This window comes from Vigna unguiculata, chromosome 7 (assembly GCF_004118075.2).
Source record: "Vigna unguiculata cultivar IT97K-499-35 chromosome 7, ASM411807v1, whole genome shotgun sequence".
NCBI classification, from domain to species: domain Eukaryota; kingdom Viridiplantae; phylum Streptophyta; class Magnoliopsida; order Fabales; family Fabaceae; genus Vigna; species Vigna unguiculata.
The window spans coordinates 22,190,530-22,254,720 of NC_040285.1; the positions used below are offsets into that span (position 1 = coordinate 22,190,530).

The following is a 64,191-nucleotide window of genomic DNA, read 5'->3' on the forward strand; positions in this document are numbered from 1 at the left end:
TGCTTTTATAATTTTGTAATTTTACAATTTCATATTTGTATAATTTTATAGATTTTTTATTTTATTATTTTGGATAATTTTATAATTTATAGTTTTATTATTTTATAAGACATTTAACAAAAAACATCTAAGTGTATGTACCCAATTAAAAAATTTTAAAATCTTGAGAACTTAACGTATCACAAAGATTTAAGAAAGATTTAATTGAAAATTTTTAAATTTATAAAGTCTAAAAAAGTCAAATATTTTTCTTATATGTTTATATGTATTGCTCTTATATTGCTCAAAAATTGCTCTTTAACATACCATAAAACTTAATTAAGTACAAAAATATCAAATATTGCTCTTATATGTATTAAATTAATATAATTAATATAAATAATGTATATTAAATTCATGACATATTATATGAATATTTAGAAAACAACAAATTTATATAGTGTTCCTAATCTCATCATTATTCTTGTGTATAGAGAGATGAGAAGTGAACACTAATAACAATACCAATCAGAATTTTATTTTCTGTTGAAGTGGTTTTTGAAGCTTAAAGATAGTGTAAGAGGGTGGAGTAACATGCAAATGTGTAAGTTAGGCAAGACAATTAGGTATGTATTTAATAAGATGGTTTATTTGTTTATAATTAAGTCAATCATTCATTTAACTAACAAATAAATGGTTATATTGTTCATCATTTATCTTTTAGAAGACGTTGACTTAAAAGCCCCTAACGCACCACTGGAAGTAGGGCATATGTGCCTTTATATGTTGTTTTCCGCCACGTGATAAAAAAAATCATTTTTTTCTTTTTTTATGGTATAATTTAAAAATTAGTTTTTACTTTCAAATTATATAACTTGAAATTAAAAAAAAATAAAAACAATTCTAGACTATACGGTTCAAAATTTAAAAATGACATTTTGATTATACAATTTAAAAGTAAAAAATAACTTCAAAAAATTTGAGAAAATTAATAAAAACTAACTTTCAAATGACACAGTCTGGAAATTATTTAATTTCTAGATTATACATTTCAATTTTTTATTTTATTCTTAAATTATACAAATCAAAATTCTTTTTCATAAAAGAAAGTTATTTTCAGATTATATAACAAAATATATATATATATATATATATATAAACTAATTCATTAATCTATTATATTAAACAATTTTATTTCAAATGAATTTACCAGCTTTTAAATCTTACCCTTTTTCAATTTGTAGGGGCTATTTAGCTTTCAATTTGCGTTTTCAACTATTATTTCTTGTAAGGTAGTTAAACTTAAACCAAACAAAATGTAGATAATTTATAAGTTAGGCACCTAGCTTCTTTTTTCCTTTTTCTTTACTGAAAATATATTAATAGAAATGTTTGGTACATTTTTTTATTAAATATAATTAATTTAAAAGTTTTGATTTAATAGTCTATAAAATGAATGTATGAATGTACGATTTACAAGCAAAGAGTTGATTGATATTTTTAAAATTGTTACAATGACTTTTTATCCTCGCCTAATTAATAATACTTTTTAATAAATTAACACTACTTCTAACATGTCATTTAATTTTTAATTTTTTAATACCTGAAATTATAATTAACTTTATTATAATTGACAATAATTTTTGGTAATTTATAGTATTTTTGGGATGTTACTTCAAGAATATTTTTAATTTGCAAGTTTGTAATTTTTTTTTATTAAAATACTTATTATTTTTGTTTATTTTTTGTTTAATTATACCTTTGGTCCCCATTTTGGAGTCAAAATCTCAAAATGGTACCCAAATTTTTAAAAGTCTCAAATTGGTCCCTTTTTTTGTTAAAACATCTCACGTTTGTCCTTTCTGTTAAGTCAAGGTTGACGCCGTTAGAGGGCGTGCCACGTGGACCAAAAACATAATTAAACCTTTATTTTTTCTAGATAAAGTTGAAATTTATTATATATAGCCGAGACGAAAGGTCGAACAAAATTGATCTCGACAGGAGTTTGAGTCGAGTCAAGATCGTGTCAGCAGTCAAGCTAAGTCAACTTGGGATGAAATTATTGACAAAAGAAGAAGATAAACATCTTGTTTTAGTAAAGAGTTTTAATGATGATGACTTATGGAGAAGTGTGAAAGACTTAATGATGATTCATGGAGAAATGAATACATAAGTAATGTTTGGATTTAAGATATACATTGAAGAATTAAGAGTTTAGTTGTTGAAGTCTTGTAATTTGTATATCTTATTTAAAATAGTTAAATTAGTAATTAAGAGTCAAATAACCGAAGCAACAGACTATTGAGAGAGTTTTAATTTTTATAGTACTTACTGAAATAATCGATTATTCTTAGTGATCATTGATTACCTTAATGAAAAATAATTTTTGAAAAAAGTCACCGGTGTAATCGATAATCAACGGTGCTAGTTGTGACTTGACCTTTCATATTCTTAACCTAATTTCGAAAGTGGCTTCTATAAATGAAGGTGAGAGCTTTCTTTAAAAAAACACGGAAGTTAGATAAGTCTAAGTACTTGAGAATTCTATGTGGAAGGTTTTGGAAACTTAGTGTGGGTAGTGGAATCTTGAGTGATTAAGTGTTATTACTATTGCTGGTGAAGTTGTTCATCTCTTGTGTGATTCAAGAGATGTGTCTTCATTCTTTGTGGGACTCACATGAGGTGTTCATCCCTTCTGGATATTAAGGGAGGTGTCTTTCATCACTTATGACTTCAAGAGAGGTGTTGTTACTCAAATTTGTAATTTTAGTTTATTTTTAGTGTTTAGTTAATTCCTTTTTTGAGAGATTAATAACTAGACGTATGTCTTTTGATTTGAACCAATATAAAATATCTTGTACAATTTTCTCTTCCACACTCTCTTTATTTTATTGTGATTATTAAAAAAGAGGAAAAAAAATTAATTCGACTTTGATTTTAAGACAGGTTAAATTTTAAAAGAACAAATTTTATTAACAAACCAATTTACTCCACCCATTGGTTTTGTCCAAACGCGAATATTCCCCTACGCGATTCTAACATAAATTTGAGCCAAGTCAGCCTGGGCCGAAAGTCAAGCCGAGTCAGTTTGGGTTAAAAGTGGAGCAAAGTTGGCCCGATTTAAAATCCAACTTAAGTCAACTCGGGCCTAATGTCGAGTAGTGTTGGCCCTAGACTGAAGGTCAAGTCGAGTTAGGCAAACCGAAGGTTTAGCTGAGTCGGCTCAAGGAGAAGTTCGAGTTGAGTCGGCTCAGATCAAATGTCGGGCAGAGTCAGCCCGAAGGTCGAATCGAGCTAAGTTGACTATGGTTGAAGGTCGAGCTGAGTAAGCCTGAACCGAAGGTTGAGCCAAGTTGGCTAGGCTGGAGGTCAAGCATAAGGCTCGGGCTGATGGTCAAGCCGAGTCAATTTGAACCAAAGTTTGAGCTGAGTCAGCCCGAACCGAATGTTGAATCAAGTCGGTCTAGGTCGAATGTGGTGTTGAGTCAACCTAGCCAAAAGTTAAGCCGAGTTAGCCTAGACCAAAGGTCGAGCCTAGTCGACTAGGCCAAAGGTCAAGTAGAAAATGCTCGGACCCAAAGTCATCTTGAACCGAAGATTGAGCCGGACTAGCCTGGGTTGAACGTCAAGCTTAGTCTACCTAGGCATAGTAGAGCCAAGTCAACTTGGGCGAAGGTGGAGTCGAGTCAACCTCGACTGATAGTTGAGCTTAGCCAGCCCAGGCCGAGTGTCAAGTCGAGTCGGGTTCAGCTAAGTATCGAGTCGGGTTCGGCTAAATATCGAGCCAAGTTGACTGAGTTTAAGATTTAACCGAATCCTAATATTGTCGAGTCGAGTCAACCTGAGTCGTGTCAGTATGAGTCGAATGTTGAGGTCAGCTCAAGCAAAAGTCCATACGAGTTGTCTTGGATCGAAGGTGGAACTAACTCGAGCTTAATGATAAAATTGTGTTTGGTTTAAAATTAAATTACTTTATCCAAATAAAAGAAAAATTAAAACTTAAGATATTTTACTGTATCCAAACAAATTATTTAAGTAATGAAAATAATTCAATTACAAATAATTCAAATATTATAAATTTAAACTTTTTAAATTGTTTAAATCTCTTGATCCAAACTTTAAAACCGGTCTTTGAGTAGCCATCAATCATATTAATTATATATATATATATATATATATATATATATATATATATATTTATTTATTTTCAGGAGAAGAGTAGGTTAAATATGTAGTTATACATATCATAATATCATAATGTTGACTATTATAGGTTTAATTGAATGGTTAGTTCACTCTTATGTTTGTTTGTATTTTATGATTATACTATAATCATGTTTTGATGTTAAAAAAAAATTAATTTTATAGATTGAAGTTTAAGAGAACTTATTGATTCTTTGAGATATTTTTAAATTATATATTTTACTTTGATTATGTATTTATTTATTTTAATATATATATATATATATATATATATATATATATATATATATATATATATATATATATATACATTACAACTAAGAAAATAACTATATATTTTATAATATTTTGAAACTATAAATTTAGGATATTGCAATAATTGTCTTCAAATGATACCCTTTCTTAATGTGCAAAAAATACTATAAAAAAATTCTTCCAATACAAAATTATAATTAGTTAAAAGTAAAATAATAAAAATCCTAACGACCAAATTTACGAATAACCAAGAAATAATAAACTAAACAAGAAAACTTAATTTGCTGTAAAATAGAGCAACACAATTATAATCAACCCCTTTCATTTATATCTTTACTTATTGGTAAGCTTATTCATTAGTTCCCCTTTTCTAATACACTTTAAGATTCCAATTTTAATGAAATAAATTATCGTTTCGTAATTTTGTATATAAATAACAAAAACTCTGAACAACTTTCCAATCAGTTAAGCTTTTCACCAGTCATGCCCAAAAACAATGAAAACGTTATTCCAAAAACAAATATAATCATAAATCTTTAACGGATTATTAGAATTTGAAATTCATTATCATATTTCGATAGTATTTTAATAGTTCCTACTTTCTGTCTTTATCTTTTCACAAATTTTTTTAATGAAAGGAAAAAGAAGAAAATAAAAAATAGTACATATAATCTGTAAATATTAATATATACTTAGCGGAGGAGAGTTTGAATCATGTATAACAGATTTCTGTTCAAATTTCACTACTGTAATTATTCATACAAGATTGAAAAAATATATATATATATATATATATAATAATTTAAGGATTAAAATGAAGTATTTGATAAGAAATTCAAAAGCATGATCAGCGACGAGGTTATCTCTTTAGGATTAAAAACAATTATTTCTACTTTATTAGTACGTATTGAAACAAATCATTGATCGTTTCAAATAATACAAATTAATGTTTTAACATAATGTTAAAAATATGTGGTATTTCAAAATAAGTTCTTAAAATTGTAAAAATAAATTATATTTGTATATCTCAAAATAAATATTAAAAATTGAAAATAATTATATGAAAACGAATATATATATTTAAACAGAGATAATATATAAATGTATATTTTTTGGCCGTTTCTTTACTTGTGTGTTAGCCAAAGTCAAACCCACGTTGAACTTCATTGTTGCATCCTACAATCACGGATCACATTTTCGTTACAAAGAACAAATTTTATGTTCGTGGTTAGACTTAGTAACAGATTCAGACGAGTTTCTTGTGTCTTTCCTTGAATATTTAAGTCTAATTGTACTTTTTTGAATTTTATTTAATATAAGATTCAACTTGATTTATTAACATAATATTGTAATTCTTAAGTATTCATTTTTTAAAATTTAAATCTAACGATAATACCAATATCAATATAATTTTATGGAAAAAAAAATATTTTTTTTTTAACTTAGCTAAAAGTTAATAAACACAGTTTAATTTATTTTTTAATTGAAATTCCTTTGGTAGAGTGCGGGGAGTGATAGCATATTAGCATCATCACCAGATAGAGCCTTTCCCGGATCATACCACTTTTTTTTTATTTCCATGCAGGTCCCTCCCATAAGAACAAAAATGGACCAGGTGACTGTGACACCCTATTTATTAACAAGCTTCGATTCATTAATAATGCCCCATAATAATTTTTTTTATATTTTAATTCCAATAAATGTTTCATTTATTTAATATTTCGAATTTCATGTTAATCTGAATTTGAACATAAAAATCTGAATTTGAAGGCGAAGCGAAGCAAAGGTGTTGGAAGAAATTTGAATATTGTATATTTGTATGTTGGTTGCGATTCCGTGCAATGATGGAACAAGGTGGCGTAGAAAAGGTACAAAAAAAACGTGGCCACTTTTTGAGCACCAAATTCACATTCACATTCACATGTAATATGAAATGCAGGTCAACAACTAACAATAACATTAAGATTGCTTAGGAAGCATGCGACGTGCACGCGGCACTCACAGATTTTTTTTTTCCCATTTTTTCTCAGGTCACATAATTATATTAAGAACAACCTTTATAATGTTAGTAATTTTAAATCTAAAGAATTTTTTAAACGATTACAAAAATATGTTTTTAGTGTTTATGCTTTTGGTCAAATGCGAATGTAATTTCGTAAGGCTGGTTTTGATTCTGGAGTAAATGTGATTTTTTTTTTTATTAGAACATGATGACTAATGCATGTAAAAGTTATACAATGCTTATATGTCTCTGTCCATTGGTGAGACACTTGAATTCTATTTAAATAATTAATTATTAATTAAAATATGATGACATACAAACGTATTCTTTTTATAAGAGTTAGGTGTTATACATAAGAGTCTTTGATATTATCCTTTTTCTTTTACCATGTTAAATTAGTTAAGAGGTGACTAGATCTAAAGCAATCCGATCCAATTTTAATTGACTTACCTTGTTCTTTTTAGTTCTATTTGTGAGTATCGTAGGGTTTCACATTGTTAACAATGTTTTCTCTAAGTTGGTCTATTTTCTAATCAGTGTGTTGTTTGTCTAGTTCGAGTTACTTGGAGTTTCTACTGATTTTGAAACATATATAGCTTCCTTTCCATTTAGAGTTGTTGTTACTTGGCAGGCAAGCAACTATCAAGTAGGGAGAGTTAAACTATACTAAAATATCGTTTCAAATTTCCTAGAGCTATTTAAAGTTGTGCATTAAATGTTGGATGACTTATTATTGATTTTTTAGTTTCAATTCCAGTTATTGCACTTTGTTGTTTTTGGTTAATTTGAGCATTAATGAACCATATTTTTATTTATAAATAAAGTTGTGAATTGGGTTGCAATAATAGGTGTAGTTAGATGTTTAAAGATGTTATAATGAACATGCATGGTTGAATGAGACTTGAAAATTGGTTGCACAATTTGCACACTTACTATTACTTGCATATCGGAGGAGTGTTTTTATTATAGGTGCTAAAATGAGCTAAAAATAATACAAATTGTGCAATATTTATCGCTAATCAAATCAACGAGAAACATAGAATAAAACATGTAAAGTAAGATAAGAACAAATAATCATCTCATATTCTGCAATTAATGTTATTACATGCAACATTTATTTTTGTAACTTTTACGCAAGAATAACAATATACCCTTATGTATAGCTAGAAAATGATTACAAGTAAGTTAAAAGTATGTAATGATAACTAACTAATATACTAGAGTGTAGAAAGATTATTAGTTTATCAAATAACAAAAAGACATGATCATCGTGTAGAAAGATTATTAGTTTATCAAACAACAAAAAACATGGTCATCAAATGATCTACTGTTTGATGCCATCTACAATTGCTTGACGATATTTACAATAATCAAAATACTAAATCCTTGAAATAGTTTTGCACGCCAATGTCTACAATAAGTGCATCACACAATTACTTGAGTGCCCATCAAGTTGTTCAAACTTTCTTCCAGTCATTCAACCAATAAAAAATATTGCTCTAACTATGACTTGAAATTTGAGTGAGAGAGATGTCAAAGTAATTTTCTCTTCTTTAGAATATCATCACATCGTGATGAAAATGCATGACTTATAAGTGGATTATGAAACTTAGTAGGGTGTTGCTCAAGTCAAATTGCTTAAGTGATGGTATGAAGAATGAGTAATGAAATGCAATGTCAATCATCTCTTCACCGGAAGCTTGGACACTCTAAATGTTAATTGATTACTTAAGTAAGGAAAATGCCATATGAACCATCCCTTCGTGAAATATTGATCAAGTGCTAAAAGGACAATTAAATGATATGTTATATTGTTTAGGTGAGAGGACATCCACTAAAGTTATGTGAGTTTTCATTCAAGCGACACACTCATAAATCAACCAACATTTCTCTCAAGTTAATAACTCAATTTTCAGATTTTTTTATTCTTATTACTCAATTTTAAGATTAAGTATCCTTGAGTAGTTGTTTAAATTGAGTATGAGTTTTGTTATCTTTATATAAATGATGTATTTTGATTTAAAAGTTGGTTATGTAATCACAAAGTCTGACTAATTAGTATATTATTATATACATGAGGTGTTGAGAATAAATATATATGATGATGTTGGAAAGTAATATTCATAATGATATTCTTGTGATAAGTGTATGCATGAGTGGATAACTATGAAGGTATTAATATTAAATTATTGATTTGTTGTGTAAGTATTAAGTCGAAGTTTGATTGATATCTATATTCTAACTATACACCGAGTTAGATAGATAAATATAGGGTTAAATATATTTTTGGTCCCTTAACTTTCAGTGAATTTTGGAATTAGTCTATTTCGAAATTTTTGACCAATTTAGTCCTTTATCTTTCGAAATGCGTGGATTTAGTCCTTTTAATCAAATTTTGTTAAATTTATTTGACATTTCAAGCACGTTTCATAATAGTATTTGACTTAACATTAAGAAAAAAATGTGTCAAACAGTATAGATAACTCAAATACAATCTTGAAATATGTACGAAGCATCAAATAAACCTACTAGAATCTGATTAAAAAAACTAAATTCACGTATTTTGAAAGATGAAAGACTAAATTGGTTCAAAGTTTCGAAATTGACTAATTTCAAAATTCACTGAAAGTTAAGGAACCAAAAACATATTTAACCTATAAATATATTATATGTAAATGAAAGTTTCTAACATTAAATTTATTAGGATAAAAGACCATTAATACTTGATAAAAAGAGTAAAAAAATTAAGGTTAGAAGTCATTTATACTTAACAAAATGTATAAGAGATTACAATTTCATGTAGATTATATAATAAAAATATCTTAACTTTATCGATATATTTAAAATGTATTTTATTACTAATTTACTAATAAAAGATATCTATGATTATTTTTTTCAAAAACAATTCATATACAAAAAATAAAACTAATAATGTGAACAAATATATATACAACTCAATATTAATTATTAGAACATAAACTTTCAAAAAGTAAACTAATATTTCAATTAACAAATTTCAGTACATTTTCATTCATTCATTCTCTCTATATATAAATAAATAAATAAATCAGTTACTCTTATATTTGAAGTCGAAAATTTCAAATTTGAAGTCCCCTAACTCAAATAATAAATTTAAATGAAAAATTGAAATTAATAAGCTTGCACAAATAAATAACAGATCAAAAATGAATAATTTATGAATAAACCTTAAACTAAATTTCGAATTTCATTCATATATGATAATGATAAAATAGGTGTATGTATTGTTGACATATGTTGAAAAATGTGGCATCAAAGGTTAAGTGTGAGATATTATTGGATATGAGTAGTTAGTTTAGTTTGTTTTTCAAGTAAATAAAATAGACCAGAAACACTTAGTTAATTAATTAGTTAATGCCACATACCGTCAAACTTCAAACCAATACTTATTTTTAAAATAAAAATATCTAAATATAAATAATTCCAATTTAAAAAAAAAATGACCTAAAACTACTTTCATTCAAAATCAATTTTTATAAATACTCACAAATTACACATGTTTGTTATGTGATGGCAATGGCTGAAATAAGAACCGAGGATATGTTTACGTTCATTGGAGGAAATGCATGTTACTCACTTATGGTAGCTTATCACGCAAAGTAAGTTTTGGCGTGAAAAACACACACACATGTTATAATTGTTTTGTATAAGTACATTTTTTTTTATTTTAATTAATTAAAATGTCTCTTGATGATACTTAAAATAAACATATTCAGTTTTACATTCAATCGAGTGAAATTAACATGTAAAAGATTAATTATTGAATTAAAATAATGCATTCAAAATATAGATATTGAAATCTTGAAAAATATAAGTAAAACTAAAGCAATGGATTAAACTAATAAAGAGTAAAGTTGCAATCAAAATTTGGTCTTTACTCACGTGCCTAAAATTTTGTTGGCGGAAGTGATATATAATACATTTTATTCATGCGAATGGCTTCAAAATTCGAAAATCTATATATACCATATTACATTTTACTCCTTTTAAGTATATTATTTTGTAATATGGATATTCTTCTACTAAATAAATAAACAAAAAGGAGATATATACACGCTTTTAAATACAAAAAAGTTATAAATAAAAATGTCAAAAAAACATATTGATATTGCCTTTTTTTATCAGCAAAAATTAAATTATCATCTATACTATAAAACCATGAAATGCTTGTATACAATTTTTATAAAAATAAATAATACAATCTAAAATACATAAAAAATATACACATATACAAATATTTATACAAAGATAAAAATAAAGTAAAAAATTATATTTTTTATTATCTTCCAAACATTTTTATTTTTACAATTGTACATATATTTGCTCATAAACATAATCTAGTTATCACATTTTACAACATAAATAAGTATAAGAGAATGTTAAAAAAAAAAAAAAGTTAGAAATCTAAATATGAATTGAAAGTTTCACATTATTTAAAAATGAGAATTGTGTGAAATATATAAAAAACTAGACCCACAAACATTAAACCTTAATGTTTTATAATAGATATGGTGTTAGGTCTATTATATATGTAACTCATACCTTAGAGGTGGTCAACCTTCCTTGTCTATTCCAGTAAAAAGACTTTCAACAAGGACGTCAAAATCTATGATTTCTCATGATATCCAGCTTGATAGAGACAAGTATGTTTGTTGATATAAGACCCAACCATAATTAGGATCAATGAAAGTGTGTTTAAATAAATGGGTAGGACAAGTTTGTTCTATTACGGTAGAAACCAATGATAAAACTAAACTCACACTTGTAAGGGTGATCGTTAGGAATTCAAATATGAGTTAGAAGTCTAACATTGGGTAAAAATGAAAAAGTCAAGTGGTATATAAGAAAAACAAAACCCACAAACATTAATCCTTAAGGTTTTATGTTGAATATGGTGTCATGGTCTCTTATATGGGCAACTCATACCTCAGAGGTGGTCAATCTCCTTAATTTAGAGCCAATGATGTGTCTTGGTGGGCGACTCGGGTGGAGACAAGTATGTACCATTGTGGTAAGATCCAACCGCAATTAGGGTTAATAGAAGTGTGTTAAGATAAATGGGTGGGACAAGTGTGTCTTATTGTGGTAGAACCTTGTGGTAAAACCTAACTCTTGTGAAGGAGACATAGAAATGAGAAAATTGAATGGTGTATAAGAAAAACAAGACTCGCAAACATTAAGCCTTAAGGTTTATGTTTGGTATGGTTTCATCTCTTATATGAGCAACTCATACCTTATAGGTGGTCAATCTCCCTAGACCATTATAGTAAAAAATTCCAAAAATATCATTGTTAACAATTCATAAATAATCAGATTTCAATCAAACACACCATATAAGAATCGTATAGACCAAACATGGATATTCAACAAGCGAAATATTAATTGAAGCCTTTCTGAAGACACCTATTAAGTATGTCCTACTAGAGAATAACATTTGATGCAATCCAAGATGTGGATTTACAAGCAAACCAACAAATCATGAAATCATGGTAAATTCATTTTAGCCCAAGTCGCACATCTACATATGTCATGATGTGTAATTGGATATCTATTGTCATATAGGTGTCAATACTTAATACACAAATCAATCAACAATTCACACATCATCCCATATATATGACCACAAGTTCATATAAATTCAATAAATCTTAATAAGCATTGTATGACAATTAATCCATTCAAATAAAATCACAAATCAATCAAATATAAATATTTTGCTTAGTAGGTCTTTTGGTCCCAATATTTGTGGGGTTTATTCAATGTGATCCCTCAATTTTTTTTCTCCTTAATTCAGTTCCCATTTCATTTAAAAGGAGCCAATGTGGTTCCTTCCATTAAATTGGTGTTGAAACTAATTTGAAGGTGACCATATGTCATTTGAATCCCTATTCTCCCTCTCAAATCCCCTATTCTCCAACAACATATCCCCACCTTGAGCCATATCCTTACAATTGTCGTGTCATACCGATGTAGTGAAACAACATTATTATATTGTTTGGAAGAAGGTGTATGCTACTCTGGTACACCAATTTCCCTTTGCCCTATGTCTGATCTGGCATCCAATGCGATGTTGCCAATGCATCGTGGTGGAGCTCCCCTATTGTTCTCTCTAGAGATCTTTTCGCCAGTGTATTACTAGAGCTCCCCAATCTCCACACCCTCAATCTCTGCATCAAGTCCCTTTTCGACACCTTCCCCACCGTCGTTGTTGCCTGTGTTGCTCTCCACAACCTATTGATGAAGTTCTATCACTTCTCTCCGACATGATTGGCCCCATTTGGTTCAATACCTTCCAACGAGTTTTTCTATCCATTTTCGATAGGATTTGGATGAACTCGGTCAATTGGCTTAGTTTAATGTCTCTTATAACACGTTAAGTGGTTTTATTCCTAGAAATTTGCAAACATTGATAAAGATTCACTTTTAGGCAATGCACTTTGTGGGAAACCACTTGGGATTTGTCCTTGAGATGATATTGATAGCATAAATGGTAGTTCAAATTCAAGTGGAGTTGGAGTGGGTAGAGCGAGTGTGATTGAAGGGGAAAAGAAGAAGGGATAACTTTCTAAGGTTGAACTGTCGTAGGGGGAGAGGAGTTTTGGGGAAGGAGGAGGCAAGATAGTATATGTCTTTGATGTCACATGGGTTGAAGTGGAAGGAAGAGGTCGAGGGATTGTGGTAGCTAAATGTGTTGGAGAAGGAGGAGGACGCTTGTAGTGGTAGTAAAATAAGGCTCGATGTGGTGTTGTGTCGTCAAAGAAAAGAGAGCTTGATAGGGACAAAAGGGTTTAGACTGACACGTGGTCACCTTCCAAATGGTGTCAAAGTATTCATGCTTACGATCATATTAAATTCATAAGTAATCAAATTAATTATTATACATTTTTACTCTATTTATCTAAGATTGATGATAAAATCATAAGAAAATTAAGAGAATGAAGAATTTATAGAGTAAATAGAAACTTACTCGGTTTAAAATTTGACCAGGTAGATATGCTTCCTAACTTTTCAACTATGAGGTGTGATTATATTGTGAAAGATAAGAGGTACGGATAGATGATACTAGAGAGGATGGAAAGAATAAACTCTTGGGAGAAAGAACAAAGAGAAAAAGGAACCGAGAGAAATAACATTACCAATATTTTCTTTATCAGTATTAAATGTTATATTATGTTAAATACACGCTTAAATGAAATAGATTTTTTTTTTATAATAAGCGGAAAATATTGAAATCAAAATATTTTTTTAAAAAATTTTAAATTAATATTATTAAAATTTTAAAATTAAATTTATTTAAGAACATATTCTATATAGAATTTTCTTATGTATATTGAATTTGAATATTTTGAACAACAAATACTATATTTATAACATTGCAACTACAAAATATTTAAACATTTAAAGTGTTTCATATCATATGTAGTGAACATTGGGTTAAATATGTTTTTGTCTCTGAACTTTCAGTGAATTTTGGAATTAGGCCATTTCGAAACTTTGGATCAATTTAGTCCTTCATCTTTTGAAATATGTGGATTTAGTCCTTTTAATTAGATTTTGTTAAGTTTATTTGACATTTCAAGCGTGTTTCATAATAGTATTTGACTTAACATTAAAGCGAAAATGTGTCAAACGGTATAAACTGTTAGAAAATGATTACTCAAATAATACTAATAATAATACAAATATAAAATGATATAATAATAATTATTAAATCAATAGTAATACTAAAACATATATATAAATCAATGAATATTAATAAGAGATCAATAATTATAATAAAAATAATAAATAAAAATAAACAAGGAAAGGAGTAGAAATATCCTGGGTTGAGACACGCATAACACTATCCTTAGAGAGAAAACGCCCTTACTGCACAGGGCTAAACAAATACACAGTCATATGTGTTTCAAATCATTTGTCTTTATCTCCCAAGATACAACAACCCGTCAAATCGATTGAGTGCAGCGAAGGATCTCCGAACCTTATGAACACCACTGTCTTAAAGATAATATAGAGAAGAAAAGAAGAACATTTCAGAGAAAACTTTAATGTTTGTTGTCTTTGTTGTTCTATCTTTCCCCATGCACCTAGGTGGTATTTATAGGTAGAAAATGGAGACAAAGAAGTAAATAGTAATAAGAATATAGCCGTTAGCCATAAAAACCATTAACCCATAAATTAAAGGTCTATAAAAACATAAGTAACAGTAGAATTTTTATTTTAATTATTTATTTCTTAAATTATAATAAAATATTTCTAACAATCCCCCACATAATTTAAAAATAAAAATAAAACAAAATATATTATCTTTTAAAACAAAATATTGTAGTTAAGTGTAAGGAACCTTCCGGATTTGACCCTTACACCTAGTGCTTATAAACTTCCACCCGAGAAAATGCAGAAACTTGATTGTCTTGAACTACATCCCTTATGACCAGGTTTTAGTAAATAACACATACAATATCGGTGTTCATTATAGGTTCTAATCAGTGGGTGCACGTTACGGTCTTGTGCAAGTATCTTGTTTCATGAGTGTCACTTAGAGACTTGCCCATGTCTCACAATGGCGGCCCCACCATCACACTTACTAGGTAAACCCTCAAAGGGTGGTTTGTGACTCACACCCCTACAATAATTGACATTGGGTTTATTAAGAAGTATTTTATAAAATAAGCATAATAATGCACATACCTCAACCATTGGGTTTATTAAGAGGTATTATATAAAATAAGCATGATAATGCACATACCTCAACCTTATTATTGTCACAATTTATAGTACACCTCGCCATAGGAATGAGACATAAAATTTAATCAAATTATTTGGTGTACTTTAGTCAACAACAACTTTGTTGTTACCCATTGAACTCCATTCCATGGGATCGCCATTCATGTGGAGATGAGTGTCCATTGTTGCAACTAATTTATGGGTTATAGTCTCATTCCCCTCGACAACTCAAATACTTGTTGTTGATGCATCAACCATTTGATAAGCAGATCTGCAATATTTCTTTCCGACCTGACAAAGTCAAGAGAGACAGTACCATGAGTAATTTAGTTTCTAATATATTTGTCTCTCATTCTCATATGTCAATTTCATTGACATTTTTACTAAAAACTTTAAATATAACAATTTAATTGTCAGGATGCATTAGAAAAAGGAATAATTTATGCTTGCATGGTAAATCATGACAACAATTTTTTAATATATTTTCATGATAGTTCACCTCCATCCAAGGTTAAAACATAACCATAACCAATAGGTGATTTTGTGTCACCAAAATCAGTATCCAATTTACATTAATATATATCATTCAATAATCTCAAGAAATTGAACATATTGTCATAACTAGAAAAAACACAAATAATATTACATTAGATGGCAAAACAGTGAGATATATATTCATTCACTTTATAATATATAACCAAGATTTTTTATTATTAACATGTATGCTAACCATTGCAAGACACCCCTACACTTTGAAATATTATAAATGTGGTTCTTTTTGTCTTTCATAACTCATAACAAGTTTTATCACAATCTTTTGTGTTCAAAATATGGTAAGCAAGATATAAAATTTCACTAATATAATATTAGGCAAGCTAGAACTTGTAAAATAACATTTACCATATCAAAGCATTTTTTTTCTTTCTTTCATTAGCACTTACATGATCTTAAACATGATATCAATTAAAATAATTCATTTTAATTTCATGTCATAAACAATAATTTTGAATTCATAAATTTGATAAATGTTATATTTATTATTATTTTTTTCATATAAATATCAAACTAATTTTTTTTTCTTTGTGAATGCTAAGTTTAGTTCAAGTGTTTTCCATAACAATATAATAGTTTTAGTATGACAAATTATTTTATAATTTTTTTCATACAAAACAATTAAAATATATTCATGATATGGAACAACTTTATCAATGGTAAGAGTAGACAATATTAAACCATAAATTAATATAACAACAAAAACATTAGCTATAGACATCACAAAAAAATTATTCAATGAGCAGGAATATCATTTATCCATAATTTCATTTATTGTTACCAATAGAAATAGAAACAATTATACACATCAAGTTTTAGGCTTAGTTGAAACTGATTTAATTATAACCATAAGAAACACATTAGTTCATAAAATGTGTTTTCAGTCTTCAACTCTATATTATTTCTAATAAAAAAAATAATAATAACAAGATAATACACTTTTCTCTCTAAGAATGTTAGAAAATGATTACTCAAATAATACTAATAATAATACAAATATAAAATGATATAATAATAATTATTAAATCAATAGTAATACTAAAACATATATATAAATCAATGAATATTAATAAGAGATCAATAATTATAATAACAATAATAAATAAAAATAAACAAGGAAAGGAGTAGAAATATCCTAGGTTGAGGCACGTATAGCCCTATCCTTAGAGAGAAAACGCCCACAATCATATGTGTTTCAAATCATTTGTGTTTCTCTCCCAAGATACAACAACCCGTCAGATCGATCGAGTGCAGCGAAGGATCTTCGAACCTTATGAACACCACTGTCTTAAAGATAATGTAGAGAAGAAAAGAAGAACATTTCAAAGAAAACTTTAATGTTTGTTGTCTTTGTTGTTTTGTCTTTCTCCATGCACCTAGGTGGTATTTATAGGTAGAAAATGGAAACAAAGAAGTAAACAGTAATAAGAATATAGCCGTTAGCCATAAAAACCATTAACCCATAAATTAAAGGTCTATAAAAACATAAGTAACAGTAGAATTTTTATTTTAATTAATTATTTTTTAAATTATAATAAAATATTTCTAACATAAACAACTCAAATACAATCATGAAATGCATACGAAACATCAAATAAACCTAACAAATTTTGATTAAAAGGACTAAATCTACGTATTTTGAAAGATGAAGGACTAAATTGATTCAAAGTTTCAAAATGGACTAATTCCAAAATTCACTGAAAGTTAAGAGACCAACAACATATTTAAGCCGTAAATATATAGATATGATGAAAAAAAGTGTGATATTTATTCTTGCATACAATGCTTTTTGAGAAATTCCGTTGTCTTTTATGGGATTTATTTTAAGCTGTGTGTTATATTAACTCACTTTTTCTAAACTATCCTTAATTACTTTACAATCCTTTAGTCAATAAATAAAAAAATGTTGTACAATCTAAACTATGTAACCATTATTTTAGACCTTCACTAATTAGATAAGAAGTAAAAGGGTGAGAAAAATTGACATTATAATACTCCTTCCGTCAAGTTTAATCAATTCCTGGGGCAAGAAATGAAAGTTGGATAAGGAAAAAGGAATGGCACTTTGGCAAATGAGAAAGAATGGATTTCAAGTGGAAATAGACACATGATTGCCAACAAACACCAGTAGTACAATCTCACCAAAACCTATTGCTCTAAAGTAGTGAGTGTTAGGTGTTTACAATAAATAAAGTTCATCCTAATTAATTTCCGAATTCTCTTCCCTTCTTCAGAAGCATATCAAATTATTACGCCAAACCTTTAATTGAGGCTAACACAATCCAATTAGTTTTCCAAAGCTTTTTACAAGTCATAAAGCGAAACATTTTGTTTTGCATGTCAAGTTATTGTCCATTTATAACAATCTTCTTTCTTATAAACCAATCAACTTCTTGTCGTGACTGAATCAAAGAGAAAAATGACTAAAATCAACAAAATGTTACCTCAACTCATGTATATGCATAAACAAAAACCATCAATTTTTTTTAACTCGTGTTATCGGAAATGGGTAACCAGTCACTCTAGAGAATGCGTTTTCTCTTTTGTCGTGGTATCCCATAAAATTATTTGACGAGGAAAAGGGAAATAAAATAAAACGTTGTATTGTGACGGGTTTTGTTAACCTACGACGGTGGCCCACGATGTACATTAGTTTGTTTGACCCTTTCTATGCACATTGAAATTTATTATATGGAAAGAAGTTTGATTTTAGTAAACGTAAAATTTTGAAAAGGTAATTTAAAATGCCACATAGTAGTATTAGAATTAGAAAATAAATTTATTAAAAAGGTATTCTAATTAGCGTGTTATCATATCTTTCGTTGTTAACATATCAGGTCAATTGTCAATCTTCCAAATAACATGTGCATACGGTGTGAAGGGTCAGCAGCCACGAAATGGTACCCAGTTTAGGACACCATTCTGTTGGTTTAGAATTATATAAATTTCTTTAGACTTTGTCAAATCTGTTTCTTATTGTAGTTTGCACTAATCAATAAGTAAGAAAGAACTTCACCAAGTCATCATCATGAATTAGGTATGATAATGGGTTGAATCGGATCCAGATAATACATACTTAGTACTTTACTTGTAAGAAACAATTTATCTTTATCCTTTCATTTATCAGTTGAGTATTCATTTAAAAAATATATACTTTATAAATATATGCTTATCCGTAAATATTTTTAAAAAATATATATTTTATGAATTTTTTAAATAAAATATATATTAAATTAAATTAAATATAAACTAAATTTTAATTTTAATTAAATTTAATTAAATAAAATTTTAATTTTAATTAAATTTAACTTAATAAAATATAAATTAATTTTTTTAAAATAATAAAAATAAAAAATAATATGATATCACATCCAATTTGTTTAAAAATAAATATTAAAATATTATTATTCATTATGCGTAAATAATAAATACTTTATCACAATGCTGATAGAACATACTTATTATTTATAAACAAAATTTATCTGTTATCTATTTATTTATCTATCGAGTACTCATTAAAAATATATTTACAGGTTTATTTAAAACACATGAATATTCATATATACTTGCATACCCACTAATATGTAAAAAAAAAATATTTTATAAATTTATTAAATAAAATTATAAATAATAAAATATAATATAAATTAAATTAAATATAAACTAAATTTTAATTTTCATTAAATTTAATCAAATAAAATATAAATAAAATTTTAGTTTTAATTTTAATTTTTTTTCGAATAACAAATAATAACAAATAATATGATATCATACCGATTCGTTTAAAAACAAATATTACAATATCTATTATGTGTAAATAATAAATACTTATATATTAACTATCAAATTCCGCGAACAGATTTATTTTTGCCATATCTTTTGATGCTACCAATATTCCAGCCGGAACAAAAACGTAAACTTGGCTTAATCAGGTTGTTGTCATTGCAACTATTCCCGAGAGAGAAAACAAAACGCATTTATTCGTAGTCCGCAATTTTATTTTGTTGATTTTGGAGAAAACTTATTCTGACTCTTCTAAATAAAATAGTATTTTTATTTACTTACTATAAAACGATAAAGAGTAGGACTTTCTTTTACAACTTTAAGATAATGATATGTTGTTGCAAAGTAAGAAGAGAATATATGAGAGGACATAATCTATTCGTGGAATGGCAGTGAGTTAATTTCATGAATTTAAATGGTATAATTAGAAAATAGAAAGCTATATATATGTATATAAAGTGATAAATAAGTTGTAGCCTGTACGTTAGAGTTTCTATATCTGGTCAACGTTCAGCTTCGTCTCTGTAAAAACGACTGTTGCATTTTTTGCAAGTGTCTGTGCCCAATTAAAATCCTATCATCGCAGAACTGGAACATTTATCACGCAACGTGATTCTGCTGAACTCAGAAATTAATCATGGACATAGCAAAAAAAACGAAGGGAAATCGTTGGAAGTGTTCTCACCAAAAAAAGTACTACAAATTGTAGTTTAAATAATAGTGTGTAACCAACTAGAAATGATGGTGATACATAACCCGCTAAGCGTCATTTACCCCCACATATTGTTATCATAGTATTACATTACATTTGCTTTTAAATTTCTATATTTTATATAAATGATTGAGGTAATTATGGGTGTATTTTTGGTTTTGGGGGCTAAATTATTATTTGTTTAAGTTGATTTGGGGGTGGTGAGGTGAGATGTGTTTTTAGTGACATCAGCGGTGGCGGCAGACAATTAACGTATGACTAAAGATGAAAAGATTATTTTGAGGATTTGACGCCAGTGGCATGCTTTCGTTGCAAATGGCAATTACCATTGAAAGCGAGGTAGCTATTGAGAGCAAAAAAAATCCCAATCCTGAATTAAAAGTTAGCACTAGCGTTCCCCATTTAGGGCATATTAATGGTTAAAAATCCCTTAATTGACAGCTTGGCCAGTTGTTGCCATTTTCATCACTCCAAACTTAATTTACCAAATTCTGAAAATCCCGGGACCCAAATCTTACCCAACCTTGACCACGCACCCAAGGGAGAGGAGGGTACTTCCGTCATTGCGCCCAAACCCTTTCCAACTTCAACGTACGCTCTTTAAATACCAAAAAACCCACCTTCTTCACCCACAATTGACTTCACCCGCATCTCATTCCCTCCCGGCGACTCAGTCGCGGTGGTCTCTTTCCAACCCCAACTCGCTCCGTTCCACATTTCCGTTTCCATTTTCTCCTCCAACCCCGAAACAGAGACCCTCTCCTTCTTCTTTCTCTCGGATTAGAAGGAGCAGGTTTCAGAATTCATTCAGAACAAAGCAGGAATGGGCTCAGAACTGATTTTCAGAGGGCATGAGGCCCAGCCCGTCCACGACGCCTACTCGCCCAAGCCCAACAAGCCCTGGCTCTCCGTCACTCGCCCGATTCACTACATGCTCCGTGAGCAGCGACTCCTCTTTGTCCTCCTCGGCGTCGTCATCGCCACCGTCTTCTTCACACTCGTCCCCTCCTCTTCCAACTCCTCTCCCACCGTCCCCTATGACCCGCTCCCGATCTCCTACTTCGAGCGCGAGCGCGTGCTCGAGCCCAAGCTTCCGGCGTACCACCGCGTCGCGGCGGCGGTGCATTCGGTGGGGAAGGTGCCTCTAGGGATTAAACGGAAGGGACTCCGGATCGTCGTGACAGGTGGCGCGGGGTTCGTAGGATCGCACCTGGTGGATCGGTTGATTGCTCGAGGGGACAGTGTGATCGTGGTGGACAATTTCTTCACTGGGAGGAAGGAGAACGTGATGCACCACTTTGGGAACCCTAGATTCGAGCTCATCCGGCACGACGTCGTGGAGCCTCTGCTGCTGGAGGTGGATCAGATCTACCATCTCGCTTGCCCTGCTTCCCCTGTCCATTACAAGTTCAACCCCGTCAAGACTATCATATCCTTTTTTTATTTTATTTTATTTTTTGTTTTAGCATTTATGTTTTCAGGATCTGTCGATTGTTACGGGAAATTGGAGTCCTTAATTGTGTCTACAAGACCAATGTGGTGGGGACCTTGAACATGCTTGGGCTTGCTAAGAGAGTGGGTGCGAGGTTCTTGTTGACCAGTACCAGTGAGGTTTATGGAGATCCTCTGCAGCACCCTCAGAAGGAGACTTACTGGGGCAACGTCAATCCGATTGGTTAGTACCAGTAACAACATTCTTCTCTCACGTTCTACTCTTCTCCGGTCACCGCTCTTCCTGGGCCTGGGTATCTAGGCCCGGGCCTTGTTTTTAGATTACAATTAGAATATGACATAATAGAATTAGAATTGTCAGAGATACGCCTTGCTCTTGCCGCACACTCCCTGTGGAATTTCTTTTATGGGATTTCTTTTTCCTTAACTTACTTAGACACGTGGAACAGAGGTAAAGGACCACGTACTAAGAATTCCAGGGTCTCGCCATCGAGGAACCCGTTTTACTCGGGTCCACAAATGAAGGGTAGATATTTGTTGTTGTTGTCGTGGTGGCGTAGATGGCCATTTTATTTCATTGTAGAACAGAGGAGCGGTTAAACGTGAAAAGTAAAAACCCGGGTCGTAGAAAAGTGAAAGAAAATGGCGGGTAGTTGGCAGTGGAACTGTGGTAGTACTTGTAGGAACAATGGAAGGAGGAGGGAGGGGAACCCCAACGCTCAATACTTTAATTAATTATTTTATTAATTTTGGTACTTAAAGAGGGGTAAAAAACAAGGGCTAGTTTACCGTTGTGAATTGTGATGGATGGTTTTATGATTTTTATGAGCGTGCTTTGACGTGTGACAGGTGTCCGGAGCTGTTACGACGAGGGTAAGCGTACGGCTGAGACGTTGACCATGGACTACCACCGAGGTGCCGGCGTCGAGGTCATTTTCTACCGACCAAACTAAACTTTTCCGTCTCTCATCATTTTTCGTTGCTATTTAATTCAGCTGTTGGGTTCAGTTCAGCCTTACTTGATTTGATGGCCTTTTCAACTTGTGAAAATCAAACGGTGCTCCTATCTTACGTTTTTTTTTTTTTCAGGTTAGAATTGCTAGAATCTTTAACACCTACGGGCCGCGAATGTGTTTAGATGATGGTCGTGTTGTCAGTAACTTCGTTGCTCAGGTTGGCCTTTTGTTTTTTTTTTTATTTGAATTTGAAAAAACAGGTTGTTTTCTTGGCTTTATTTGTGTAATAATTGTCTGTATTTGGTGATTTTAATGCAGGCACTAAGAAAGGAGCCTTTGACTGTTTATGGGGATGGGAAGCAGACAAGGAGTTTCCAGTATGTCTCTGATTTGGTAAGTGAATATCGTTCTTGCCACACGTACTACTACTTGCCACTGGCCTGCATTTTGTTTATGATGAATTATCATATATCTTCGTTCTTTAGCTGAGAATGTTTAACATATCCTCCTCTGCCCCAATCTGTATATTATGATGCTTGTTGCACAGGGTTGAATTTGGATTATTGGTAGCTTTGGTCATTTATTTGGTAGGAACTTTAAAATAACTTCTCCCCATGTGCATGCTGCAAATTTAACAGAAGCAATTCATGGATTTCTGAAAAGGTTCCTTTCCTTTAGTAAATGACAAGGTTCATCCGTTTGTTTGAATGACTCGTTCATTGTGCGTACTCGTGTGTGATGTTTTCCGTGGCTTATTTCGCTAAGAAGCATTTGCATGTGACTGCAAAAGAGTTGGAAGGCCCCGGTGGGCCAGCTCTTATTATTGCAGTTTACTCAATAAAAAAAATTCACAAACTCAACACTGAAAACAATGGAGTATAAAGCCTAAATAAAGAAATAAATATAAGTGAGAGTGTCGTTGTAGGCTGAATTCGCAGAGCTGTTAAATGACACGGGTACTGCAAGTAATTAAATATTAATATTTTCGTCAATTACTTGGGTTATGATCTAGATCAGCATGCTGTGAGATTGTTGGTGTGCGTTCAGAATCTAGCTCAATATTTGTGTATTAATGTGATGTTTATGTTGGTATAGGTGGAGGGTCTAATCCGCCTCATGGAAGGAGAACACGTGGGACCTTTCAATCTTGGAAATCCGGGAGAATTTACCATGCTTGAACTTGCCAAGGTAAGTTGGGTTTTTCTTCAAGTATATTTTATAAGAGGGGTAAGCTTGAAACTTTCTTATTTTTAAACTAGGAGAAACTGCTCAAAAGAAGGTGCAAAGATTAAGAAGGAAATAGAGTTGCTATTGTTGTGTGCATACTGATAAATCTGAAATGTTCATCCGAATAAGTTAAACCTCACTATACGGAAACACATACACGATTCTTGACACTGGATACCAGTTTCTCCACTTTTACTATTCTCATTTTCCAGAGCAAATACTATGCGGTGCAATTTAACCTGTGGCACGATTGTTTCTCCAATTAAAAGGCCGTATCGTATTGTTGTCGGTGGAGTGTATATAGCTTCAAGCTCAGAGCTTATAGACCCCATTAATTGAATGCATCGATATACTTGTCCTTTTTGTATTTTATAATTTTGTTGTTCTGGGGATTTAGGTGGTTCAAGAAACAATCGATCCTGAAGCGAGGATTGAGTACAGGCCCAACACAGAGGATGACCCGCACAAGAGAAAGCCTGATATAGGTAGGGCTAAGGAGCTACTTGGGTGGGAACCCAAGGTGGACCTGCACAAGGGTCTCCCACTAATGGTTTCTGACTTCCGGCTACGCATTTTTGGTGACCACAAGGAAGGTGCAACCGTAGCCTAATTCTTGGCATGAATATGTTACATCCATCTTAGAGTGAGAAAAGGAAAAAGATAATATAGTTTGGAGGATAACCCTGGTCCGCAAAGGTCCATTAGTCACAGCATTGTATGAGCTCTTCTACTGTAATGTCCCTTCTATTGTTCTTCTCCTCCTCCGTCAATCTCTTTCAAGATTGACAACCACCCATGATTCCATTTTTCAATTTCCTGCCATCTATATTCTATTCTCTATTTTTTTTTTTAATGTAATTGTTATCTGCTCTTCGTTACAGTTATAGTTATCTCAACATTTTATCTTTCACTACTATTTTACTCCAACTTCAATGCTTTCCCACTTTTTTGCAATTTCATCTCCTGCTACACTCAAGTTCAAATTGTTACGAGGTCATAACCGTTCGTTGTCTATGATTTCCTTCTATTATTTCCTTAGTAACAACGCGATGGTGTTAAATTACTATTATGGACCCTACCAAAGGATTACCCCTGGTGAAACTCTTCAATTATGTATGTTGGTATGAAAACTGTACATTTGATTTTTAGCACTCAAGTATTTTGCTACAACTTTTTTAACGATTTGAACCATCCGTTTGCTAATTACTCACTCGTATAATGCCTCACTTATTTCGGATTCTGAAACAGTATCTTTCTCTACGCTAACTGATCCAAATAATGATGCCGCTATCGATAACTGACGTAAGAATACGAATATTAATTATTGTGCCAGTGCGGTTTCAAAAAGATGCTTATGGACAGTATTAGGAGTATAAACCAGGGGTTCTTTAATTATATTTTAGTAATTTATGTTTAACTTCTGAAAAATATAGTTTGTTCAAACTGTGTTCATCTATTTAATCAAACTCGGCGCGTTTAGAAAAAAGAAGCTTGATTTGACTTATGAATTCATTTATAATTTATTTATTTTGGTAAAAAAAAAATCCAAGTTATTTTTCGACACTATCAATTATGTATGGTAACATAACATTTTAATACTAGATAATAAATAGCAATCCCATGTTTTGGTTTTGACTAAATCATATCTAAGTGACAGTGAGTTTGGGATTAGACTACTGTTGTTGATGAAACGATTTGGGGCATGTATTATTTTTATGGAAGGTCTAGTGTTGGTGATTAAACTATGTTGGGAGACAGTATTGATTGATGAGTTAGTGATGGGATGTCTTCATGAACTCAAAGTCTTTCACATATATCGTTACTACGTGATGATGCAATCATATACCATTTTTCATGGAATGCTTGTTGCTTATTATTATTATTATTATTATTATTATTATTATTATTATTATTATTACAATTATCATTGTTTTATTTAGATTGAAGTCCATCATTATAACTTTATTTTCGTAAAACTTATTCTTTTTACTTATGTGTACGCGACAATAGTTTTCATAACAGCAAATGACACGAGCGCATGAATGTCGGGAACTAGTATCTGCACTTTTGCAACGCTGAGAATTTTAAAAACTATAATATATTTATTAAACTAATTTGAAATTATAAAAGTGTAATTAAATTGAATATAAGTATTTTTTTACTAAATTAAATAATAATCTTGTAATTGTTTTTATGATGAAAGTGTTTTTAAGTTATTTATATATAATTTTGACAAGATGTATTGTATATAATTATTTTAAACAATATACTAAGATTGAGTTAATCAAAATTAAGAAATCAAATTCAATTTTAAATGAAATATTGATTAGACAATGTAGAATTATAATTTTTACTTTGTAATAGTTAGTGATTTAGAAATTAGAATCTACTTTGCTAGCTTCATGACATTTTGTTTCCTCCGATTGATTATTAATTTTGTTTATTAAATTAAATATTATACCGTTAGAATGTAAAAATTAAAATATTGATGAAAATAAGACCTTCAGAAATTAGATTTGTACTAATTAAAAGAGTAAAGCAATAATTAGCAATTAAAAATAAAAAAATCTATAAAGTACATAAAGATATGTTGTTATTACATCCTTAAAATACAACAATATTAAAAAAAATTGGTTCATTTGGAATTTAATTTTGTTTAATGACTTCTACACAATTCAAATATATTTTCTACATATTAACATTCTCATCTAATTGATGGAATTAAAAGGAATGAAATGAACACGCATATGAATAAATGACAAAATAAATATTCAATAAAAATAAATTAATAATCAATAATAAAATAATCTATAACAATAATAAAAACACTTTTCAAATACGTGATAAATTTAGTTTTAATAATTTAATATTTTTTGCTAATAAATGAATGAAATGATTAAATAAAAAATAAACAACTAAATAAATAAATAGTAAAATAAGTTATAAATTATAGCTAACGTAAACAATGCCAGCAAAGGAGAGTACCATAACACAAATTATGATAAAACGTAGTGATTCATGAAAACATCATATTGTTATTTCTTCCATGCCTTTTAGTTTATTCACAAAGCAAAAGTGTTTTCATCATTTTTCAATCTGGGTTCCATTCTTGGTAGGTAGACTTCCCAGATTAATTGTATGAGGACTTTGCATTTGACACACTTTTTTTTTTTTTCTATGAAGGATTATACATTTGAGTGAAAGAGAGATGAGATATGAATGAACTTCTGGAAGTTGAAAACGATAACAACTCACCAAAATTAAAAAAAATGTAGAAACAGTAAATAAAATTAATAATGTAAAAAGAAAAGAAGAAAAAAAACTTCAGTTTCCAATAAATCCAAACACAAATCCAAATATCATAACGACAAAAGTTTTAATAAAATATGGTTATATAATTTTTTTTTCAAATAATAATAATATTATTAATAGTAACAATATTTATAACTAATTATTAAAAATAATTAATGATATTAATGTTTATCGTTAGTTATTAACTAATTATTAACAGTAAATAATATTACTAATTCATGGTATTAATAATAGTAATTAATAATGTTATTAATGTTAACTAATTATTTAATAAAATTAATAATCAGAGAAAAATGTTTAAATAATTTTAAATGTTGACTAAAAGTATAATATTGTAATTATAATAGTATTCATAATTATATTTAATTAAGAAAACAATTTGGAAATCTATTGATTGCATAAGTAATGTTTGGAAATATGATATTTATATTTTTTTTAGATAGTGGATGACAGTAAGGTTATTTATGAGTATTATTTTTGTATATTCAGAAAAGTAGGAAAGACAATTTAGGAAATTGTGTAGTATAAATGTAAAATGACCAAATAACAAAAAATATGTACACGTGTCAAAATTTTAAGTAGGGGTAAATTGATATTATTCACAATATTTTGTTTTCTTATATTTCTAGTAGATAATATATAAATTAATACTAGTAGTATTAATAATTGAAAAAATTGACTATATATATATTTAATAAAATTTGTGAAATTTATTCCAAAATTTAATTGTTTGAATTGATTTCTCTATCTTTGTTTTCTTATATATATTTCCACTTTGAATTGTTCGTTGTACACCATTTTAAAAAGAAAAATAATCACTACAAGAAAAACTCGATTTACCTACAGTAAAAATTCGTATGTAACTAACAAAAATGCATACGTAAATATATTACCTACAGTAAGAGAGTATTATCTACGGATTACATACGGACAAAAATTCATATGTAAATATGTCGTAGCTAAATTTACATACGGATTTGTCCGTAGGTAATTACATACGGATCTATCCGTATGTAATTACCTACGGATCTATCCGTATGTAATTACATACGGATAAATCTGTATGTAATTACCTACGGAAGAATCCGTATGTAATTACCTGACTGCTACTAAATTGCACAGCTTTCAACTTGTATTAGTTTTAATGAAACTGTTTTATAGAACACCTATACAAACCTGGACATAATAGTTTATCATAAAAATTCAAAACATAACTACATAGCAGAGAATTTATATAACATCAAAGTTGTTAAATACAATATTCGTACCTAGGTTTTAACAAACAAAGTCAAAGATCCAAAGACAATAAAATACAAAAATCTGAATACAAAAACATGCAGTGATAATATATAATACAAAAAGAAAGTCTACTAATAATCACGATAAGGACGAGGTGAAGTAGGGGCTTCTTCATGATCTTGTTCCACTTGTTGATGTTGCACTTGATTTTCTTGTTCAGCCTGATTCCCTTGCTCAGTATTTGGCTGCTGGAAAATAGTTTGTGCAACCGCTGCTGCTGGAGGTGGCAAATACTAGATGATCGCACCAATAAAATTTTGTATCGTATCAAATTGGGTTTGAAATTGGGAACTCATTTGACGAATGCGCTCTTCATTAGTTGCTAGTCGCATTTGAAGTTGAATAATCTGCTCTGGATTTACTTGCTGACTAGAAGATGCTTGTGTCTGTTGTATGTAACTATCAACACAATCATCATTAGAATCAACATGTCCAACCCTATACACTCGTCCCTTGTAAGGCTACAAACTACAAGCCTAATAAGGCTTAATCTAAAAAAAAATATAAAAAAAGACTACTGCATCACAAAACTTTTTATACAAATCTAAGTGATTTCATTTTCTCTGAACTTGGGAGAGAGGACAACAATCCTTGTTGTCAAAACTGATTTACTATTTTGACTAGTGTTGTCCAATTTTGTTGTTAAAACTGATTCTCAGAGTATTTTAGTTCATTTTCTATTAACCTTTGTTCACTATTTTTAGTTTAATTTGTTGTATCTATTCTCAGATTTTAGTTTTATTTTAGTAAATTATTCACTTTTAGTTGATCTGAGACTGAAGAATAAATTTGGCATCGTGTTAATTACTCTTTTTACCGAGAAATTGTTCCATTAAAAAAGGAATCATGATAAAATCACATGCCAATTCACCTTAATAATTTATTCAAAAAAATATTACCAAATCAATGATCGGAACACAAATTTCATTATATTCTATTGTACTCATAAACATTTTTAAAACTGAACTAGTTTTAAAATTTAGCTGATTTAAAACTAGTTATAACATTTAACTAGTTTCAAAACAAAAACTTTTAGATTAAATTGGTCCTGTCTTAAGATTAAATTGCTTTAAAAGTTTAAAACATATATAATATTTAACTTACAAGTCACTCCATTATTTCTCATATGAACAATATAATGTTAATGACATATACAAATATCTTAACCTAACAATTATTTTGACTATCTACGAACTTAGCCAATGGGAGATAATTACGAGAGATATTCCAATGTGGACATAAGGTGGTTTTGTAAAATTCAATTAACTTAAAGTTCACTTTTACTTCTGTATAAACTCATTTTTACATCAAATAAAAATATGCAATACTTGAAAGTTATATTGATCTTTGAAACCAAGATAATTACTTAAAGTTGTAATCCCTTTAATTCCAAAGAACACAAATATGTAAGATTTGTAAGTTTGAACATGGATGGGGATGATTCTTGTGTTGTGGGTGTGAAGAGTATGTGATGAAGGAAACTATATATCAAGAACCATTAGCAGATAACTGGATTATCTACAACTGTTTTAAGGAAAGAATACTCCTAATTATTTTTCATAAGAAACTTGAGATTTTCTCAAATATAAAAAAATAAATAAACAAAAAGTAAGAGAATAAAAAATGATTTATTTTTATGTGAAAAAGTGGCCTAAGCACCCAAAATGCCAAAACATTTTGTAAAAGATGAACCTTCCAGGTTCGTAATTTATGTCTTATAATTAACTAAATCGATTGGAATAATTTGGTCACAACAAACTTTTACTTTAAACATGTTAGATAATCATTTTCAATGGCATAAACTATTGATATAGGATATTTATTGATTTTAAACTATTATTTTTAATAGGAAAATTTAGAAAGCCTCTTTAATCACATTTAGCGAATTCTTTCTTTTCTTTCACAATGTTTTAATGACATTATATTAATACTTTTTCTTTCAAGAACTAAAAATATTCAAACATGAATTGTTTTGAAATTCATACGTACTTTTTATCTTCTTATACATTTTCTTATAATGAACTTTCCAAAGGAGAAGTAAAAGTAAAAATATATAATTCTGCTATGGTTTTAAACTGATGTAACCACACCTTAAAAAACCTTTAACCAAAATCAGTTTTTTCAACACTCTTCTAAACTGACAATTGGATCAGTGTCCCAGTAGTTAAACTAACATGTTGAACAAATTTTGAAAACATGGGAAGGAATAGTTACAAGGAAAACATAATAGGTACTAAAGTTGACAGTTACTAACTATCCTAAAAACTTTGAAACTGTCTTTTTGTTTGTCCTTTTACCTTCTGAATTCAAACCACAGAGACAACAAACAAATTTTTTCATACGCACATACACACACACTCTTCTAACTCAACTCCACACGTGCAAATACAACAATTCTTTTTCGTTTCTTTTATTTTCTCATTCTTGTTCTTGTTCTCTCTCTAAATCATGTTTGATTCTCTCTGCAATCCACACCTTTTTATTATTCTCCTCATCTGCAGATTCCCTCCTCACCCACCCCACAACCCATCTTTCTGCCTTTCTCTTCATTGCTTTCGAAGCCAAGAATCTCTTTGATTCCTCTCTTTCATTTACAAAATGGGTTTATGCAGAAGTAAAAGTGAACTTTAAGTTAATGCACTTTTGACTTGAAGTCACGTTTGAGTGCTAAAATCCTTTTAATAAATGTGTGTGTGAATACTTTCGTGCACATGTTTTATGTATCATTATGTGTTTATAATGAATCTTTATAATCCCAACATGTCCTTAAAGTACTGTGACCTAACCTAATAGAAGAAAGAAAAGAGGTATAGCTCTTAAAGAAATCCATTTAATTCAGGTTCGTGTCATTGCCTATGAACTGTAAGGTACAGCTCTATCTCTTCCATCCATAAACAAATATCATTGCGTGGTTTATATTTCACAAAACTAGAACACAGTCTCAGGAATTTCGAAAATAAAAAACAGAGATTGAGTTGAAGGAGAATTAGAATGTTGCGTGTTGAAGGGGTGAGGATTGAAGGACCTGAAACCAATAAGCTACAATGTAGAACTATTGTGTTTAGTTGGAAAAATTGACAAAACCCCTAATACTTTGCACCAGGCACCCCTGTTTTTAAGGGGCAATTAAGAAGTCCAGAACCAGCCTATGACTCGCTGGTTAGCAGAACCAAGGGCAGCCCCTCAAGGGTCCCACCCCCACCAAAACAAGATTACTTACTTCATCACTAACCAAAAACCAAAATAAACCAGTGTGGGTCAACACACAAATAAACTAATAACTTCAGAGATGGAAAACAAACACCCCATGGCATAAAAGTGTGGAAGACAAGACACAAAATACTTCTTCTTCACCTCAGTTTCTCGTCTGTCTCTCACGCCACACTTCCACTAAATCCTAACCTATTTTCTCGTCACAGATTTTTTATTCCTAAACCATTTCAGCTTCCTCCCATAATTCTTATCGAGGGTTTTGAACAAATTAACAATTTTCTTTGCAACTAACATAGATAAATAAAAAGGAAACACTGAAATTATGAAACATACCTTTAGAGCACTGTGAATCTTCCCAAAACGCAGCAGCTCGCCTCAATCCCACGGTAGTGCGCTCTATGCCAATTGTAAGAAAGAAAAAAGGGATTTAGGGTTTTAAGAATTTAGGGATTTACGTAGGAATGCAGATTATACTTACCCATTGAAAGAAGAAGAACGAAATCTAAAAGAAAGGAGACTGAGTGAGCGTTGGAAGTTGGAAGAACAAGCTTCTTCTTCTTTTTTTAGTGAAAGCGGGGTAGTGAGCGTGAGAGAGAGTGGTGACAATGAGAGTAGTGAATGAAGAAGAAAGATGAAGAGCGGTGAGCGAAAATGAGCAAGGGAGATTAACGAGCGCAAGAGATTTCTTTCTCTATAGGTGAATCAGTTCCAATTTTTCAGGAAGGGAGAGTAGTGAGCGCGAGATAGGGTATAAGCATATTTTGGATTTTAATTTTTATTAATTAATTATTTCCAGATCCGTATGTATGATCAGTAGGTAAAAGTTTTTAAAAATTATCTACCACTCTTATATCTTACATACGGATAATATTTTTTGCAAAATTTCCCGCTCTCACGCGCCAAAATTTCATATGGATTTTACGTACGGCAAATCGAGACGAAATTTATTTAGCATTACATACGAAAAAATCCGTATGTAAAATGATTTTTTAGATCCGTATGTAAAATCCGTATGTAATAACTAACTTACGTACGGATCCATATCCGTATGTAATTATCTGTAGGTAATTCACATTTTTCTTGTAGTGAATAGTTTAACAAAGTTTTTTTAATAAATTTTGACAAACTATCTATTTAAGTAAAATAATATTACTTTATTACTTTATTTTGACTAAAACATAAAAAGTTATTTTATTTAATTCTATTTGTTAAACTTTGTCAAATTTGTAAAAAAAAATGTCAACAAATATTTTTTCGAAAAGAAAAAGGTGATCAACATGATCTTGTATTCCAAGAATTATAATTCTTAGCATTAGGTCTTTCAACATTTCAGTATTTTTCGATTCATTCAATGTTTTTCTTGAAGAAATCATCAATAATTTTAGAATAAATTAAGATAACACTTTGAAAAACGTCTTTTCCTTGAAAGTCGAAGATGGAAATAAAGATTGTGGTATAGTAGTTCTTTTACCTATCATGGTTAAATTTTCATTGAAGACAATGCTCATTAAGACATTTTATCATTTCATTACCCTATAAACTAATCTAAAGCCATTTTCCCCTAGTTTGTTGTCAGTTGCAGAAGTAATTATAGACAACTCAAACATGGTAACTTCAATCTAAATTACCTTCAATCTTTCATGTAATGTAGTAAGGAATAAAGAAGTTGAATTATAGAGTATGTTGTCTTCTGTACTCTTTTTATGTTAATTTGTCTCACCCAAATCTAGAATAAATAAATAACTAAAAACTAGTTTGAACACCTTTTTTTTTTCTTTTGCAGCTATTGATAACAGAACTCACTTGTTAATAACCAGTACATGAATCTCTCGAATTTTTACCTATATGAGGCCTTTCAGTTGCCAAACATTGTGTTTCTTAACCACCATTTGGAAGTAAAAGTTCTGCAGACAAATGGATAGTTGTTGTTTCCCTTCTCTCTAGCATTTGCAACATATGTAGCATGCCATTGCAAATTTCAAATTTATTGCTTCAAACATATAATATTATATTAAAAAGTTATTGTTTCTATTGACACCAAACTAGGTTCTTTATGCATATGAGCTCAGTTACCACTTGTTAGATTTTTTAAGGAGGGGGTTTACCGGAAAGAACAAACACTAATAAAATTTAAATTTATAGACAATGAGTTTATGTGTCTTTATTCTTATATAGTGTTCCACTTTCTCATTTCTAACTAATGTGGGACTTAGACTCACACTTAGATTCTTAACACTTTCGATCCTCATCCTACCATTTGCTTCTTCAATTAGATTCAATATTTTCACACAGTGAAATATACAATTAACTATAACAAGGAAATTAGGAAGCATTCTCAAAATAATTTTCTTTGGAAGTTTTTTCTTTTTCTTCTTATGTATGTTATTGATTTCAAATTATTATTTAATACATATTTTCTTAGGTTTTCAAGAAATAGTACCTCAAAATCATTTTGCAATTTAAAAAAAAATTAAAAACAGAATTAATAACATGATGAAAAGAGCCCTAAGTCAAAATATGACGAGTTTCCAGCAACCATACCATGAAACATTTTTTCTTTTGCTTTTGAATTACTCCAAGATAAAAATAAGAAGCTAAAAAATGGCGTAATACCAATTAGTTAAATGAAAAGAAAAATAAATTACAAAAGTTGGAGTGTAATTTTTGTTTTATTTTGAATTTTCATGCCAGCAATTGGGTTGATCGTTACAGTTAGTGGTATCAATTGTTGGTCTAGTAGAGCGGTGATCCAACCAAGCTATGATGTCTCTAAAGACAAGTGCAATGTTTTCATCACTCTCTCCCGTTGCTACGCCATGACACATTCCCATATACATTCTAATGGTTTTGTCTTTGCTACTAGCTTTCTCATATAATGCTATGCTTATTTCTGGGTCTGTAACTTTATCTTTCTCTCCTTGTAACACTAAAAATGGAATTGTTACCTGCCAAAAACCTTAAACAATAAGTCCCAAAAAACACATTATTTTCTTCTTAACCCAAAACTAACACATGATTACAAATTTTACTTCACCTCATCTAGACTATCTTCAAGGCTCATGCTAGTTCTTATCATTTCCATTGCTGTTTTCAGTCTCGGCTTGTCTTGATATATCAACTTGTTATTTCTTATCTGCAACCATTATCAACAATTAGCTATTGCACTTTAAACTACAAAATGGACCGTACATTTTTAAGTTGAAAATTCCATTGATAGATAAAGGACTTTAAGGTATTGCATTAAACACTGAACAAATCCTCACCGCTTCTCTTTTGGCACGATCCTTGAAGGCAGTGGAAATGATATTCTTTGTGGGGACTATTTTCCACTTTGGTATGATATCTTCAAATTTGGTCAATACATTCACAACAATAGGAAATGGCTTCACTAGTTTGTCTGATATCTGATACATTTGAAAACTTTGTGTTAAGCTTCTCTCACATTAGTTTTGGTGGTGAATAATAAACGTTAGTTTTGCATATACCTTGCACATAGGTGCAACAAGAATAGCACCATCCCAAAATGAAGGATCCCTTCTATGAAGCAATAAGCACACTGAGCCTCCCATTGAATCCCCATACAAGAACCTAGGTTTTCCTTTGAATTCTGGCAGCTCTAAAACAACCAAAGAACATATATAAGAAGTTTGAAAATGTGTTATATGGTTATAAAAGACGAGAATGAAAACTGACCCCCAATTATCTTGAAAAAGTCTTCACAATCATCAACAATGTTGTCAAACTTAGTTATAAGACAACGAACACCTGCAAAACGTCCATGTCCTTCATAGTCAACACCAAACACTGCATATCCAGCACTGGCTAACGTTTCAGCAACCCCTGCATGCATCAACCAACCAATAATAAATCATACAAGGATCTATATCATATATCACCAATGTCACAATAGTAAATCATGAGAGGAACACGTTTTACCTCTCATGAATCTGCTACACTCCATGGCATAGCCTGCAACAAATAATTAAAAGAATAACGCAAAGTTAAACAATGACCCCATCATAAAATCACAAGGTTAAACACAGGTTTATATGAGAAATTGCACCATGACAAAGGAAAACAAGTGCTTTCGGTGAAGAAAAAGGCAACCATCTACAGGTGAAGAGTTGCAATCCCCTTGCGTTTCTGATGTATACCTATAACATATACAATTCTAACAATTAATAAAAACAATGAGATGAATGAAAGAAAAAGAACTGAGCATTCAAAGAGACAGGTTCAGAACTTCAAAATATTTGAACTTGGTATCCATGGAAGAAGGATGATGGTAATGTGGTGGGTGTTATAGAAATAAATTATAAAATCACAACTTTTACAATATTTATACTTGTTTAAATATTGTCCCTCAAGTATGATGAGTGGGGTGGTCATGGAAGTCTTATATTGAAAACATGAATGAAGTGTTGCCAGAAGCATGGCCACCGTTATGTGATATGCGCTTAAGGTTAGTTGGAGATAGATCAGAAGGATTAGGCTTAGTCTTGTCCCAATAACAAACACACACGACGGGTGATGTCTTTTGTTGTATAAGATTTTCCAAGGTTGCGTTATCTATTTTGAGTTTAAGGAAAAACTATAAAATTCAATTAGTTGGATAATGGATTCATTTTGTATTTGTATAAAGTGTTACGTAAATATCGTTCATAAATCTATTATTATCGTTTATAATCTGTTAAAAATAACAAAAAACAAAAGGCAGGAGAAAAGCTTAAAATGGAAACAGAGTAAGGGAATGGGAGAAGTGGTGACATGAGTCTGTTGCTTAGGAATTTCTATTGTACATGTAACGGATTTTATGATGTTGTGTTTGTGTGTACACATTTTTAAATATATGTGGATATTATATTAGTAGGTGACGATAATGTAATGTTATTAGGTTATAATATATAAAATAAAATTATATTTATTAAAAATAAAGTGAAATATATAAAAAAAGATGAGAGAATAACTGTTGATAAATAGAGAAAAAGAAAAAAACAGAAATAGATGATTTTATAAAAAGTTTTTAAAAGTAACAGTCAATTTTAAAATTTTTTATAAATAATTATATTTTAAAGAATAAAATTAATATTTTAAAATGTGGACACAGCAAGAATCTTTATATATTATTGTTATAGATTTGTTATCATGCTTGAAATTTTAGGAACTAAAGATGTTTTGCATCTTAATTTATCGATGAAAATTGTATTTTGCTCCCGCTACAAAGTAAGTATCAATTTTATTCTTATATTTTATAACAATGTAAAGTAAACGACGTTAGAGTCTCCTTCTTCTTGCAACTTGCTCTCCTTATTGTAACTCTATCTCTCCTCGCTATTGCAAAAGCCATGGAATCTAACCTTAACTTGCCCTTTCGCCTTCCTCATTGGGAATTCTTCCTCTCATCTTTCTCTTCCACTTCTTTTTCATGTTGTCCAACCACATGATTCTCGAAACTCACTTTCCACCCATAGCAAAATCGACTTTGAAAAATAAGTTTTATGAAAATCCCATAAGGGAAAATGGAAAAGATCACGGTGGGAGCATCAAAATACTGTTTTTGCGAGGCCTATGGAAGGAGGTTGAGGGTGACATTGTGAGGGAATAATAAAAATAGGGTTTTGGAACTACCAAGAAGAGTTAACAACTATAATGAATTCAAAGGATAGACCTTTCCACACTGTTATGCACGACCTGCACTAAGGACCTTCGCCACCTCTATTCTCATCCTTGAACAAAGAATTAAGAACCCCCAATTATATGAGGTGAGAGAGAGAGAGTTGCATTGAGGAGAAAGAGAGTTGCACAAAGGAAAGAGAGACTCTAATTAGTTGATGTTTGTTGTCAATGACATTTAACATTACATCCCTTTATAAAGTATGGAGACAGAATTAGTAGATACTTTGAAGTAAGGACGAAATATAATTTTCGTCGATAGTTTGGAGAACAAAACCATATTTAACTCAAATCATATTACATGTAAGGTTTTAGAGGTGTTAATTTGACTTATGGACCATCTGACAAACCCAACCTACTTCTAAATTTGCCCCCATTTTATTGGTCCACCAAATGAGGGTCTAAGTCTTAGCCCTCTCTTAAAATGGGCAAGGGTTAGAGTTAGAATGGGTTTAACCCTACTAGAAGGTTTTAATTAATTCTTATATATAAGACCTTCAATTTGGGCGAAGTTCGAGCTGAGTTGTCTTAGGTTGAAGGGTCAATCCTTCAGCCTAGGATGACTCAACTTTACCCTTTACTTTCGGCCTAAGTCAACTTGAGTCGACCTTCAATTAGGATAGACTTAAGTTGACCTTCTGTCATTGTCAACTTGAGTTGACATTTAATCCTAACTAACTCGGCACGAACTTTGACTTGGGTTGACCCTCGATTCGGGCTAGCTAGATTTGACATTTTGTCTGGACTAACTCGACTCAACCTTCTAGTCTAGGATGACTCGGCTTGACTTTTTATCTTGGGTAGGCTCGGCATGACCTTCGATCTATTCAACTAGACTTGATTCTTCTATCTGATTGACTTGACTCAATTTTGTGGCCCAGCCGAGTCGACTCAAACTCTATCAATCTTAGCTTGCCCTTAGAAAAAACCTGACTTGATCCCAACTTTAACGACCTACTTGACTTGGTCTCTATTCAACTTTATCTATCTTGATTTAAGACCATTTTGCGTAGACCAACCCAAGAGTTATTCCTTATTTATGGGATCGTTGTTGCTATTTTGACCATTTAAACTATTTCTTATGTGGATTTTTTTGGTCTTGTATGCTTTTTTTACTTTGACCCACGTGGGTTAGCACCAAAGCTTATGAACTTGACTAGATTGACATATGTAATTTGATAAATAGAGATTCAAAAATAAATCCAAAAGTTAAAGAGGATTTGGATAAACCTTGACACCTTTTCTATTAAGAGTTCTATTAATATCATTTGTGTTCACTAACGGTAACAAAGAAGTGACAAAGAAGTTATATAAACGGTTTATAACAAAGAGTAACAAAAAAGATCTCAATTTGTCGACTTAGAGAGTTCCCTTTGAGCAATAGATAATAATATTTTGATCCATTTTTTTAATCACTTTTAACTCACCACTTCCATCATTCTTCAATTATCTATTTTGATTTTTTTTAGTGGTGTGATGTGATGATATATGGGTGATTTGAGTGGTGGATTTAAAAGTGAATAAAAAAAATGGGTCAAAATATCATTATCTGTACACAATGTCCTAGTAATTAAAAGCATCTTTAGATTCCTTGAGCTAACTTCCAATATGAAAATAAACCCTTTTCAGAGTGGTTGTTGTGTAATTAAGGTGGATAACTCAAAATAGAGAAAATGACAAATGGGTACAAATATAAGGTTTTGAAGTTCCCCTTTTATATATGAGAATTTTAATCAGGGAGAATGAAATGCAGGAGTTTAGATTAAAAGTTTGAGAAAAAAATATGTTCATGGACAAGAAATAGTCTCATTTATAAGTGAGATATTATTAAGTTAGTGTGATCGTCTTTACCTTTATTAATTTATAAAAAGCATTGTAAAAAAAAAAAAATGAAGCTTACAAAGTGAATTCTTATCAGGGAAAGGAATGGGAAATTCTTTAGGTGTGTTTGGTATAAAAGATGCGATGATTTTCAATAATATATACTCTTTGCAAAATGGGGTCGAAACTTGTTTCATCAAAAGGAAACATTAAAAGGGAAGATCTGTTATTTAAATACGGAACTAAAATCATTATATATTAATATTTAATTTAATATGTAATACATGAAAGATAAAATGTAAAAGAATCTCTATAATTGTCATCCAGGTAAAAATTATATATCTTTATACAATGTTTGGGATAATTCAAATAATGATTTTACATGAAACTAAAATCAGTACGTATACACAACTTTTACGAATATTTACTTCATGTGCTCCCAAATACATAAAGAAATCACCAGGTAACAAATAAATAATCAGGTAAATACTAAACATTGTTTCATCAATCGAAATGAAGAAAATAAAACTGTATTCAATTCGCTGTTAAAATGTTGGAAAAAAAAAGCATTAGTTATATTTTGTTTATCAAACTTAATCACCATTTTTATAATTTTTTTGCTAACTCTAATTTTAAATGTTCACTAATCCTTTCAAATCTTATAAATCTATAACAATGTTATTTTAATGATATAAATCCTAATATAAATTCATTAAAATCTAAACTAAAAAACAATAATTATAAAAGTTTATTTTATAAAAAATCTGATAAGTAGTTATACTTATATATTTTTTTTTAAATCCACAAAATTTGGTATCTTCTAAAATTTCAATACAATACATTCCTAAATATACAATATGCAAAAGTTGGCAAATACCGGAATTTTGCCTGTTGATGCAATTGGAGAAAATTACAAGTCTCTAATATTCTTTGGAGGCTACTAATATGTATTTTAAGATGTTCTGGAATAGTCGGCTGCAGCACAGAAAACAGAAACCAAACCAGCCATCCCAATCACCTGTGTCCAATTTCGCGTTCCAGCAGCAGCCGCAGCGCCAGCAACAGCACCACCAATCAAACCGTTGACCTGTCAAGGAAATTTAAAAGTAATTTCCAGCATATTATTGAACCATGTTCCACTTACATTGTTAATCACATCACAGTTGTTTAATGCCTACATATGCAACCATGCAAATAGTCCAGCACGCTTCCAAAACTATTATTTGTTTGGTTAAAATTATGAAACAGACCTTATTTCAACAGTTAGCTACGATTACAGCCTTCCTCAAACAGCTATTCAAAATAATAAGAAATCTGATTTCTTTTAGATTCTGGTTTTTTCTTTCAAAAACTTAGCAAAAACACCGAAATTGTTTTTTTAAATAAATAAATTGAAACAAATGAGATCCACAAGTCCAGATGGCCTTACGCATGCACATACAAAATTGACACATCTGCAAGAAAAGGGCTAGTAAAGTGAATTTGTTTCCTACCTCTGTATCAAAGGACAATGTTGTGGAAAGCTCGAGTAAATATGAACTAGGATATCACAATATCTGAAAAACTCTTTTATTAAGTAAAGGGTTAAATATGTTTTACTCCTTGATCTTGCACTACATGTGAAATTAAAAGTCTGTCAACTCTGAAATTTTGTGAACTACATACTCGTGAGCCAACAACATTAAGTATTTGGTGATGTGACAAACAGCATTGAAGCTAAAGGTTCTATTCCGGAGACCACATTGTTGTAGCCACTACCGTGGATCTAGGAACCGGCAGCGACGAGGCTTGATCTGGCGAAGGGTGAGATGGAGCATGCCCCGACGATGCAGGGACAATTTCTTGTGCAACATAATTTCTATATAATTAGCAGCTACAACAGTTTGCTTCCTGGGTGCTTGCCTTCCTGCGACATCATTTATGGTCTAGGGAACTTTTTGGGGTTGAGAGTGATGCCAGTGTAGCTGAAACTATTCAACACTATTCAACACCGTTTACCAATCACCAAATGCTTAATGTTGTTAGCTCAGGAGGATGTCATCCATGGATTGATAAAGTATAGGGGTGAAATTGATCCAAACTTTTCAAGAGGGACGAATTCCAATGTCACATGTAAGTTTAATAAATAAAAACATATTTAATCTTTAAATTAAGTACAAAATGCATTAGGCGAGGTTTTGGTTGGAACATCCTATATATTGAAACTGAGGTGCTATGATTCTTCCTAGCAAGCAAAATATTTGTAAAGACACTAGAGCAAGGACCGATTTTGGTTTTGATGTTCAGGTAAGATCTTACTTGAACAATCGATAAGAGGATGTTAACAAATGCAATGTGATGTGAGACCAGAGATATATGCAATGTGAAACCCATAACAAAAAAGAGCTGTGCAAGGGCAGCAGAATATGAAATGTGAGACCAGCCTAGTCCTTGTCGATTTTACTATTCAAGTATTATATGTAAGACAGTAACGCAAACATTGGAGTTCATATTGAAACACAACCATTTCAATTGAAAATGGCACTGCATCTTCGGAATTGTGAGGCAAGTTGTATCAAAGTAGTACCCCAAATGTATCAATCAACTAAATTTTAAAAAGTAAAACTCAAGGTACTCACAAGATGTATCTAGGAATACTGCACATGTGCGACATTAATATTTTTTTGCCAATTTTGGACTACCTGGGCTGATCATCAGTCGGCCTACACCTATTCATCTTTGATTACTTGAGTGGAGTGTCTTTGCAGGTATACACCCTGTTTCCTTCATGGCTAACCTGGAGGGAAGCTCTCCGACATCACAAAGCAGTATTTGGGGCTGCCCATCAAGTCTATCAAAGAATAACTAGTTATAGATATCTAAACGCCTGACAAAACTGAAGGAATGTCTAAACCAATCGGAGCACTTCTATTTGCATTCCTAGAAGTGCACATACTATTTCCTTGTACTATCCTTAAAGAGCAAAGTCCAAGCTATGTTACAGATCTTGCATTGTCGGAAAAATTACGGGTCTAAGCTTCATTATGGATGAGAAGAGAGCACTTTACTCTCTCAGGTGTCTAAAATATGTACCTAGGCATATTGTACATGTGCAACCTTAATATTTTTTGCCAATTTTGGACTACATGGGCTGGATAGGTAGGAACATTCATATCCCCGCCTATACTCATTCGTCTTTGGTTACTAGAGTAGATTGTCTTTGCAGACATCACAGTGCATCTGAATCCTAAACCATAAATCTTGATATTTATAAACTGTGAGAAAGCTCTCGGTCATCACCAAGCAGTGTTGAGATCACCCACCAGGTATAGCAAAGAAAAATTACAGATATCAACACAACTGGCATGACTGAAGCAACGTATAAACCAATCCAGCAAGAGAAGCATAAAATCATCATTCATTGTCGTTACAAGAAAAGCATAAACTCGATTTCCTGACATTATCATTAAAGAGCAAAATCTAAGCTTCATTACAGGTCTAGAATGGTTGAAAAACGACTACGCTGTAGTGCTGTGGCACCACTTGCATTGCACAGTTACAAAATCTATATTTCGTCATATGATGATTGAATATTTTCTTTATCATTTGGAAACTAAAGCGAAAGGCTCAAGAGAAAGAACGAGTGAACTAACCCAATCATTCCGTCCCCTGTATTTCTGAACCCCGCATCGCGTAATGCTGAAAACGCCGGCCACAACCCCTAAAACCCCAAATCAAGCAACGTTAACGCCACAATAAGATTCTTACACAGCCCAAACACCATCTTGAGCATAGATAGATTACCGCATCGAATCCCAAAACTGCGAACCGAGTTTGCCTGATATTAGCAAGCAAAATATGTCATCAATTAAAAGAAAACCCTACCACCAGCTTTCAAAAATTTGATAAAAGAAAATCATTTACCACATAAGAAGCTTTAGCAATGCCTGTTAGACCTGCACACATAAATGGATGGTCACGAATTAGCAATTGAAAAATATCGGAGGATCCATAGTAAGAAAAAAGCCGCATTAGTAGTCCCCACGTATAAAAGAAAATTACCCTGTTGACGAGCGTCGTAGGGACCAGAGCACAAGCCCCAGATTGCACCGGCCTGAAGAACAAATCAGAGTTTCTTTCATTAGGTCTATTCATTTTCTATTGAAACAAGTAGGAATAAAAGATGTTACCGCTCCGACACGAATTATAGCCTCGACGGCGAGGGAGGAGCACGGAGCGACGCCGTCCAAGTTTTCTTCCATTTTCTTTCCGTCGCCACGTAGGCGCGTAGAAGAGAACAGCTACGGAGGGGAACGTTTTACACAACTGGGCCTGCTTTTTTGGATCTCGGCCCATTATAATTTTTTTCTGCCCAAGTATTTTTGGACTGGGCTTACAATAAACAGTTAAAACGGCAGGTGCTGCTGCCGTTTCACACCACATAAACCCTAATTTATATCGGTTCTGTGTTTGTGCGTCTGCTGGAATAGAACAGCAAGGGAGGGGAACGTTTTACACAACTGGGCCTGCTCTTTTGGATCTCGGTCCATTATAATTTTTTTTTGCCAAGTATTTTGGACTGGACTTATAATAAACAGTTAAAACGACATGTGCGGCTGCCGTTTTACACCATATAAACCCTAGTTTATATTGGTTTCTGTGTTTGTGCCTCTGCTGCTTATCACAGTCACGAGGGAGACAGTGTGCGTGTTAGAGAGAGGTGCGAAAATGAGCGGAGCCAAGGGGAAGAAGAAGGGAGCAAGCTTCGTGATCGATTGCGCGAAGCCGGTGGAGGACAAGATTATGGACATTGCTTCTCTCGAGAAGTTTCTTCAAGAGAGGATTAAGGTCGGCGGCAAGGCCGGTGCACTCGGCGATTCCGTTACTGTCACACGGGACAAGAACAAGATCACCGTTACCTCCGACAGCAACTTCTCTAAAAGGTTCATTCTTCTTCTTCTTTTTCTAATTTCCAATTCATCATGCTGCTCTTGTATGCGTTTCCTTTCATGTGAGTGGATTTTTAAACCGCAATAGCATTTATCAAAATCTTGGGGCTGTGTCTTTCCGTGTGGTTATTCATCGTTAGTTTATGTTACTGCTTATTTAGCTGAGATATCCTAATTTTGGAGAGATTAAATCTAGGACCCTGTTATTGACACTGAGATAAGAATACTAAGAAAAAGTGCTGAAAACTTAAGATAAAGCTTCATGTGTTTTAGGGTTTCTCGTCCAAGTTTTTTAGCATATTCGCAAGTAATTTTGTACTGAGAGATTAGATAATGGGTATAATATTGAATTTGGTAATAATGTTGTGAAGTGCTACAGTTATTTGTACGCTTATGATTTAACCGTGTACTATTCAAAAGGGTTTTTTTTTTGTGCTTATGTTGTGAATAGTCACATTGTTTACCTGTTGTATGTACGCTTTATCCTGTTTGTATTATGAAAATATTGCCTTGAGTTCACAAAAGGATTACCTTATCATATCTTACTCTAAGCGACAAAGTTGTGACTTGTCAGAGTCTTTGAAGAAAAGGCTAATAAGCCTGAAGCCTCAGGCTTGACTGGGGATGTGAGTGTGATTAAGTATCTTTGATAGTATGCTGTAATTTGGTTTCTCTTAAACCCTCGCATGAATTAAACTCTTCTTTGTAGTCCAATTTCTTTGGGTGCTAGTACTTTCCTTTTCTTATATATTTTCAATTCATCAAACCTTTCTCAGGTATCTGAAATATTTGACCAAGAAGTACTTGAAAAAGCACAATGTTAGGGATTGGCTTCGGGTGATTGCATCCAACAAGGACAGGAATGTCTATGAGTTGAGATATTTCAACATTGCTGAGAATGAGGGTGAAGAGGAAGACTGAAGATCCAATTCTCTGTCTTGAGTCATTTCCCTTAGGATTAGTAATTGTGGAGACTCTTTTTATCATGTGTTGTTTATTGACTTGTTACTGGTTGTTTAAATATTCCTGTGTTTAATTTGGAATCGACTTTGTGCCTTCATATGAAGTTTTATACTGATTATTTAAGAGGTTTTTATTAAAATCAGATGTTTATTTTGGGTACCATTTACCATTACAGTGGGAGAGGTTATTTAGTTTTCGCCCTCCAATGAGGCATAAAATGTTTTTGTTTTTAACCTTAAGCATTGTACTTCCTCGAATGTGGGTGTAATTGCTGGATAACACTCCATTTATCCAGTGACATCACAGAAAGTAGAACTGGCTGGTAGTTTTGGTGCAGAATGATATATCAAAATAAAAGGCTGAAGTAACTGAAAGGGAGAAATTAAGTTTTGTGCTAATCTTTATATAATGAAGTTTTACTTCTCCTTGTAGCTTAGAAAAAAAAATTTAAGATCTGTATAAACGTGGCTGAAATAGGGTAGTAATAAACTTGTTTTGTGAGAATGAATGTAGTATTTCGTGGTAGGAAATTGACGTAATGAGTCGAACAACATTCGATTATCCTATTTGGTCCTCTTTGACCTATAATAGAAATGATAAATGTTAAACTTTTTAATTATTATGAAAATAAAATATGTTGGTTTTTTTATGAAGTTTTATGTCAAAATTACGGAAAGATTTTTAAAAAAATTACGATATTTAAGTTGTGCATCGTGAAAACAATTTTTCCAACTAAAGTTGTGATTTACATAACATTTATGACTAATCATTAAAGTTGTAATTATAAATACAATTGAAAATTGAATGACAATGATATGCATGTCTCTCTCAAACCAATATGTAGATTTGTTGAGGTGTCAATACAATATGATAATATAATATTGAGGCTTTATGCTGAATAAGTACAAGTTTAGACTTTAGGAACTAGTCATATGTATGTCTCTTGGAGGTCATATGTAGGGGTGGCAAAATGGGCTGGGACCAATGGGCCAGCCCGTCAGCTCGTGCTAAAAGGAACGAGCTGGGTTGAAGATTTTAACCTGTCAGTCCGTTCTGGCCTGTCTCGTCCAGCCCGTCAACTTGACGGTCCAAAGTACGAGCCAGCCTGTCCTGGCCTGTTGGCCCGTTTTAAAAAAAGGGTTAAATATGTTTTTGGTCCCTCAAGTTTCAGCGAAAATTGAAATTAATCTCTCATCAAAACTTTTGACCAATTTAGTCATTCATCTTTGAAAATGTGTGAATTTAGTCCTTTTAACCAAATTTTGTTAAGTTTTTTTGATGTTTCAAGCGCATTTCATGATAATATTTAAATTATTTATATTGTTTGACACATTTTTGTTTCAATGTTAACTTAAATACTATCATGAAATGCGCTTGAAACGTCAAATAAACTTAACAAAATTTGGTTAAAAGGACTAAATTCACGCATTTTGAAAGATGAAGGACTAAATTGGTATAAAGTTTTGATGAGGGACTAATTCCAAAATTCACTAAAACTTGAGGGACCAAAAACATATTTAACTCTTAAAAAAATAAAATAAAATAAAAATAATTAAAAAGATTAATTTTTTAGATTATATATTTTAAATGTATAAATATATAATAGTATTGTAATTTAAATCATTAATACTTACAAATTAAGTTTGAATTATTAGTTATAATTGAATAATTTAATATGTAAATTTAATAATTATTTTAACTTATCTAATTAAAAACATTAACTAATCAATTAAAAGTTAAAATAATATTTTATTTGATTAAACATGACTTTAATAATAATTTATATGTATATATAAACAAATTTAAAAAATAAAACAAACTAAAAAATTTGAAAACTAATTAAAAAAAAAAAACTAGACGGGTCAGCCCGTCCCGGCCCGTTAGCCCGTCCTATACGGGACGGGTTGTTACTATTGGCCTGTTTCTGTTTGACGGGCCAGCCCAGCTTGACCTGTTTTTTGACGGGCCACATATGGGTCGGGCTGGCCCGTTTGCCACCCCTAGTCATATGTAGATTTGTAGGTGTTACATTCAATAAGTGCAAGCTTAGACTTCATGTGACTAATTGTACGTCTCTTGGAAGTAGACATGTAGATCCATAGTGTACGTCTCTTAGAAGTAGACATGTAGATCTATCCATAGGAAAGAGTTAGGATCAGGTTGAGGGGAGATGTTTCCATAAATAGTCTAGGTTAACATCGTTTATAAGAGGATCGCCCGTTTAGATCTCGAACTGAGGAGGATGTTAGGTTAAAAGATCATGTCACAAGACACATTCAAGAAACCGCTACATTATCATATATTTAGGTTGTCCAGGGAAATGTCGAATAATGCAGAGCGATTTTCCACTTAGAGGTCACGTATCTAAGTGGGACAACATGGGTAAACTAGCAAAATATTATTTAAGGAACAACAAGTTGTTGATACATGCACTGCTAGATCTTTAGACAAAACTTATGGGGTGTCAAGATAAAATGTTAAATATGTTTTTGGTCTATGAACTTTGACGCAAAATTTGAATTTGTTATTGCCTGAAACTTTAATACATTTCAGTAAACTTTAAATTAATAGATATAATCATTTAAACTCAATTACGTTATTTTGTTTGTGTTAAACGCGTTTTTCAACGTGTTGAAACGAGAGCATGTCAGACATAGTAAACAACTCAAATGTTAGCAAAAAACATGTATATACTTTAAAAAATTAAAGTAATTAGATTACAAGTGTCAGGTGGGTCACCAATTTATTGGGCCCAGACTGATTTAATTAAGAAAAATAAAATGATATTTTTTATGGCTCCTAACCCATTATGCAATTTAAATATGTAACCCTATACGTACACTATGACACTATGCTCCGCTCCTGGATACATGAGAGTAGGGATGTCAAAAATATATGTACCTGTGGGTATCCGTGGATAAAATCTGCAATGGGTACGAAACAAATATTAAAAATGGATACCCGCTACCTGCGGGTACGGGTACTTTTGATACCCGCATGTTAACGGGGCGGGTACAAGTATCATAGTATCTGTACCCGTGGATACCTGTATCCGCTAAACTTTAATTCAAAAAGTACCCTTATATATATATATATATATATATATATATATATATATATATATATATATATATATATATTACTACTTTTTTCTAAGTTGCATATCTTGTCTTGTCTTTTGTATTCATTCTTCCAGCTTCGTACTGGTACGTGGTCTCCTTTCAAATACACCCCTTGACATTCTTCTCTTTCCCTTCTTTGAAATTGGGCATATACATCAAACCCTATATAGACAATGATGTTTATGGTATGCTTGTTGTCAAATGATGAAGCCAAAATAAGAATAATTGGCATGTGACAGTTGAGGTTTATTATTTGATTATTTTTCAGGAATCAATCGAAAAAGTGAGCTTGTTGATCAAAACACTAATTAAAGAATTTCCATTGTATTGAACGTCATTTTATATTTATTTTTATAATTATTTGGACTTGTATGGACTTGAGTTTGTTTGAACTTTATTTGAAATTTTCAACAGTGATATATTTTATTTTATTTTATTTGAATTTATGGTTAAATATTTATTTTTAAATAATTTTGTAAATATCCGCGGGTACCCGTGGATACCTGCGGATATGAAAAAAATAGATGGGTACCCGCATAACGGATACCTGACGGATATGGGTACGGGTATGGGACAGATATTTATTCAACGGGTAGGGTACGGGAGAACTACTACCCGTACCCTACCCGCCCCATTGACATCCCTACATGAGAGTAGGGGCAGAGCTTTGCAGGAACAAGCGGGGGCCACGACCCTCCTCCCCAATGTTTTCAATTTTTTTTAACTTTTTTTATTTTTTTAAATTATGTGTTTAAAATTTTTTAAATTATGTACATTCTTTTAATTTTTGTAAATTATTTGTATCTTTTTTTAAATTAGGTAGTAATATATTGAAAAATTAATGTAAATTAAATTACATATTTTTTTATTTCTTTTATAAAACACAATATTTAATGTTAATAAATAGTAAAACATAAAACCAAATATAATAAATTAAAAAGTATTATTAAGATACTTTTCATTTTATCTTCTCATTCTCGAGTTTTTCATATGTTGTACTCACCTCTCACCCTTAATTTCTTTTGTTATCAAAGAAGAAATCAAGTTAAACAAAAACTCATTATTTTTGTCCTCATCTTTTATATCTTTTCTCCCATTCTTAAAGAAAAAAAAGTAATTTTCTCTTGCCTCACCTGGTAATGAAATACTTGTTTAATATTTAGCACTGTTTTTTTTATCTCATGACATTTTGTATATTATTTTTTATGAATATAGAAGAGTAAGTAATATATTATATGATTTTTTTATAGACAATTTTGAAGTGGGCTCGATTATCATAATTGTTTTTAGTAATTATGTCTCTCAATTTTTTATTACCCATACTCGACGGATATGGGTACGGGTATGAGACAGATATTTATTCAACGGGTAGGGTACGGGGGAACTACTACCCGTACCCTACCCGCCCCATTGACATCCCTACATGAGAGTAGGGGCAGAGCTTTACAGGAACAAGTGGGGGCCACGACCCTCCTCCCCAATGTTTTCAATTTTTTTTAACTTTTTTTATTTTTTTAAATTATGTGTTTAAAATTTTTTAAATTATGTACATTCTTTTAATTTTTGTAAATTATTTGTATCTTTTTTTAAATTAGGTAGTAGTATATTGAAAAATTAATGTAAATTAAATTAGATATTTTTTTATTTCTTTTATAAAACACAATATTTAATGTTAATAAATAGTAAAACATAAAATCAAATATAATAAATTAAAAAGTATTATCAAGATACTTTTCATTTTATCTTCTCATTCTCGAGTTTTTCATATGTTGTACTCACCTCTCACCCTTACTTAATTTCTTTTGTTATCAAAGAAGAAATCAAGTTAAACAAAAACTCATTATTTTTGTCCTCATCTTTTATATCTTTTCTCCCATTCTTAAAGAAAAAAAAGTAATTTTCTCTTGTCGTAATGAAATACTTGTTTAATATTTAGCACTGTTTTTTTTTATCTCATGATATTTTGTATATTATTTTTTATGAATATAGAAGAGTAAGTAATATATTATATGATTTTTTTATAGACAATTTTGAAGTGGGCTCGATTATTTTAATTGTTTTTAGTAATTATGTCTCTCAATTTTTTATTAAATTATGATAAATTATTTTTTAATCTTAAACTTGTTTTTTAAATAGGTATATTATGGAAAATAGAAGAATAAATTCATTTTTTAAGATTGATAAAAGAAAAGTAAAGATTAAAACAGGACAATATCGTTGTTTATCGCATAACAATGAAATGAAATACATGACTCTTGAATCGATATATGTGCACATTAGTAAGATGGAAAATTAATATTTTGCAAATAATATGGTTATTTATATTGAAAAAAATATATCTGAACAATTTGTTATGATTGAATTATTTGACAAGGTATGTGTAGTTTCTTTTATAGTAATAGCTATACTAGATTTGTATTCATTTTTATTGAATTAGTGATAGTAATATTAAATATATAAATTTTAAGTATATTATTTTTGCTACCTTAGAAATTTTGGTCAAGATGGGAGAGAATTAACTACACAAAACACAGTAAATATCTTTACCTATACTTGTTCTAGAGTTCAGGCCGAAACAAATGTGATCATCACATTTAAGGGAGTCGGCCAAAAATTTTATGTGTGGATCACAACTTTGGTTGGTCACAACTTCACATGAAGAAGTGAATTTGTCCATTAATCAAAAGATGTTATTAAATTTATAAAAATTATATTCTCAAAAATATCTGTATAATCTAGAAAATAAAATAATTTATATCAATAAAGGTAAAATTTATATTAAGATGTGTACATAAAAAAAATTATTAATACTAATCTTCTTTATTAATAACTAACGAAAACACATATCTTGTCGTGCCTGTATGTTCACATTTTTATATATCTAAATTTATAATATTGAAAATAATCAAAGATAATTTATCATAGGTTTATGTAAATTTAAATTGATTGAAAAAATAACAGTAAATAAAAAATTCATAAGATTGTGCATTTAAGTAATGTCTAATACATTTAACTAAGATTTGAGAATAATGTAATATATGTGATCGAGACTATGCTACTTCTCTATAAATTAAGATAAGTAGTAATAAATTAGGTTAATGAAAATGCATGAAGTATTATGGATAGTATATGGGTTTCCTATCCGATGAACTCCAATGGTGGTCCTTTAAACCGCAGGAGTATCATGGTTGGCATAGGTAACGAATAATGCGTGGCTGGAGGAAGTGGATATCATATACACACCCGAGTCTTCACCTCTCCCACCCTAATATTCAATCATTCGTGTGGAACAACCTCATTCGAGCCAGCTCCGAAAGCAGAGTTGAAAATTCAGCCTTTCCTTCACCACTCTCACTCTACATTCGCATGCGCCTGCATGCCGTGCTCCCTGATCTTCACACCTTCCCATTCCTTCTCCAATCCATCAACAACCCTATTCCAGCACGCCAACTTCACGCTCAAATTTTCCTCCTTGGCCTTGCTCACAACCCTTTTGTTCAAACCTCCCTTATCAATGTCTATTCTACCTGTGCCACCCTTACCTTCGCCCGCCAACTGTTCGACGAAATTACACAACCCGACTTACCCTCCTGGAACGCCATCATCAACGCCAGTGCCAAAGCCGGCATGATTCACATTGCGCGGAAAATGTTCGATCAAATGCCTGAGAGGAACGTCATTTCGTGGAGCTGCATGATTCACGGTTACGTAACCTGTGGCGAGTACAAGGCGGCGCTTTCTCTGTTTCGTAGGCTCCACACGTTGGAAGGAAGTAAACTCAGACCCAATGAGTTCACCTTGTCATCAGTGCTCTCAGCTTGTGCGAGGTTAGGTGCCTTTCAGCATGGGAAGTGGCTTCATGCTTACGTTTACAGAAGTGGGATGAAAATCGGTGGTGTGATCGGGACGTCTTTGATAGACATGTATGCCAAATGTGGGAGCATTGGAAGGGCGAAATGCATATTTGATAAGATGGGTCGTGAAAAGGATGTAATGGCTTGGAGTGCAATGGTTGCTGCTTTTGCCATGAACGGACTCTCGGAGGAATGCCTTGATCTGTTTGCAAGGATGGTAAATGATGGAGTGAGGCCAAATGCTGTGACGTTTGTGGGTGTTCTTTGTGCTTGTGTGCACGGAGGGTTGGTTAATGAAGGAGAGGAATATTTCGAGAGGATGTTGAATCAGTATTGTATTAGTCCTACGATTCAACACTATGGTTGCATGGTGGATTTATACAGCAGAGCTGATCGTTTTGAAGATGCTTGGAATGTGGTGAAATCAATGCCTATGAAACCGGATGAGATGATATGGGGAGCTATGCTTAGTGGAGCTAGCATGCATGGGGACATTAAAACTTGTGAGGTATCGGTAACGAAGGTTCTTGAGTTGGACCCCACAAATAGTAGTGCCTATGTGCTTCTTTCTAACGTGTATGCCAAGCTGGAACGGAGGAAGGAAGCGAGGCATTTGAGGGAGCTTATGGAGGTTAGGGGTATCAAGAAAGTTCCAGGGTGTAGTTTGGTTGAGATAGATGGCGTTATTCGTGAGTTTTTTGCGGGGGATAATTCTCATCCAGAAACGCAAGAAATGAATAGAATGCTCGATGAGATCATGAAGAGGGTGGAAAAGTATGGTCATGCACATACTACTGGAGAAGTATTGCTTGATTTGGATGAGGAAGGCTAGGCCATGGAGGCCTCCATCTTATTAGATCCCGTATTTCTTAACTTTTTAGTGTGATACGATGCTTAGATATATTCAAATAAAATTATGGGGTATAATATTTTCTAATATCAAGTCTACTGTTTTCTCAATTTATTTAGAAAGTCCATATGAATAGGATCATAGATCTTTGTACATATGTAATAAATATTTTTCTCAGAAAATTATTGATATATTTTATAATGAACATTGTGGTCTCTGATCAATTATTATTTATTTTAAAATTCTTTAAAGATAAAATGTCTAAAGTCAAGTCAAGTCGATTTAAATGGAAGACTTAATTGAGTCAACTTCAACAAATGTTCAGTTGAGTCAATTTGAACTGAAAATCAAGTCAAGTCGGTTTAGGTCAACGTACGGTAAGGTCGATCCAGGCCGAAGGTCAGAACAGGTCAATTTGGGTCAAAAGGATCGAGTTGGGTTGACCTAAGCCGAATGAGATGTCTTGCCAAGTTGACCCAAGTCACAGATCGGTCGGGTCGAAGGTCAAGACAAGTCAGCTTAGGATGGTCTAGTCAAGTCAGCTTCGACTGATGAGTCGACCCATACTGAAGGTTGAGTTGATTCGATTCAGGCTAGGTTAAGCCAATTCGGTCTAAACCAAAGGTCGAGCCAATTTTTCTTAGGTCGTGACAAGTTGACTTGATTTAAAGGTCGAGTCAATTCAATCAAGGCCAAATATTGAACTCATTCGACCCAAGACAAAGGTCGGGCGAGATGTGTTTGTTGGGTTGAAGGTCATGACAAGTCCGTATAAGGTCATGACAAGTTAGCTTAGGTTGAAGGTCCTGACAAGTCAATCCGAGCTGAAGGTTGAGACTAGTCAACTTAGGTCGTAGGTCATGACAACTATGCTCGAGCTGAAGGTCGGAATAAGTTAGCCGGAGTTGAAGGTCAAGTTGAGTCATCACAGGTCGAAAGTTGAGACAAAGGTCTAGAGTCCAATGTCGAGACGACTCGACTCAATTCCACGGTAAGACGACTTAAGATTAGTCAACTCAAGTCAAAAGTCAAGTTAAGTCGACTCAATCTGAAAGGTAGAGTTGAGTTATCGAAAGTTTTAAAATACATTTGTCTTAATAGAAAAATTAAATTTCTTTATCCAAACAAGAAAAATAAAATGTAAGATATTTTAATTACTTCATCCAAACAAAAATATTTAAGAAATGAAAAGAATTCAATTATAAGAAATTCAAATACCATGTTAATTTTTAAATTAGGTAAATTTTTAACCTTTTACAGGAATTGAATAAGTTAAAATTTTAACCTTTTTATAGGAATTAAATTAGGTAAATTTTTAACTTTTTTATAAAATACATCATTTAATGTCAATAAATAGTAAAACAAAATTAAATCTAATAAATAATAAAAAGCTTATTAATTTTTATTTTATTTTCTCTCCTTTTGCCTTTTTATTTTCACTCTTTTACCATGCTTTTTTTTCTGTTTTGTGGAGAGGAAAAAAATGAAGTTAAATATAAATTTATTATTTTTGTTCTCATTTCTCATATGTTTTGTTCTATTATAAAGAAAAAAGTGTAACTCTTTCTTGTTTCACTCCTTATTAAAATATTAGTTTCTTATCTAATGAGTCTTTTGTAAAAGAATTTTTTATGCACACGAAGAAAGACTCAGCTATCATGTATTTTTTATAACCAGATTTTAATTCATACTTGATTATCATATATTTCCCTTTTAATAATTACATCCCTCAATATTTAATTAGATTTTAATAGTTTACTTTTTAGTGTTATTTTTTTTTTTAAATAAGTATGCTTATGAAAAATAGAAGAATAGATTTACATTCAATTTTTTTCACTTATTCCAAAGTATGATATTATTGAGCATGATGTTATTGGTCCAATAATTTATTTTTGTTTTATTGATAACAATAATTAAATATATAAATTGAATGTATCTTTAGTTCCCTTAAAATTAGTGGTCAAGACCGGTCTTTTAAACAAATTTTAATATTTTGATCAAGCTATAATACATGGGTTAATAAATCAAAATGTTTTGTTTTTTCAAAAAGAAAAGAAAGAAAAAGGTGAAATTAATAAGTAGAAACAGAAATATAACGAAAGAAGCCACAACAAAAGCGAGATCAAAATAATTTTCAAGTTGTGTCACCTCCTTGTACCAATGTCTTTAGCTTATTTTCTTTCTTCCATCGCAATTTATCAGGTGAAATAATGATGTTTTGACTCTTTTTACTTCCTTTTAATCTATTATCTTTCATTCATTATATCATATTACTAAAAAAAAAATTATAATAGATAATTGAAGGATGATTAAAGTGGAAGACTAAAAGTAGGTGATAACATGATTTTTCTTTTTCTCTTTTCACAATATTGTTGCATTAGATATTAAATGTCTCTTCTCACATTGCATTAGATATTAAATGGGTATAAAAATTTATTTTCTTTGTTTGACATTTGAACCCATGGAATCTTGTACCGCATTTTCTATTTCTTTTCAGTTGTTTTATTAGTTGGATGTATTCTTGTGGTTATTGGATTAGGAACGCTCAATAGATTTCAATCTCCTTTTGCATTTTTTGTTCAATATGCATGTTGGGTCAAACTCCTTCTCTGTAACAATTTTTGTGTGCTGTCAAAAAAGTTAAATGAATCAAGAGCCCTAAGTTATATATATATATATATATATATATATATATATATATATATATATATATATATATATATATATATATATATATATATATATATATATATATATATATATATTTATATATATATATTTGGTCTTTATTTTGGTTGTTTTTATTAAATTTTGTTTTTATTTTTATTATGTTTAATTAAGTTCTCATTTTCATTAAATTTTGGTCAATTTAATTATTTTCATTAACGATATTTAAATAGTTAACGTTTTTGAACAATATATACCACGTGTCAGTTCTTATTTTTTTCTTTAATTTTTTTTTTAATTTTTCTAAAAAAAATTAATTTTTAAAAAAATTTTAATTCAAAAAAAATTGTCCACATGTCTCACAATTGTGTCATGTGTCAATGTTAGTGTCACGTGTCACTTTGTGATTGTGTTATTTTTTTTTGTTCAATTTAGTTTTTATATTCATTATTTTTGTTCAATTTAGTCCTAATTTTTGTTAAAATAAATAAATTTTGTCCCTTTCAAGTTGACATCAAATTTAATATCTTTTATACAAATTATATTAATATTTTTTTTAAAAATTGACATTTTTATTAATTATTTTTAAATTCAATTATAAATTATTTAATTTAATTATAAATTGGATAAAATTTTTAAATTTAATTGCTAACTGGAATATAATTATTTAACATATTATAAGAATATAATTATTAAATATTTTTTTCTAATATTCATATTTAAAATACTTTTAAAATTGATATTTAAAAATATCATAATAGTTTGACATGAGTTTACACCTCTGTTAATATCGCTCAAGAGTTATGAATATTATGACAATTCAAAAGTCTTAACATTTAAGTGTTTTTAACACATAAATGTTTTGAACCAAAAATTACTTTGATTCTTCGTTTATCTAAAAATATAAAAATACGAGTGACTCCTATCGAGCTAAATAATAAAATATAATAATATAACTTTTTCTTATGTCATATTTTATATAATGATAATAATGGCAACTTTTTATAAATGATAAAATATAAATTAATCTTTGTTTAAATTAATGTTTTTAATTATTTTTAGGATGGGAGAAATATTTAAAAAATAAATAGTATGTTTAATTAAGAATGTATAATTATGTTTATGATAGACGTTTCTCCGTACATAATCAACTCTCGAACTAAAAAATTTAGTTTCACACAATAATATTTTTTAAATGATTTTTTTAATATTTTTTTCTTAATAAATATTGATGGTGTTTCTTTACTTTTCTTTTTGGTCGGTTTATCACGATCTTGATTGTGGCAAAGTGTTTAAACAAGTGTTTTGCATTACAAATGTGTTATCTTTGTCTGATGTGTGCCTACTACATGCTATTTATAAGGTTATAAGGTAAACTCTATAGGGGTTAACAATCTAAAAAATAAATAACTTCTCGCTTCTTTGTACTTATTTGAATTCCCCATTTGTGTCACATCTTATCAATTTATAATTATAACTTTTTGCGTGTGTAATTGTTCCTCAATCCACTTTTTATGATATACGATCTCCAAAATTGAAATTCTTTAAAATATTCTCCTTTTTATACTTTATTGAGATTTTTTTTTCTTGTTCCAAGTTTTTACCAATCAACAACTAGTAATTTTGAATAATTACAACATTCTTTCATTATAATTTTTACTATATTATGTATAACATCCCAGATTAGTAAAATTAATATGCCTATTTAAAGTATTTCATAATTGATATTCAAGAAAAAAGGTTACTTGATGAGGTTTTCTTAATAACCAATTTCCAGCAACGACACTAGTTCGTAGTAGTATCAACAAATGTTGTATCTATCGATATTTATTAAGATCATAAATTGTTTATTCTATATTTTATAAAACATTGATTGAAAATGATTTGTTGATCTTAAGATGTACTTAAATTCAAGTTTGAGAAATTATAATGATTAATGTTGTGGTGAGGTTGGATTTCATTCCCTCTTCTTATGTTGTATTACCATTACTCTTTGATGATTATTATATCCTTTGTTCAATTTCTTAGAAGTGTTCTAAGGTAGATCAAGGCCTATTCCTGCAGCCTAGAACCTAAGAACTTTAGATCCAATGTGATTTTTTCACTCCTGGTTAAATGAGTCCTTACTTTAACTGTGTATGACTTTTACACCCAACACACCTTTTAGATCATGATTTCCATCTCAATCCAAACCAATAAAATAAGATAAGTTGTCAATTCATCAAAGCAATAAACATAAATCAAACACAAACTATTGAAACGAAGCATAAATGAAAATTAAAGAAGTATCAATACAAATAATCAAAGATTACTACATCAAACCTCCCAAAGAGAATTCAGTCACTCATAATGGTACGAAATCTAAGCTTCTAGAGTTGTAGAATCTCCCCTATGGCTCTGGCTATGGCTATTCTAAGTATTACAAAGAGAAAGAGCCTAAAGCTATGAGAAATTGATGATCTAAACTTAAGGCCAAGCACTATTTTTATAAAACATTTTGGGCGATGCTCAACCTTGTCCTCTATGCTCAGCCACATGGGGTTTCTTCATGAGGTTGTTTTCTTTTTAGCTCAGTCTCTTATCCTGATGCTTAACACTTGAGCTTTCCTTCATGCAAGGGTTTTCTATGCTGCTTAGCCTCATGTGTTGGTACTTCAACTTTCCCTACTAAGAAGGTTTCTTCATGTGGCTCAACTTTGATTTATTGTGTTCAGACAGAAAGTCCAAGTAATGATGTCCTATCTTTTCTACTTCTTAGGCTTAATGTCAAGGGTTGTGGCTTAGTTGCATTTTGTGTTTTTTCTCCCATTTCTATTGCAAAATAGCCAATTATCATTATAATTCATGAAACTTAGATTTTTCATATCTCATTCTGTATTTTAAGCGAGGAAGGGTTGTTTTACTCATAAATATAATCATTTAATACATGATAAGTGTCAAATTTATATGAAAATTTTACGTATTCAAGACACTTATCACTACTTAAGCATACACTATGTATTATACTTCCTCCATATATTTACATAATCAAGTTTTTCAAAAATAGTTCTTAAACAAAGCAAATTTCCATATAAGTAGCTTTCAAAAAGATCTAAACTACCCCAAGGGTGTCTTACACTTGGAAACCCTCACTTGCATTGTTCCATACTCTCATGAAATTACACGATCATAGTAGAAAGAAACACAATTACAAATCAAGGTAAGCTAGTATATTTAAAATGAAAATAAACTTATTATCATTTAAATGGACTTTACAAATCAAGCATTAACAATCAAATCATGGATTTTAAAATAGATATTTACAAAAACTACAAGTTCTACCTCTAGAGGATTTATGTGTGTTGAATAAAACTTAGTGATTTTGCACCCATCATATGGATCTCGAAAGATTTTGGTTTGTGATACCAAGACTTTACCGAGCCCCAAAATAGGAACTAAGTCCATTCCATATGACAAGGTTGACTCACTATGACACACCCCAAAAGTTATCTTTCAAAGCACTTCTCGTTATAGGAACCTCCATCAACTCACACCATCTAAGTATATTTCTCTACATGAGTTAGAGTACTTAGTAGAGTCTGGATACTTCCTTATAGAACCATTATTCAATACACCACAACATATAAGAGTGAAAGACTTCCTTCCCTGAAAGTCATTTCACTTTTATTACAACATCACTACAAATATCACTTCATACATATATATAATTCATCACATTCCCATATAATCTTAACTTACCACACCATGCCATACATACATAATTTACCTCAATCCAAACTCATCTTATAATATCAATCACCTATTAATATAAATGCTAATATTTCATCATTTATTTTCTATTACATTAACATAATGTTCAAATACAATGTTTCCATTAAGTACATCAAAAAAGCGAAAATCATTACTCTAACCATATACCTCTAATTGATACTCTTAACAGTCAAAGTGAACCAACTGTCAAAATTTCAGTCAAATCTAATAGTTAACGAAATGAGAATCTAAATTTTCCTAAGATAACTCAAATAAGAAAAACATGGTGATGTCTGATACTGGATAAGTGGCACCAGATGCTAAAATCCTAAGAAATCACTAATTTTAGAGAGTTTGATGGTCAAACAAATGAGTAGAGATCAAAAGTTTAGAGAAAAATTAGAGGAGGGAGAGTGTTATACTTTTCTAAAGAGATAGTGGTTTTTATATAAAATGAATTCAACTTAACTAATTTCTATTTATATAAAAAATTTTAATATTAAAATAATTAAGTACTAATTATAAAGGCTTCATCTGCTTAAAGTATTTTATAAATTCTTACTTTATGTTAGAAATTTAAAGGAATTCAAAGTCAAGTAAAAGTTCATGACTAATAAGAAAGAAAAAAAAAACACAAACATATAATAATTCATTAAGCCCATAAACTTTATACCGTGACAAAATTTAAAATATATATCCCAAAACTCAATTCCATACATCTACACCTTTTCGCGTTACATATAGGCATAAATTTCGATTGAGATTCCAAATAAGAAAGGAAAATTGAAAAGATTTAATCTTTATTCTCGTCCATAAGCAAGTCATGTAATTGATTTAATGTATTAATTCAAACCAAACAACACATTATCTTTTTCCTTCAAAAAAAAAATGTTCTATCCCAAGGTTGTCAAGGTTGTGTTACTAAAAATATTCACAACATTACCAAGAAAGAAAAAATACACTATCCTACAAAAATGATTTCATATTTTACCCACCATATATGACATATGAATAAAATATGAGTTTGTTAAGAATCTAAGTATTAGTTTTAATTTTAAAGTCTGTAGAAAGTTGACTAAAATATAAGAAATTGAAAACTGATTAACATTGAGTCTTAAGATTTTTTTTTTTTATTGAATGTAGTATCTCCTAAACAGTAATATATCCAACAATGATATAATCTTGTGATATGATAAATGAGCAGATCAAATTATCTATCAGACAAAATACTTTATTTCCTGAGATTATTTTTAATTGCAAGTCTTGTTTTTAACACTCCACCAAATCAAAATGATAACATTAGGTGAGAATTTTGAGTTCCACACTTCCCCAGGTTATGGCCCCGAAGTAAATCATGCAAACTTCATGTTTGATGATTTGTGCAGTATTTATTAGAAAATTGTGAACTTTTTCAGACAAAACATGAAATATAACTCACTAGAATGTATTTATTATCTATGAAAGAATTGAATAATGCCTCATAATTAATTTAAAATTAAACATTTGTTATCCTCTTTGTGTAAAATATAAAATTTTAAAGACAAAATCGGAAAAAGAGTTCAAGTTTCGGTTAATACTTTGAATATAATGTTTGATGCTTAATACCTTAAAGATGTGTTTTTATTAGGGATGATAAATAAACTCGATTCATGGATATTGTTCGAATCCGTCTTTGTTTTGACGAAAAATCTTTGTATTAACTGTGGATGATATGAGTATGGAAAATCTCTGACTTTTTCAACTGGGTATGGGGATAAGTATGGGGATGTACATATCCTCCTTGTTGCCATACCTGCCATAATACTCATCCACATTTAAATTATTAAAATATTCATAGTTAATTAAATAAAATTTTATATATATATATATATATATATATATATATATATATATATATATATATATATATATACTTTCTATTTTTTTATCTCTTTTAATTGTTTGATTTGCCATAAAATTCATTTGCATCTCCAATATATTTTTTATCTTATTATAATTTTTATGTAATTATGTTAAAATGATGTATGTCAATTAAATATTCTTTTATGTTTCACATTTGAATATTTCTATTTATTTTAATATTTTTCTTTATTGTATATTTTCTTTTCACATGATAACATTTAACATTCTCAATTTAAGTGTTCAATAACATAAATAGTTAATTTACTATGTAATATAAAAAAATTATCTTTTTTACTCTATTATTATTATTTTCGTTTGAAGAACTATTTTGTTTCGCTAAAATAATTTTCGTTATTTCTTAACTATTAACTATGTTGATATTTGAAAAGTTTTCTTAGATATCTAAAGTATTTTTCATTTTATCATACCCTTAATTATATATTTATTTTTCTTTATATGATTTCATTCAATGGTCTCTCAAATTCTTTCTAAAACACACATTTGATAATTTGTTACTATTTTTATTTGTTTTTAATTTTTATAAATTAAAATACTATTTTGATATATTTTATATAATTATCTTTTGTTTTTTAACTCATTATCATATTGTGATTTTGTCACTAAAATTATATAAATAAATTTTATTTACTATAATATAAAATTTTAATTTAATTGCCATGAATTTTTTTTATCACCATCCAACATATATTGAAGTTCAAAAGATATAATATCTATGTTAAAATTTTATTATTATTAGTTTAATATTTGTTCTTTGCGTTATTTTGATCAAGTGAATTATTGTAACTTTTATTAGTGTATAAAAAAAATATTCATTAGAATTTAAAAAATTGAAGTAAACATACATTTAACATATATTTTAATCTGAATATTTGTTTTCCTTTTGTATTTTTTTAAAATTAAATTTTATCAACTATAATTCATTAATGTTTGCAAATTTAAGAGATATTTTGGTTCTCATAAAATTTTATTTGGTATTCTAATTTGAAATGTATACATTTATAATATACTTTTTTATAAATATTTGATATTGAGGAAATAACTCTCCTCTTAATATTGAATATTTGATAATATTATGTTTCTTTTATTGCAATTTTTATTATTTTATAAAAATTAATTAATTAATATTAAAATAGTAAGAAAACGAGTACGTGTATGAGTACAAGTATATACCTGGTACTCGGTGGGTTTATGTATGGGGATGATGATGAATTTTTTCGATGTAAATGTGTATGAGATAGCAAAACCCGTCCATGCCCCGTCTCGTTGTCATCCCTAATTTTCATAGAGAGATGAAGTTGGGAGAAGGTATGAAGATGATTTTGTGTGGATTTGTATGGATTTATGTGGATGGATGTATTTTTTTGTTTTGTGTAGATTAGAGGGTAAAGTTGATGGATTTGAAGATAAATTTTATGAAAGTTAATAAGTGATTTGAATGATTGATAGATAAAATAAAAAGTTATAATAGATAAAATTTGAAAATTACATAAATGTCCTTGATAGAAAAAATATATAAAATATTTTTTAAATTAGTTAAAAATATTAAATTTATAAAACTATTATTTAATAAATTTTAATGAAAAATTAATAAAAAGTAAATACATTAAATTATTTATTATTTTCATACTAATTACTATTATTTAAAACTATTATTAATAATTAATATTATTATTATTAATTATTAATAATAGTGATTATTAATAATTACTATTATTATTATTATTAATTATTAATAATAGTGATTATTAATAATTACTATGCATATACATTATTTATTATTATTATTATTAATTTCTATATATATTATTTATTTATTATTATTATATACATATATTATTAATTATTATATTATATATATTTATTATTATTAATTATTATAAATATATATTATAATAATTATTTTATAATAATTATTTATATATATATATATATATAATTTAGGAAGATATTAGTAAAATATACATCTCTTCAAATCTAAATTATTTTAGTGAAATAGAAAAAGTGATCATCTCTCAAATCTATACATTTCCTCTCTGATAAATCTATACATGCGAACACATTCAATTCTTCAAATTCTTCTTTCAAAAACATTAATAATTGTGATTTATATCAAAATATATTTCAGACGTAATGATTACCCTTAATAATTATACTTAGAACAAAAATAATATCATTTGTTGTACGTTAGAAAAATTTATATCAGAATATATTTCATACGTAATGATTACCCTTAATAGTTATACTCAGAACAAAAATTATATCATTTGTCGTACGTTAGAAAAAGGAGCAGTGAAGACAAGATTTTTTTAGATAGAAAAATACATTTGTTAGAAGGTTGTGCAGTACACATAATATTGTATATTGGCTGAAAAGTTCATACGTAAACTTCCTTTTTTTGTAGTTTATCATCCGTGAGAGTTAAATGTTGGATCCTTAGCTACACCAAGGTGAAGCCAAAACTTAATTTAAGGTCATGCTATCCATTTCACATTTATACGTTAACTTTATAAAACATAAATTATTACGAGTACAATCTATAATGACAAAAAAATATATTATGAGATTAATATATCGTGGTGCTAAGTGAAATTTCTTTCCGTGTCTCCACTTAATCAAAAGAGCCAAAATCAGAATTATTCGATCTTTAACTCCTGTTTGTGACGGCTCTTCTATCACGGAGGAGTACAAAAATTAATTAAGCGTCAAAGCATTAATAACCTTTTCCGTAAATAAATGAAGATTTTATTCCTTAATTATGTAAATACGTATTCATTTAGCTTTTATGAGAATAACTTTTTTGTATGTAAAAAGAATAATGGTTATATCATGTCCAAGTTTTATAAAATCATTTTATTGTTAAATTAAATTAAATTAAATTGCAATGTTTAAGGATCTCTATGATATTAGATCATATAAGACTTAGAGTTAA

General features: G+C 30.3%; 5 protein-coding genes across 5 annotated transcripts; 3 read left to right on the forward strand and 2 right to left on the reverse strand.

Moving 5' to 3' along the window:
• Positions 1 to 20,867: 20,867 nt before the first annotated feature.
• Positions 20,868 to 24,841, forward strand: LOC114191009 (UDP-glucuronic acid decarboxylase 2-like). The gene is made up of 7 exons (XM_028080129.1): positions 20,868 to 21,681; positions 21,780 to 21,927; positions 22,554 to 22,633; positions 22,794 to 22,877; positions 22,979 to 23,053; positions 23,756 to 23,848; positions 24,285 to 24,841. The coding sequence occupies exons 1-7, from the start codon at positions 21,076 to 21,078 to the stop codon at positions 24,495 to 24,497; spliced, it is 1,299 nt and encodes a 432-aa protein (XP_027935930.1). The 5' UTR covers positions 20,868 to 21,075; the 3' UTR covers positions 24,498 to 24,841.
• A 9,539-nt stretch (positions 24,842 to 34,380) lies between these two features.
• On the reverse strand, positions 34,381 to 35,981 carry LOC114191300 (caffeoylshikimate esterase-like). The gene is made up of 8 exons (XM_028080471.1): positions 35,955 to 35,981; positions 35,775 to 35,865; positions 35,648 to 35,680; positions 35,405 to 35,551; positions 35,197 to 35,327; positions 34,975 to 35,115; positions 34,746 to 34,844; positions 34,381 to 34,656 (listed from the first exon to the last, which is right to left on the reverse strand). The coding sequence occupies exons 1-8, from the start codon at positions 35,979 to 35,981 to the stop codon at positions 34,381 to 34,383; spliced, it is 945 nt and encodes a 314-aa protein (XP_027936272.1).
• Positions 35,982 to 39,964: 3,983 nt separating this feature from the next.
• LOC114191749 (outer envelope pore protein 16-4, chloroplastic) lies at positions 39,965 to 43,511 on the reverse strand. The gene is made up of 6 exons (XM_028081124.1): positions 43,375 to 43,511; positions 43,247 to 43,298; positions 43,109 to 43,140; positions 42,989 to 43,022; positions 42,838 to 42,905; positions 39,965 to 40,292 (listed from the first exon to the last, which is right to left on the reverse strand). The coding sequence occupies exons 1-6, from the start codon at positions 43,444 to 43,446 to the stop codon at positions 40,158 to 40,160; spliced, it is 393 nt and encodes a 130-aa protein (XP_027936925.1). The 5' UTR covers positions 43,447 to 43,511; the 3' UTR covers positions 39,965 to 40,157.
• A 330-nt stretch (positions 43,512 to 43,841) lies between these two features.
• LOC114191750 (60S ribosomal protein L22-2-like) lies at positions 43,842 to 45,258 on the forward strand. Its single transcript, XM_028081125.1, has 2 exons — positions 43,842 to 44,127; positions 44,910 to 45,258. The coding sequence occupies exons 1-2, from the start codon at positions 43,913 to 43,915 to the stop codon at positions 45,052 to 45,054; spliced, it is 360 nt and encodes a 119-aa protein (XP_027936926.1). The 5' UTR covers positions 43,842 to 43,912; the 3' UTR covers positions 45,055 to 45,258.
• Positions 45,259 to 51,332: 6,074 nt separating this feature from the next.
• LOC114190963 (pentatricopeptide repeat-containing protein At3g62890) lies at positions 51,333 to 53,076 on the forward strand. The gene has a single exon (XM_028080061.1). It carries the CDS (start codon positions 51,426 to 51,428, stop codon positions 52,902 to 52,904), a length of 1,479 nt encoding a protein of 492 aa, XP_027935862.1. The 5' UTR covers positions 51,333 to 51,425; the 3' UTR covers positions 52,905 to 53,076.
• Positions 53,077 to 64,191: the final 11,115 nt, after the last annotated feature.

Excerpts from the sequence above, each read along its gene's own strand:
- LOC114191009 (XM_028080129.1), top strand. The coding sequence starts at position 21,076 with ATGGGCTCAGAACTGATTTTCAGAGGGCATGAGGCCCAGCCCGTCCAC. Across the intron at positions 21,928-22,553 it reads GGGCAACGTCAATCCGATTG|GTGTCCGGAGCTGTTACGAC; the intron begins GTTAGTACCAGT and ends GACGTGTGACAG. Across the intron at positions 22,878-22,978 it reads TCAGTAACTTCGTTGCTCAG|GCACTAAGAAAGGAGCCTTT; the intron begins GTTGGCCTTTTG and ends ATTTTAATGCAG.
- LOC114191300 (XM_028080471.1), bottom strand. The coding sequence starts at position 35,981 with ATGGATACCAAGTTCAAATATTTTGAA. Across the intron at positions 35,681-35,774 it reads ACTTGTTTTCCTTTGTCATG|GCTATGCCATGGAGTGTAGC; the intron begins GTGCAATTTCTC and ends TATTTGTTGCAG. Across the intron at positions 34,845-34,974 it reads ATCGTGCCAAAAGAGAAGCG|ATAAGAAATAACAAGTTGAT; the intron begins GTGAGGATTTGT and ends TAATGGTTGCAG.
- LOC114191749 (XM_028081124.1), bottom strand. The coding sequence starts at position 43,446 with ATGGAAGAAAACTTGGACGGCGTCGCTCCGTGCTCCTCCCTCGCCGTC. Across the intron at positions 43,299-43,374 it reads CTATAATTCGTGTCGGAGCG|GCCGGTGCAATCTGGGGCTT; the intron begins GTAACATCTTTT and ends TTTGTTCTTCAG. Across the intron at positions 43,023-43,108 it reads TTGCTAAAGCTTCTTATGTG|GCAAACTCGGTTCGCAGTTT; the intron begins GTAAATGATTTT and ends TGCTAATATCAG.
- LOC114191750 (XM_028081125.1), top strand. The coding sequence starts at position 43,913 with ATGAGCGGAGCCAAGGGGAAGAAGAAGGGAGCAAGCTTCGTGATCGAT. Across the intron at positions 44,128-44,909 it reads GACAGCAACTTCTCTAAAAG|GTATCTGAAATATTTGACCA; the intron begins GTTCATTCTTCT and ends AACCTTTCTCAG.
- LOC114190963 (XM_028080061.1), top strand. The coding sequence starts at position 51,426 with ATGCGTGGCTGGAGGAAGTGGATATCATATACACACCCGAGTCTTCAC.